The sequence below is a fragment of the Salmo trutta genome, chromosome 1 (assembly GCF_901001165.1).
Source record: "Salmo trutta chromosome 1, fSalTru1.1, whole genome shotgun sequence".
Taxonomy (NCBI): Eukaryota; Metazoa; Chordata; class Actinopteri; order Salmoniformes; family Salmonidae; genus Salmo; species Salmo trutta.
Genome location: NC_042957.1, coordinates 53914597 through 53984956, shown reverse-complemented (window position 1 = coordinate 53984956; position 70360 = coordinate 53914597). Strand labels below are relative to the sequence as shown.

General features: G+C 42.8%; 6 protein-coding genes and 1 non-coding gene across 11 annotated transcripts; 4 read left to right on the top strand and 3 right to left on the bottom strand.

The window, feature by feature from the left end:
* Positions 1-30482: 30482 nt before the first annotated feature.
* Positions 30483-38336, top strand: LOC115200378 (protein FMC1 homolog). The gene is made up of 2 exons (XM_029763406.1): positions 30483-30661; positions 37016-38336. Exons 1-2 carry the CDS (start codon positions 30497-30499, stop codon positions 37217-37219), a joined length of 369 nt encoding a protein of 122 aa, XP_029619266.1. The 5' UTR covers positions 30483-30496; the 3' UTR covers positions 37220-38336.
* A 594-nt stretch (positions 38337-38930) lies between these two features.
* On the top strand, positions 38931-46140 carry LOC115200370 (heme-binding protein 1). Its single transcript, XM_029763394.1, has 4 exons — positions 38931-39363; positions 42818-42956; positions 43521-43701; positions 43845-46140. Exons 1-4 carry the CDS (start codon positions 39286-39288, stop codon positions 44020-44022), a joined length of 576 nt encoding a protein of 191 aa, XP_029619254.1. The 5' UTR covers positions 38931-39285; the 3' UTR covers positions 44023-46140.
* LOC115200365 (WW domain-binding protein 2-like) lies at positions 45059-51547 on the bottom strand. The gene is made up of 8 exons (XM_029763380.1): positions 51388-51547; positions 50484-50592; positions 48890-49028; positions 48446-48538; positions 47369-47554; positions 47038-47121; positions 46503-46579; positions 45059-46390 (listed from the first exon to the last, which is right to left on the bottom strand). Exons 1-8 carry the CDS (start codon positions 51444-51446, stop codon positions 46316-46318), a joined length of 822 nt encoding a protein of 273 aa, XP_029619240.1. The 5' UTR covers positions 51447-51547; the 3' UTR covers positions 45059-46315.
* Positions 50524-57608, top strand: LOC115200342 (zona pellucida sperm-binding protein 4). Of its 4 annotated transcripts, none has more exons than XM_029763336.1 (13): positions 50524-50627; positions 53111-53222; positions 53313-53434; positions 53532-53652; positions 53770-53904; positions 54055-54227; positions 54383-54462; positions 54600-54727; positions 54866-55049; positions 55167-55311; positions 56404-56473; positions 56568-56686; positions 57441-57608. In XM_029763336.1, the coding sequence occupies exons 4-12, from the start codon at positions 53622-53624 to the stop codon at positions 56678-56680; spliced, it is 1059 nt and encodes a 352-aa protein (XP_029619196.1). In that variant the 5' UTR covers positions 50524-50627; positions 53111-53222; positions 53313-53434; positions 53532-53621; the 3' UTR covers positions 56681-56686; positions 57441-57608. The 4 variants fall into 4 exon arrangements, with proteins under 4 accessions (XP_029619196.1, XP_029619205.1, XP_029619215.1 ...); XM_029763345.1 differs by having other exon boundaries at positions 50550-50627; positions 53114-53222; XM_029763355.1 differs by lacking the exon at positions 50524-50627 and having other exon boundaries at positions 52301-53222; positions 53317-53434.
* Positions 57609-57909: 301 nt separating this feature from the next.
* LOC115200357 (ribosomal RNA-processing protein 7 homolog A) lies at positions 57910-59949 on the bottom strand. Its single transcript, XM_029763368.1, has 7 exons — positions 59846-59949; positions 59277-59419; positions 59008-59133; positions 58774-58897; positions 58528-58625; positions 58244-58451; positions 57910-58084 (listed from the first exon to the last, which is right to left on the bottom strand). The coding sequence occupies exons 1-7, from the start codon at positions 59904-59906 to the stop codon at positions 57999-58001; spliced, it is 846 nt and encodes a 281-aa protein (XP_029619228.1). The 5' UTR covers positions 59907-59949; the 3' UTR covers positions 57910-57998.
* Positions 59950-60715: 766 nt separating this feature from the next.
* Positions 60716-67479, bottom strand: LOC115200332 (polymerase delta-interacting protein 3). 2 transcript variants are annotated; one of them, XM_029763304.1, is made up of 10 exons: positions 67351-67479; positions 66089-66195; positions 65199-65617; positions 64815-64877; positions 64557-64631; positions 64128-64355; positions 62436-62513; positions 62159-62288; positions 61945-62011; positions 60716-61766 (listed from the first exon to the last, which is right to left on the bottom strand). In XM_029763304.1, exons 1-10 carry the CDS (start codon positions 67416-67418, stop codon positions 61559-61561), a joined length of 1443 nt encoding a protein of 480 aa, XP_029619164.1. In that variant the 5' UTR covers positions 67419-67479; the 3' UTR covers positions 60716-61558. The 2 variants fall into 2 exon arrangements, with proteins under 2 accessions (XP_029619164.1, XP_029619174.1); XM_029763314.1 differs by having other exon boundaries at positions 64815-64874.
* Positions 67480-68139: 660 nt separating this feature from the next.
* On the top strand, positions 68140-68294 carry LOC115147744 (U12 minor spliceosomal RNA). Its single transcript, XR_003866485.1, has one exon. It is a non-coding gene; the product is annotated as a U12 minor spliceosomal RNA (small nuclear RNA).
* Positions 68295-70360: the final 2066 nt, after the last annotated feature.

The following is a 70360-nucleotide window of genomic DNA, read 5'->3' as shown; positions in this document are numbered from 1 at the left end:
GATATTCTAAATCACCGGGTGTGGAGGGAGAGAGGGTGTGCTCTCTGTCCTAGGTCTGGCTTATGGCTACATCTTTTGTTTGGCATGCCCTGTTTACCATCAACCATGATCTTTTAATATTTTCCAATTGGCTCATTGAGTGAGTCATTCATCAAAGGGGATATGAGAGGAGAATGGAGGAGGAGGAGAATGGAGGAGAAGATTTCGGCCCAATGGTATTACCCAAAATTTGAATCAGCACGTAAAACAGTTAATTTATCGTTGTGCGACATGTTTGTTATGTAACATAGACAAGGAAACTCCACTGCAACCAGGGAAGTTCCCCACTCCAAAAGGATATTTTTTCCACCTAGCTATGGATTTCATAGACATGGTAGAATGAAAAGAAAGAAAGAGATACTGCCTGGTGATAATTGACAGGTTTACCAGGTGGGTGGAACCATCCCTCTACCAACTGCGTTGCGCGAACAGTTGCAAAATTGCTAATTAGAGAAATTATACTCAGGTTCGGAGTGCCTGAGGTTTGTCTGCAGACAATGGTACCCATCTGATAGGAGATGTGGTTACCCAAATGGCCAAAATGATGGGTGTTGACCAGAAGTTTGTGTCCATCTATCATTCGCGGAGTAATGAGAGTTACTGAGGGCTAATAAGACCATGAAAGGCTCTCTTGCCAAACTATGCCATTTCACAGGAATGACATGGGTAGAGGGGTTACCTCTTGTCTTCATGAAAATGCGCAGCAGCCTTAACAAAGGTATTGGGTGTACACCTTATGAAATGTTAACAAGATGACCAATGAACACCCCAGAGGTGAGACCTATGATTGACCGACAGATAGACATAACTGAGACAGTGTGACCATCTTGAGTACACGAAGGAACTAACTTCTGTTGTAAGTTTTCTCCACTCTTACACTAGGAAAGCAGCAGAACCAATCCCAGGTGAAGACCCTGATGAGCTACCCATAAACGTTGGAGACTGGGTGAAACTCAGGGTCCACAAGTGAAAATGGAACCAACCACAATGGATGGGTCTGTTCCAGGTAACCATGGTAACACCAACAGCCCTGCGGGTAGCGGAGAGGTCCGGCTGCAATCATCTCTCCCACCAAGCATCTCCCAGAGTGGAAGCCATGGATGAGCGACTGGAGGGAGGGAGAGCAGGGCCCCGAGCCAAAGGACAGAAGCAGAAGGTCGAGACCAAAGGCCAGAAGAACCAACAGAGGGTTCAGCCACAGAACCTGAAGAGTCAATAGATGTCGAGGACACCATCATACACACACACTATGGTTGTGAAACAAGAAAATCGCAACCATGAAAACACACATGCAGGGTATTTATTGCTCTCCAAATCCTACTCGTAACCTTTGTGGACAGGGATGTGGAGAATAATAAATGGGTGAAAGCAGTGACATACATAGGATTACAGGGGAAGGGGAACACATCTGGCACACGGGTAATGATTTTCCAGAAACTCACCTCCACAGCCTTTCTGTGGGGAACCCAGGCAGTCCCAATTGGAAAGAATGATTTTGGATATGGATTACTCCCTTTCATGCAAAGAAACAATACCAGGGTTTGACAAAGAAACAGCAATTATACTATTCTGATGTTGTCACTAGGGGAAAGGAAGCAGCATGGGAATGTGGATTATCCAATAAGACAATAGGTAATAGTTCAGATGAAGCTAAAGAATTTGAGGGTGGGCCCATTGAGACTAAATGGCCAAGGTAGGAGAAGGTTCCTAGCGTACAACCAGGTAACAATTCCCAGCTGATTAAATGCATAGGACCTTCAAAAGTACAATGGGGAGAGTATCTGACTGGTGGTGTAAAGCCCCTAAATGATAAAGGAGATGTGTTGGCAGGATTAAAGCCCACAATAACTCCCTCACATGTATGTTGGGGTGGTCACGAGAAGGGAGCAAACTTACCTAATGTGGAAGAGGGAAGATATGGGAGATACTAGAGCTTGTCATGTGTGTGTATATATGGGTCAACTGAGAGAAGAGTATAGTGATAGGAGAAACTATGCTAAAGGGGATTTTAGTATGTTAGACTTACAGTGACGGGTGTAATCCTTTCCAGGATAGAGGAAGACATGGGAGCACCTTTTGAATGAATGTGTGTATGCAGTGATAAGGGGTATATTACTATACCTGCTGGATGGGGGGGATGTTGTTATTTGGGAAGAACAGAAATGTACATGTTAAGAATTCCGGTCACTGATCATTTCAATGAGACGGGTAAAACCAACTTTGGGGTACTGCAGCGTGCCAAACGACTCATCCCATACAATCGGGAAGGCTATGGTCATGTCCTACACCCGGGTGGGATTTTTGGTATGTCAATCATACCCTCCTGGGGTGTGGCTGTCCTAGGAAAGTGGGTAAACAATTTAACCTACTCTTTACAGGCCCATATGAATTTAACGGTCCGAGGATTTAGCCAACTCTCATTAGATGTCCAAAATCTGAAAGCAGTTGTCAGCCGCCATGAGTTGGCTTTAGATTATCTTTTGGCGAAGGAAGAAGGACACTGTAACGTACTAGGTATTATTGATCCTGAACATTGTGTTATACTCCTCCAATAATTGATAAGATTGCTGATCTTAGTAAAACTCTCTCAAAATCTGAAAAATCTGTTTTTGACAAAATTGGTGACTGGTTTAATGCTACATTTGGAAATGCGATGGGAAAAGTTATGTTGACTTTGTTTTCATTGTTTACTCCTATACTTGTAGGAGGTTTGGCAATTTTGGTTACTGTTTATATTTGTAAGAAAATGACTAACTGCTCTTGAACATGCTGGAATGATGGTGTTGGTGGAAGCTGATACAAATTGTGCTGAAGGTGATACTGGTGCATTTCTGGCTTCTCTTAATCCCATTTGTTTATTCAACTCGTGTTGTTCTTCCCAGGACTCATGAGGAATGGGAGTATAGATAGACTCACCCACCCCCACCAGTATTCCAGGAACCTCAGGAGTTGTTTCTCCCTTTAGCAGGCCATCCTTGGGATCAAATGGATCTGGGGGATTTGCCTAATCTATTTGAATTCAGAAGAGAATATTATGATTGAAGCTGTGAGACTAATTAGTCTCAAAGGGGGAAACGTCAGGGGTTCGCCTAGGGGTCATGATAGTGGATGTAACAAATGTTTGATGTATTATAATAATTGATTATGCTTATGTTGTATTAATAGAAGGGGAGGGATTATAAGACCCCCCTCCTTACATTTATAGGGTCCTAGACTACAGATTAACACTATATATTCATTATAGAGGTTTAATATTGTTCCACAGTCTTTTCTAATCTCTGCCTTTTATAAAGAAACTGTCTGAAATGTGTGACTGTGAAGACAGAACTCTGCAGGGGAGTATAAGAGACTCATCAGACATTCCACTATAAATCAACTTGGACATTTATTGCTAAGCTTTTAGATAACACTAAAACTCTTGTATATATAGCTATGTAAGCATGGTTTTGGTCTCATGAGTAGAAGGTAATGATGTAGGCAGTTGCATCACAGAGGTTAGACTACAACCATGATAAAAGCAACTTGGGACCTTTTTTATATTTTGCAGAACTTACTCGGAAACATGCGTGCTATGTTCCTGTTGTCAACTTCTGTCTGCAATTGCATAAATGAAGGAATGATTTACTCAAAGATATTGTCTGAATGCTAATTTCACCAATTAACCAATGATTAACCTCTCTAGGGGAGGTGGGACGAAATCGTCCCACACTATTCAACAGCCAGTGACAAATCAGAGCGCCAAATTTAAAACCACAAAATGTCATAATTCAAAGTTCTCAAACAGGACTATTTTACACCATTTTATAGATACACTTCTCCTGAATCGAACCACGTTGTCCGATTTCAAAAAGGCTTTACAGCGAAAGCAAAACATTAGATTATGTTAGGAGAGTACATAGACACAAAAAAAAACACACAGCCATTTCCAAGCAACTAGCATGCATCACAAATACCCAAAACACAGCTAAATGCAGCACTAACCTTTGATGATCTTCATCAGACGACACTCCTAGGACATTATGTTATACAATACATGCATGTTTTGTTCAATCAAGTTCATATTTATATCAAAAACCAGCTTTTTACATTAGCATGTGATGTTCAGAACTAGCACACCCACCGAAAACTTCCGGTGAATTTACTAAATTACTCACGATAAACGTTGACAGAATACATAACAATTATTTTAAGAATTATAGATCCAGAACTCCTTTATGCAATCACTATGTCCGATTTTAAAATAGCTTTTCGGCGAAAGCACATTTTGCAATATTCTGAGTACATAGCTCGGCCATCACGGTTAGCTAATTTGACACCCACCAAGTTTGGGACAACCTAAACTCAGAATTACTATTAGAAAAATTGTATTACCTTTGCTGTTCTTCGTCAGAATGCACTCCCAGGACTTCTACTTCAACAACAAATGTTGTTTTGGTTCCAAATAATCCATAGTTATATCCAAATACCGCCGTTTTGTTCGTGCGTTTAGGTAACTATCCAACGGTGACGCGCGAGGGCATTTCGTGACAAAAATTATTAAAATATTCCATTACCGTACTTAGAAGCATGTCAAACGCTGTTTAAAATACATTTTTATGCTACTTTTCTCGTAAAATAGCAATAATATTCCAACCGGCAACGTTGTATTCATTCAGAGAGAGAAAGAAAAACATGGAGAAGTCTTGTGAACGCGCATCTCAGTCTCACTGTCCCCAGGCTGACCACTCACAAACAGAGCTGTTATACTTTGCCCAGAGACAGTAGACACCCCATTCCACTTTCTGGCGGCTTTAGAGAGCCAATGGAAGCCTTAGAAAGTGTCACGTTACAGCACAGATGCTGTAATGTTGATAGAGATGCAACAGAAGGACAACAAATTGTCAGACAGGGCACTTCCTGTATGGAATCTTCTCAGGTTTTGGCCTGCCATATGAGTTCTGTTATACTCACAGACACCATTCAAACAGTTTTACAAACTTTAGAGTGTTTTCCATCCAAATCTACTAATTATATGCATATTCTAGTTTCTGGGCAGGAGCAGTAACCAGATTAAATCGGGTACGTTTTTTATCCGGCTGTGAAAATACTGCCCCCTATCCCAAAGAAGTTAACAAGGAACGAACCCCAACACCTGCCTCTGAAGGTAAGCAGGGTTGGTCTTGGTCGGCCCCTGGATGAGACCAGGGCCTGTATCCACAAAGCATCTCAGAGTAGGAGTGCTGATCTAGCATCAGTCTTGAATTTTAGATCATAATTTACTGAACAAAAATATAAACGCAACATGTAAAGTGTTGGTTTCATGAACTGAAATAAAAGATCCCAGAATTTTTCCATATGGACAAAATGCTTATTTTTTTTCAAATTGTGTGTACAAATTTGTTTACATCCTGTCAATGAACATTTCTCATTTGCCAAGATAATCCATCCACCTGACAGGTGTGGTATATCAATAAACTGATTAAACAGCATGGTCATTACACAGGTGCACCTTGTACTGAGGATAATTAAAGGCCACATTAAAATGTGCAGTTTTGTCACACAATACAATGTCACAAATGTCTCAAGTTTCGAGGGAGTGTGCAATTAGCATGCTGTTGCCAGATAATTGAATGTTAATTTCTCTACCATAAGCCACCTCCAACATTGCTTTGAGAATTTGGCAGTACGTCCAACCGGCCTCAAAACCGCAGGCCACGTGTAAGCACGCCAGCCCAGGACCTCCACATCCGGCTTCTTCACCTGCGGGATCATCTGAGACCCGCCATCCGGACAGCTGATGAAACTGAGGAGTATTTCTGTCTATAGTAAAGCCCCCTATAATAAAACTCATTCTGATTGGCTGGGCCTGGCACTCAATTGGGTGGGCCTATGTCCTCCCAGGCCCACCCATTTCTGCACCCCTGCCCAGTCATGTGAAATCCATAGATTAGGGCCTAATGAATGTATTTCATTTGACTGATTTCCTATGAACTGTAACTCAGTAAAATTGTTGAAATTGTTACGTGTTGCATTTATATTTTCTTCAGTATAAATACAATTTTGTATAGACAGATCCTAGATCAGCACTCCAACTCTGAGACGCTTTGTGGTTACAAGTCATGATCCTGCTGAAAGTGGTGTTGATGGTGCAGTGGGGGGCACTCCCTCTAGTCTAAGGAGATCCCAATGCCCCAGGGAAGTGAAGGGGGCATCATTCAGATGGGACGTTAGATGGGAATCTATAAGACAATATGTAATTAACATACAGTGATATGCATTACGGCCAATGGAATGGGTAAAATAAGATCTTGTGTGGCCAAGCGGTCAAAAGCATTACACTGCAGTGCTGAGGTGCCACTACAACCTGGGATTCGATCCAGCCCATCCGGGGTAGGGGAAGGTTTGACTGGTGGGGCTTTCCTTGGCTGATCATGCTCTTGTGGCAGGGCTGGGTGCCTGCAGGCTGACTCCAGGCAAACGGTGTTTCCTCCAACACATTGGTGCTGCTGACATCCGGGTTAAGCAAGCAATGTGATAAGAAGAAGGTGGCCAGGTGGATCATGTTTCAGAGGAAGCATGACTCGACCTTCGCCTCTCCCGAGCCCATTGAGGAGTTGCAAAGATGAGCCAAGGGACCTAATTTGGGGAGAAAATGGGGTAAAAAATGCACTCGTGGTCACACACATACAACACTGACACCTGATTAGGCAAACAATATTTTTTATCCTCCATATTATGTCTATCTCTGATAAGCTAGCCTGGAAAAGGCTAAGAATATCCCATATTAATATACACTATACATACTTTTGTATGTGGACAGCCCTTCAAATTATTGGATTCGGCTATTTCAGCCACATCCGTTGCAGACAGGTGTATAAAATCGAGCACATAGCCATGCAATCTCCATAGACAAACATTGGCAGTAGAATGGCCTTACTGAAGAGCTCAGTGACTTTCAACGTGGTACCGTCATAGGATGCCACCATTCCAACAAGTCAGTTCGTCAAATTTCTGCCCTGCTAGAGCTGCCCTGGTCAACTGTAAGTGCTGTTATTGTGAAGTGGAAACATCTGGGAGCAACAACTGCTCAGTGGTAGGCCACACAAGCTCACAGAACTGGACCGCCGAGTGCTGAAGCATGTTAAAAATTATATTCACTGCTCAAAAAAATAAAGGGAACACTTAAACAACACAAAGTAACTCCAAGTCAATCACACTTCTGTGAAATCAAACTGTCCACTTAGGAAGCACATGCTGTTGTGCAAATGGAATAGACAACAGGTGGAAATTATAGGCAATTAGCAAGACACCCCCAATAAAGGAGTGGTTCTGCAGGTGGTGACCACAGACCACTTCTCACTTTCTATGCTTCCTGGCTGATGTTTTGGTCACTTTTGAATGCTGGCGGTGCTTTCACTCTAGTGGTAGCATGAGACGGAGTCTACAACCCACACAAGTGGCTCAGGTAGTGCAGCTCATCAAGGATGGCACATCAATGCGAGCTGTGGCAAGAAGGTTTGCTGTGTCTGTCAGCGTAGTGTCCAGAGCATGGAAGCGCTACCAGGAGACAGGCCAGTACATCAGGAGACGTGGAGGAGACCGTAGGAGGGCAACAACCCAGCAGCAGGACCGCTACCTCCGCCTTTGTGCAAGGAGGAGCAGGAGGAGCACTGCCAGAGCCCTGCAAAATGACCTCCAGCAGGCCACAAATGTGCATGTGTCTGCTCAAACGGTCAGAAACAGACTCCATGAGGGTGGCATGAGGGCCCGACGTCCACAGGTGAGGGTTGTGCTTACAGCCCAACACCGTGCAGAACGTTTGGCATTTGCCAGAGAACACCAAGATTGGCAAATTCGCCACTGGCGCCCTGTGCTCTTTACAGATGAAAGCAGGTTCACACTGAGCACATGTGACAGACGTGACAGAGTCTGGAGACGCCGTGGAGAACGTTCTGCTGCCTGCAACATCCTCCAGCATGACCGGTTTGGCGGTGGGTCAGTCATGGTGTGGGGTGGCATTTCTTTGGGGGGGCCGCACAGCCCTCCATGTGCTCGCCAGAGGTAGCCTGACTGCCATTAGTTACCGAGATGAAATCCTCAGACCCCTTGTGAGACCATATGCTGGTGCGGTTGGCCTTGGGTTCCTCCTAATGCAAGACAATGCTAGACCTCATGTGGCTGGAGTGTGTCAGCAGTTCCTGCAAGAGGAAAGCATTGATGCTATGGACTGGCCTGCCCGTTCCCCAGACCTGAATCCAATTGAGCACATCTGGGACATCATGTCTCACTCCATCCACCAACGCCACGTTGCACCACAGACTGTCCAAGAGTTGGCAGATGCTTTAGTCCAGGTCTGGGAGGAGATCCCTCAGGAGACCATCCGCCACCTCATCAGGAGCATGCCCAGGCATTGTAGGGAGGTCATACGGGCACGGGGAGGCCACACACACTACTGAGCCTCATTTTGACTTGTTTTAAGGACATTACATCAAAGTTGGATCAGCCTGTAGTGTGGTTTTCCACTTTAATTTTGAGTGTGACTCCAAATTCAGACCTCCATGGGTTGATAAATTTTTTGTTGTCAGCACATTCAACTATGTAAAGAAAAAAGTATTTAATAAGATTATTTCATTCATTCAGATCTAGGATGTGTTATTTTAGTGTTCCCTTTATTTTTTTGAGCAGTGTATATATTAAAAACAAATATGTCCTTGGTTGCAACACTCACTACCAAGTTCTAAACTGCCTCTGTAAGCAACATCAGCACAATAACTGTTCATCGGGAGCTTAATGAAATGGGTTTCCACAGCCAAGAAGCCGCACATAAGCCAATGATCACCATGCACAATGACAAGCATTGGCTGGAGCAGTGTAAAGCTCTCCGCCATTGTACTCTGGAGCATTGGAACCGTGTTATCTGGAGGGATGAATCACGCTTCACCTTCTGGAAGTCCGAGGGACGAATCTGGGTTTAGTGCCAACTGTAAAATTTAGTGGAGGAGGAATAATGGTCTGGAGCTGTTTTCCATGTTTCGGGCTAGGCCCTTTAGTTTCAGTGAATGGAAATCTTAATGCTAGAGCATACAATGACATTCTAGACGATTCTGTACATCCAACTTTTTGGCAACAGTTTGGGGAAGACCCTTTCCTGTTTCAGCATGACAATGCCCCCGTGCACAAAGTGAGGTCCATACAGAAATGGTTTGTCGAGATCGGTGTGGAAGAACTTGACTGGCCTGCACAGAGCCCTGACCTCAACCCCATCGAACTCCTTTGGGATGAATTGGAATGCCGACCGTGATCCAGGCTTAATCGCCCAACATCAGTGCCCGACCTCACTAATGCTCTTGTAGCTGAATGGAAGCAAGTCCCCACAGCAATGTTCCAGCATCTAGTGGAAAGCCTTCCCAGAAGAGCGGAGGCTGTTATAGCAGCAAAGGTGGGACCAACTCCATATTAATGCTCATAATTTTGGAATGAGATGTTCGACGAGCAGGTGCCCACATACTTTTGGTAATGTAGTGTATGTAGCCTAAGAAATAATAAGGTTCATGAGATAAATAACTTGCTTACATTGGATAACACTGGCCATCTCTGAAACTTACTTAGATAATTTCTTTGATGATACAGCAGTAGCAACACAAGGATATAACATCTTCAGAAAATACAGGAATGCCTATGGGGGAGGTGTTGGATAACACTGGCCATCTCTGAAATGCACTTAGATAATTCCGTGCAACCACAACCTCTATGTTGTGGTTGCAAGTTCACCTACCTAATCTAAAGACTCTTATTTTTGGGTGCTACTATTTAATAACTGAAGTAACCTATATACAATAAACAATGGTGTATGTAGTCAGTAGTGTAAGTGAGTGGTTGCGTGCATAGATGTGATATGCACGCAAAATCCAACAGTGTGTCTGCAAGGAGAGAGTCTTCTCAATGAATGGGGAAAAGGTCTATTTATCCCTTGACACACCCGGGCCCAGGTGTGTCCCATTTCGCTGACGACCCTCCCAGCTCCGCCCACCGACATCCTAATAAGGAAAACAAGAGCAAAGAGAAAGAATTCGGAAGACAGAGTGGGAGGGTCGTCACAGGATCTAATAATGAAAGGATTGCTGTTTTGAATTTGGTCAAGTTAGTGTGGGAGAGATGGAAAAACTGTTGTTATCCATCAATAATGATAAGCCACCAGGTATAGACAACCTTGATAGGAAACTATTGAGAATGGTAGCAGACTGTACTGCACCCCTATTTCCTAAAGCCTAAAGGAATGTGTGTCCACAGGCGTGGAAGGAAGCTAAAGTAATTCCATTGCCTAAAAATACTAAAGCATGCTTTGCTTGCTCTAACAGCCACCCAATCAGTATTCTGCCTGTTGGAGAGAATTGTGTTTAACCAAATACTTTTTTTTTTTTTCAGAGAACAAGTTAACTACTGACTTGCAGCATGCATATATTAAAGGGCACTCAATTTGTACTGCACTCACTGATGATTGATTAAAATAAATAATAGTTGGAGCTGTGTTAGATTTCAGTGCAGCTTTTGATGTTATTGATGATTGTTATTGAAAATCACATGGTTAAAGAGTTATTTATCCAATAGAACCCAGAGAGTGTTGTTCAATGAAAGCATCAGATATGTACAGTGCGGTGTCCCTCGGAGCAGTTGCCTTGGGTCGTTGCTCTTTTTAATCACCCATTCTGATCAGTAAATCCATCTAAAACTAAAAGCACTGTATTTGGTTCAAAACATTTTCTAAAACCTGAACCTGAACTGGAGTTGTGCATAAAAGGTGTGACCATTTGAGGATGTTGTGGAAGCTAAACTCCTAGGTATAACATTGGATGGTAAATTATCATGGTCAAGTCATATTGACAAAGTTGTTGTGAAGATGGGGAGGGGTATTTATTTCCAAAAATGCACTCAACAATTTACTGGATTCAAAAATGTCTGATATAATGATATCTGATCATTCTCCTGTATGATGCTTAATTACACCAATATAAAATACACTTAGCGACAGAATTTGGAGAATGAACAGAGCATATCTTCTGGACCCGAAATATATTAAATACATAAACAAAAGCTCAACTTTACCATTACAAATGTAGACATAGAGAATAGAGAAAAGCCGTGTTCGTTGTCCATAGCTTATGCCTGCCCATACCATAACCCCACTGTCACCATGGGGCACTCTGTTCACAATGTTGACATCAGCAAACCGCTCACCCACACACCACCATACACTTGGTCTGCGGTTGAGAGGCCGGTTGGACGTATATTACATTATCTGTCAACAGCTCTGGTGGACATTCCCACAGTCAGCATGCCAATTGCACGCTCCCTTAACTTGAGACATCTGTGGAATTGTGTTGTGTGACAAAACTGCACATTTTAGAGTGGCCTTTTATTGTCCCCAGCACAAGGAGCACCTGTGTAATGATCATCCTGTTTAACCAGCTTCTTGATATACCACACCTGTCAGGTGGATGGATTATTTTGGCAAAGGACAAATGCTCAGTTATACAGATGTAAACAAATGTGTGCACACCATTTGAGAGAAATAAGCTTTTTGTGCATATGGAACATTTCTGGGATCTTTTATTTCAGTTCATACAACATGGGACCAACACTTTACATGTTGCGTTTACATTTTTGTTCAGTGTAAATCAGAATTAAACAGCACTTGGATGGATCCTATAGCCTTCTTAGACTCAACACTAAAAACAGAGATCACCTAAAAATAAATATTAGATACTGTTAAATCATTAATGCGGAAAAAATCACCAGGAATGGAAGGCTTTCCCATAGAATTCTACTCAACATTTTGGGACAAAGTAGTAACCCTATTTACACAAATGACAACACACATGTCCCTCAATTCAGTACTTCCTAGTTCCATGTATCAAACTGTTATTTCAGTTATATTAAAACCAGGAAAATCTGGAGAGTCCCCTACTGATTATAGACCCATAAGTTTAATAAAATGTGACAATAAAATAATAACAAAGCTTATAAGCAATAGAATGGCAAAAGTCTTACCAGACTTGATACATATAAAAAAGGGTTTAGTAAAAACTGACACTTACAAACAAATACAAGAACATGTTTCAGTTTAATAATACAATACGCAAAAAAAACATGATATAGATTTATCAACTTTCCTGCTGAAATGATAAATGTAATAAAACTATTATATAAATGTCCTAAAGCAAAAAAAAAAAAAAAAAATACATTGTCTAATGAAAATGCTTTAGAAAGGGGCACAAGACGGGGATGTCCCCTCACCCCCCTCCTGTTTGCACTGGCAATTGCACCACTTGCAGACAGAATTAGATAGGACCCAAACGTAATAGTTATTGGTAAACATAAATATAAACTCAACTTATTTGCAGATGATCTCCTGATATACCTGACCAATATTGAAAACTCAATGCCCCCTTTTCTAAAAACATTTTCAAAATACTCTAAAATCCCAGGACATAAAATTAAGGTGGATGCTTAATAAGTGACAACAAACAACAAATATATAAAGATAACTTTATTCCATTACTTAACAATATGAAAGCAGATCTTTAAATGGAACAATCTTCCCATAAAACTTACAGGTAGAATAAACCTTTTCAGAATGGTATGGTTCCCAAATGTTTTGTATTTATTTTCGCTAAAACCAATTACCCCACCTGTCACGCCCTGACCTTAGAGATCCTTATTATTCTATATGTTTGGTTAGGTCAGGGTGTGACTCGGGTGGGAAAGTCTATGTTGTCTGTTTCTTTGTTTTTGGGCCGAGTGTGGTTCCCAATCAGAGGCAGCTGTCTATCGTTGTCTCTGATTGGGAGTCATACTTAGGCAGCCGGTTTTCCACCTGTGTTTGTGGGATGTTATTTTCTGTTTAGTGTTCGCTTTCGTTTTGTTGTTTTTGGTTATTCTTGTTTCAGTGTTTCTTGAAATAAATTATCATGAACACTTACCATGCTGCGCTTTGGTCCACTTCTCCTTCTAACGACGAGCGTTACACCACCAAAGATATTATTTTAAAAAGTATACTTAGCTATCCAAGGCTTTTACCCAAGGCTTTCAGCAACTTAATCCACTACAGAGGAACAATGGGTACATATTGAAGATGCGCATGCTCATCCCCAGAATCTTTTTACGTGTCTATTTTCAAAGGATCAAGCTAAGAACATTCACTTCTTCATAGTTTAGAACACTATAATAATATGTAAGAAAATGAAACATATTCTACAAGAACCAATATCAATCCCTAAAAACATAAGTCTATAGATGTCACGTAGTAGGGTGTTGGTTTAGTTCTGGGTTTTTGGGGTTATGTTCTAGGTTTGTATTTTTATGTGGTCTCTAGTCTTTTGTATTTCTATGTCTAGTTTATTGGGGTTGGACTCTCAATTGGAGGCAGGTGTTTTCTAGTTGCCTCTGATTGAGAGTCCTATATATGGGTATGTGTTTGGTTAAGTGTTTGTGGGAGATTGTTTCTTGTTTTGCCTGTGTGAGCCTGACAAGACTGTTTTGTTGCTCGTGAGTTCTTCATTTTGTTATTTTGGTGTTCTCTTTATTTAAAAATAAATACAAGATGAGCATCCACATTCCTGCTGCGTTTTGGTCCTCTATTCCGATGACAACCATTACAGAATCTCCCACCACAAAAGGACCAAGCAGCGGAGAAGGGAGCGATGGGAATATGATATGGACTGTCGGAAAAAGGAGACATGGGCAGAGTTGAGGATAGGCATTTCCAGGGCTGTGGAGGATTTAAGGGAGCCCGAGAGGCAGCCCCAAGATTTCTTTTTGGGGGGGGCACACGGGTAGTTTGGCTGGGCGAGGAGTGAGCCCCAGGCTAAATCCCCGTACCTTTTTTGGGCAACCAGTGACTGGACAGGTCCCGTGCTTCGGGGTAATGGGTACTGTGGCGAGGCCAAGTATTTTTAGGCTGGTACGCGCAATACCAGTGCCCCACATTTGCCAGGGGGAAGTGGGCATCCAGCCAGTAAGAGCGATGCCAGTTCTGCGCTCGAGACCGCCAGTAAGCCTCTACGGTCCAGTGCATCAGCCCAGTCCGACTCGTCCTGTTCCCGCTCCCCGCACTAGCCCTGAGGTGCGTGTTCCCAGGCTGATACCTCCAGTACCAGCACCACGCATCAGGCTTCTAGTGCGTCAACCCAGTCCGACTCGGCCTGTTCCCGCTCCCTGCACTAGCCCTGAGATTCGTGTCCCCAGACTGGCACATCCAGTACCAGTACCACGCATCAGGCTTCCAGTGCGTCAGCCCAGCCTCGAGAGTTCGGCAATAGTGTGCAGTCCAGAGTATCCGGCAACAGTGTGCAGTCCAGAGTATCCGGCAACAGTATGCAGTCCAGAGTATCCGGCAACAGTGTGCAGTCCAGAGTATCCGGCACCAGTGTGCAGTCCAGAGTATCCGGCAACAGTGTCTAGTCCGGAACCGAGGGAGACTGCCTGCGACCCGGAACCGAGGGAGTCTGCCTGCGACCCGGAACCGAGGGAGTCTGCCTGCGACCCGGAACCGAGGGAGTCTGCCTGCGACCCGGAACCGAGGGAGTCTGCCTGCGACCCGGAACCGAGGGAGTCTGCCTGCGACCCGGAACCGAGGGAGTCTGCCTGCGACCCGGAACTGAGGGAGTCTGCCTGCGACCCGGGACCAAGGGAATCTGCCTGTGACCCAGAACCGAAGGGGTCTGCCTGCGACCCGGAACCGAAGGGGTCTGCCTGTGACCCAGACCCGGGTGAGTCTGCCTATGACCCGGAACCAAGGGAATCTATCAGCAACCCGGAACTGAGTAAGTCTGTTGACGATCCGGAACTAAATATGATTACCTGTGTATCAAATGAGTCTGCCTACAGTGTGGAACGGAAGAGGTCTGCCTATGATCCGGAACGATGGGAGTCTGCCTACGGCCCGAAACTGAGCAAGTCTGTCTGCATTCTGGAGGACAGTAGGCCGGAGCCAGAACCACCTCCTGTATATGTGGGTTGGGGAGGGGGGTATAGCACAAGTGCCGTCGGTGACGGCAACCACCCTCCCTTTCCTCCCTTTAGTTTAGGGGGATTTTTTGTTGTTTTGTTTTTTTTTGTTTATTTATGAGGTGCATCCGGGGTCTGCACTTTTAGGGGGGGGGGTACTGTAACATCCTGACCGGTAAGGGTTATTTGGTAATGTAGTTTGGTCAGGACGTGGCAGAGGGTATTTTGTTTATGTGGTTCGGGGTGGTGATTTATTTAGTAGGGTGTTGGTTTAGTTAGTTCCGGGTTTTTGGGGTTATGTTCTAGGTTTGTATTTCTATGTGGTCTCTAGTCTTTTGTATTTCTATGTCTAGTTTATTGGGGTTGGACTCTCAATTGGAGGCAGGTGTTTTCTAGTTGCCTCTGATTGAGAGTCCTATATATGGGTATGTGTTTGGTTAAGTGTTTGTGGGAGATTGTTTCTTGTTTTGCCTGTGTGAGCCTGACAAGACTGTTTTGTTGTTCGTGAGTTCTTCGTTTTGTTATTTTGGTGTTCTCTTTATTTAAAAATAAATACAAGGTGAGCATCCACATTCCTGCTGCGTTTTGGTCCTCTATTCCCGACGACAACCGTTACAATAGAACAATCCTTGGATAGCTTTTCAGAATTCACCAATAAATTGGTCCACATGGAAAACTAAAGGCATAGAAACTGTAAATGACTTGGTAACGGGGATACATTTATTTCCATGACAAAATTTTAAAAGCAATTTTGGACTGACCAATGTAGATATATTCAAAAAATAACAATAATCTTAACATTTACACATCATGAAATATTTTGGACATCAGAGCAACTTTGAGGGAATCTTATTTCAACACCTTGCAGAGAGCATATCCATCTGACGATCTATTAGAAAAAAATCTAAACTATTGGAACCAAGACTGAAAAATAACTGTAATCCATGACTCAGTAATCCATGTTTCTAGGAATGCTATGAAGTACAAAAGTTCTGGGCAGAGCTAGACATTTGGCTGTAAGAAGTATTACAATGTAAACTTACTTTTAATCCGTCTGTCTGCATATTTCAAGACATGACATATGGGGGTGTAGTGAGATACCCAATGGGCTGGAAGATTCTCTTCTCATCACTCATCTTAAAAAAATATATCATTAATATCATTAACACAGTAGAAAAAACAAATAATTTGTTATTGAAATATTTAAATAGCATGGACGAAAAACGAATTGGTACAATTTAGGGCGTTGTTTGTGTGCGTCTGTAAGTTGATGTTTGTATCTGGTGAGGGATTATTTTGTATTTTTTTAAATTAAAATGTAAATATATGTTCAGCGTTTATTATACAAATCAACTGTACTAGTTGTTCAGGCTCTGGACTTGTCCCGTCCTGATTACTGTCCGGTAATAGGGTCAAGCGCAGCAAAGAAAGACCTAGCAAAGCTGTAGCTGGCTCAAAACAGAGCAGCACGCCTTGCCCTTAACTGCACATACAGAACTATCATCAACAACATGCATGCCAGTCTTTCCTGGTTGAGGGTTGACGAGAGATTAACTGCTTCTTTTCAAGTTACAGTGCCTTCAGAAAGTATTAACGCCCCTTGACTTCTTCCTCATTTTGTCGTGTTACAGCCTGAATTTAAATTGGATTCAATTGAGATTTGTTGTCACTGGCCTACACACAATACCCCATAATGTAAAGTGGAATTATATTTTTCTAAATTTTGTCAAGTTAATAAAAATGAAAAGCTAAAATGTCTTGAGTCAATAAGTATTTCAACCCGTTTGTTATTGCAGGCCTAAATACGTTCAGGAGTAAAAATGTGTTTAACAAGTCACATAATAAGTTGCATGGACTCACCCTGTGTGCAATAAGTGCTCAACATGATTTTTGAATGACTATCTCATCTCTGTACCCCACACATACAATTATCCGTAAGGTCCCTCAGGCGAGCAGTGAATTTCAAACACTGATTCAACCACAAAGATCAGGGATGTTTTCCAATGCCTCGCAAAGAAGGGCATCTATTGGTAGATGGGTAAAAAAAGCAGACATAGAATATCCCTTTGAGCACGGTGAAGTTATTTATTTCACTTTGGATGGTGTATCAATACAACCAGTCACTCCAAAAATACAGGCATCCTTCCTAACTCAGTTGAAGGAGAGGCCAATAGTGACTTAAAACAGTTAGTTTAATGGCAGTGATAGAAAAAACCTGAGGATGAATCAACAACATTGTACTTACTCCACAACATTAACCTAATTGACAGAGTGTAAAGAAGGAAGCCTGTACAGTATACAAATATTCCAAAACATGCATCCTGTTTGCAACAAGGCACTAAAGTAATACTGCAAAAAAAATGGAAAGGAATTACTTTTTTGTCTTGAATACAAAGAGTATTATTTGGGGCAAATTAAACACAACACATTACTGAGTACCACTCTCCATATTTTCAAGTATAGTGGTTGCTGCATCATGTTATGGGTATGCTACTAATCATTATTGTCACGTTGTTAAAAATAGCAGGAGACGGGTGAGTCAAACGCAGGAGACTGAGATCCGTATAAGAGACGTATTTAATTTAAAACCCCAGGAACCGCTGCACCTCCTTCCCCGTGGTTGGAGTCGGCCAATTACGCACGGCTGTAACGCGGTCACATTCCACCTCCACCCCGTTGGTGGAAATGCGATATCCCAGAAAAGAGACTGCTCGTTTGAAAAACTCACATTTCTCAGCCTTGACATACAGGTCATGTTCCAGCAGCCGCCCAAGCACTTTTACGCACCAGAGACACATGCGCGGCGCGTGTGGCGGAGTAGATCAAAATGTCATCGATGTATACCACCACACCCTGACCGAGCAGTTCTCTGAGAACCTCGTCTACAAAGGATTGGAAGACGGCGGGATCATTCTTTAACCCATACGGCATGACGAGGTACTCATAATGGCCAGATGTGGTACTAAATGCGGTTTTCCACTCGTCTCCATCTCGGATACGCACCAGGTTATACGTGCTCCTGAGATCTAGTTTTGTGAAGAAGCGCACCCCGTGAAAAGATTCCACTGCCGTGGCAATGAGAGGTAGTGGATAACTGAAACCCACCGTGATGGCATTTCGACCTCTATAATCAATGCACGGGAGCAGACCTCCCTCCTTCTTCTTCACAAAAAAGAAGCTCGAGGAGAGGGGTGACTTAGATGGCCGAATGTATCCCTGTCTCAAGGACTCACCGACGTATGTTTCCATAGCCTCTGTTTCCTCCTGAGACAGAGGATACACGTGACTCCTAGGAATGGCCACGTTAGCCTGGAGGTTTATCGCACAATCCCCTTGTCGATGAGGGGGTAATTGAGTCGCCTTCCTTTTACAGAAGGCGATAGCCAAATCGGCATATTCAGAGGGAATATGCACTGTGGAGACTGGGTCTGGACTCTCCACCGTGGTTGCACCGATGGAAACTCCTACACAACTGCCTGAGCATTCCCTTGACCACCCCTTAAGAGCCCTCTGCCTCCACGAAATGTTAGGGTTGTGAGTGGCGAGGAACAGGCTGATACGTTCCTCATGACCCCCCCGCGTCACCATGACTAGTGGCACTGTGACTTCCCCTACATGGCCGGACCCTAGTGGTCGACTATCTAGGGCGTGCACGGGGCAGGGTTGGTCCAGTTGAACCAGAGGAATCCCTTCTTGGCGACCCCACGGTCCATAAAACTCCCAGCTGCGCCTGAATCGACTAGTGCCTTATACTGGAAGTGAGGGGAAAACTCTGGAAAACAAACAGAGGTGTACATGTGATCGACAGAGGGCTCTGGGTGTGACTGGTGCTGACTCACCTGGGGGGTCGATGTGGTGCTCTGCCTGCCATCTGAACTCCCGGGTGGACCTCTCCAGCACCGGTCTGCAGTGTGTCCTCTACGACCACAATGGGCGCAGGAGAGGCCCCTCCCTCCGGTCCTTCTAGTGGCAGTCCCTCCTATCTCCATGGGTGTAGGAGCAGGAGGCCTGGGAGGTGGAACAAACAGACCCCGACTGGAACGTCCCCGGGCAGCCAGCAGGTTGTCCAGCCTGATGGACAAGTCTGTAAGTTGGTCCAGGGTGGTAGAATTGTCCCGGCAAGCCAGCTCCCGGCGGACGTCCTCACAAAGACTACATCTATAGTGGTCAATCAGGGCCCACTCATTCCACCCCGATCCGGCGGCGAGAGTCCGGAACTCTAGGGCAAAGTCCTGAGCACTCCTCATCTCCTGCCTCAGATGAAATAATCGCTCACCCGCCGCCTTGCCCTCCGGGGGATGATCGAATACCGCCCGGAAACGGCGGGCGAACTCCGGGTAGTCACCCCTAGCCAAGTCTGGGCCTTCCCAGACTGCGTTGGCCCATTCTAGGGCTCTACCCGTGAGGCAGGAGATGAGGACGCTCACCCTCTCTTCATCCGAGGGACTGGGCCGAACGGTCGCCAGGTACAGCTCTAATTGAAGGAGAAACCCCTTGCACCCGGCGGCCGTCCCATCGAACTCCCCAGGAGCCATGATCCAGATCCCACTCGTGCTGGGTTCGATGGTTGCTGGTAGGGGCACAGGGTGGTGTGTAGGTACTGATGGGGGTGAGGGAGCAACTCTCTCCCAGTTCTCCAAACGGTTCAGCACCTGATCCATGGCCGTGCCCAGGCATTGAAGGAGGCTGGCATGTTGTGAGATTTGTTCGGCCATGGACGGTGATTCGGCTCCTGCTGACTCCATCTGGAGGGTGCGGGATTCTGTCACGTTGTTAAAAATAGCAGGAGACTGAGATCCGTATAAGAGACGTATTTTAATAAAGTCCAAAGGAATCACAACGACAAGGCAGGGTAAAAAATTATCCACAGAACTGAAGGAGAACAGCTTGTCACAAGATTCGTAGTGGAGAGAAGAGGACCAAGACGCAGCGGGAATATGGATACTCATATTTTAATTTCAAAGAAAAAGGAGTAAAGCATCCACTTGACGAAACAATAAGAGATACTCACGACAGTGCAACAGTTCTACAGGCTATTAAACGCAGTGCAAAAACAACTACCCACAACCCCAAAGAAAAACACACACACCTATATAGGACTCCCAATCAAAGGCAACTCAACACACCTGCCTTCAATTGGAAGTCCCAATCACCAACACAAACATTCACACACACAAAACTGCCACGTCCTGACCCCAAAACTAATACAATAGCTCCATCTGCTGGTCAGGACGTGACAGTACCCCCCCTCAAGGTGCAGACCCCGGAATGCACCTACCAACAGAAAACACCAACAACATAAAATCCCCAACAAAAACCCATTAAACAATAACCCCTAAACAATAAGGGAGGGAAGGGAGGGTGGCTGCCATCAACGACGGCACTGTGCTACACCCTCCCTCCCCAACCCACCTATCCTGGAGGTGGCTCAGGTGCAGGACGTGGACCTCGCTCCACCTTCGGCGTCGCCCACTTCGGTGGCGCCGCTAGCTGCGCCGGGCAGACGGGCCACTCGGGCTGGGCCGGAGGAAAGGAGGGCCACTCGGGCTGGGCCGGAGGACAGGAGGGCCACTCGGGCTGGGCCGGAGGACAGGAGGGCCACTCGGGCTGGGCCGGAGGACAGGAGGACCACTAGGGCTTGGCCGGAGGACAGGAGGGCCACTCGGGCTGGGCCGGAGGACAGGTGGGCCACTCGGGCTGGGCCGGAGGACAGGCGGGCCACTCTGGCAGCTCCGGGCAGTCGGGCCACTCTGGCAGCTCCGGGCAGTCGTGCCACTCTGGCAGCTCCGGGCAGTCGGGCCACTCTGGCAGCTCCGGGCAGTCGGGCCACTCAGGCAGCTCCGGGCAGTCGGGCCACTCTGGCAGCTCCGGGCAGTCGGGCCACTCTGGCAGCTCAGGGCAGTCGGGCCACTCTGGCAGCTCCTGACTAGCGGGCGGCTCTGGCAGCTCCTGACTGGCGGGCAGCTCTGGCGACTCTTGACTGGCGGGCAGCTCAGGCGACTCTTGACTGGCGGGCAGCTCAGGCGACTCTTGACTGGCGGGCAGCTCAGGCGACTCTTGACTGGCGGGCAGCTCAGGTGACTCTTGACTGGCGGGCAGCTCAGGTGACTCTTGACTGGCGGGCAGCTCAGGTGACTCTTGACTGGCGGGCAGCTCAGGTGACTCTTGACTGGCGGGCAGCTCAGGTGACTCTTGACTGGCGAGGCTGGGCTGACGCACTAGACGCCTGATGTGTGGGGCTGGTACTGGACGTGCCAGCCTGGAGACACGCACCTCCATGCTAGTGCGTATGGCGGGAAACACCGGACCGTAGAGGCGCACTGGCGGTCTTGAGCGCAGGGTTGGCATCACCCCTTCCGGCTCGATGTCTACTTCGCCCTGGCACATGCGAGGCGCTGGTACTGTGCCTACCGGCCTGAAAATCCCAGGCCTCACCACAGCCCCAACCCCAAAGCACGGGACCTGTCCAGTCTGCCCTACAATTGTACGGGGAGCTGGCCTGGGGCTCCAATCTCGCCCCGCCAAATAGCCCTTGTGCCCCCCCCCCCAAAAAAAAATTATTGGGGCTGCCTCTCGGGTTCTACCTGCCTCCCAGGCAGGTTGTCACAGTGGGCCCGCAACTGCTCCCATGTCCATTCAATCCTCTCCTCTAATACTTCCAGCGACCAGGAATCCATCTGCTCCCGAGCGCGCTGCTTCCAATAGTCCTCCTGTGGCTTCCTCCTCTTCCGCTGCTTGGTCCTTTGGTGGTGGGTAGTTCTGTCACAAGATCCGTAGTGGAGAGAAGAGGACCAAGACGCAGCGGGAATATGGATACTCATATTTTAATTTCAAAGAAAAAGGAGTAAAGCATCCACTTGACGAAACAATAAGAGATACTCACGACAGTGCAACAGTTCTGCAGGCTATTAACCTCTCTGGGGCATGTGGGACGAACTCGTCCCACCTACGTAACAGCCACTGAAATCCAGTGGCGCGATTTTTGAATCGTTAGAAATACTATTACTTCAATTTCTCAAACATATGACTATTTTACAGCTATTTAAAGACAAGAATCTCGTTAATCTAACCCCACTGTCCGATTTCAAAAAGGCTTTACAACGAAAGCAATACATTAGATTATGTCAGCAGAGTGCCCAGCCAGAAAAAAATCAGACACCCATTTTTCAAGCTAGCATATAATGTCACATAAACCCAAACCACAGCTAAATGCAGCACTAACCTTTGATGATCTTCATCAGATGACACACCTAGGACATTGTGTTATACAATACATGCATGTCTGTTCAATCAAGTTCATATTTATATCAAAAACCAGCTTTTTACATTAGCATGTGACGTTCAGAAAAAGCATAACCCCCGCAAACTTCCGGGGAATTTACTAACAGTTTGCTAAATTACTCACGATAAACGTTCACAAAAAGCATAACAATTATTTTAAGAATTATAGATACATTACTCCTCTATGCACTCGATATGTCCGATTTTAAAATAGCTTTTCGGATGAAGCACATTTTGCAATAATCTAAGTACATAGCCCGGCATTACAGGGCTAGCTATTTAGATACCCACCCAGGTCAGCCTCCACCAAAATCACATTTCCTATAAGAAAAATGTTCTTACCTTGCTTGTTCTTCATCAGAATACACTGCCAGGACTTCTACTTCAATAACAAATGTAGGTTTGGTCCCAAATAATCCATCGTTATATCCAAACAGCGACGTTTTGTTCGTGAGTTCTAGACACTATCAGAATGCTTCTTCACGGTCCCGCGCATGGTGCATTGGCGTGTCAAAAATGTCTAAATATTCCATTACCGTACTTCGAAGCATGTCAACCGCTGTTTAAAACCAATTTTTATGCCATTTAACTCGTAGATAAGTGATAATATTCCGACCGGGAGTGTGCATTGAGCCTAAACAGCCGAATAAAATTTCTCCTCAGGAGCGACTCGTGCACGCGCCTCATTCAAAGGTCCTCGGAGCAGCCACTTACAAAAGGTGATAATGTGTTTCAGCCTGAGGCTCCCTCGTAAACCTTCAGTTATTTCCCGGGCTCTGAGAGCCTATCGGAGCCCTGGGAATTGTCACGTTACAGCTAAGATCCTTACTTTTCAATAAAAAGATGCAAGACGCACGACTCCTTGTCAGACAGGGTACTTCCTGCTTGAAACCTTGTCAGGTTTTTGCCTGCCATAGGAGTTCTGTTATACTCACAGACACCATTCAAACAGTTTTAGAAAATTCAGTGTTTTCTATCCAAACCTGAACAATAATATGCATATTCTAGCTTCTGAGTTGGTGTAGGAGGCAGTTAAAAATGGGAACATATTTTTTCCAAAATTCTCAATACTGCCCCCTATCCTCAAAAGGTTAAACGCAGTGCAAAAACAACTACCCACAACCCCAAAGAAAAACACACACACCTATATAGGACTCCCAATCAAAGGCAACTCAACACACCTGCCTTCAATTGGAAGTCCCAATCACCAACACAAACATTCACACACACAAAACTGCCACGTCCTGACCCCAAAACTAATACAATAGCTCCATCTGCTGGTCGGGACGTGACACAGCTCCAAAATCCAATACACGGGGCGCAGCCCGGCAACCCTAATGCCTATCCAAAAAGCGTTGTGAAAACCGAACAATACAAAAAAACAATCCTGACTACGTACAACGTTACATGAAAACAATCCCACACAAATCCCAAACAACAAACCGACAAACTAAATACACCCCCACTAATTACTAACAAGGAACAGGTGCGTACAAATACAGACATAACCAACAGACACTGAAACATCGATTGGTGGCAGCTAGTAGGCCGGCGACGACAACCGCCGAGCGCCGCCCAACCGGGGAGGAGCGCCACCTTCTGTGGACGTTGTGACAATTATGGACTGGGGAGTTTTTCAGGATGAAAAATAAACAGAATGGAACTAAGCATAGGCAAAATCCTAGAGGAAATCCTGGTTCAGCCTGCTTTCCACCAGTTACTGGGGGTATAATTCACACCTTTCAGCAGGATAATAGACTGAAACACAAGAGCAAATATACACTGGAGTTGCTTACCAAGAAGACAGTGAATGTTCTTGAGTGGCCAATTTACAGATTTGACTTCAATCTGCATGAAAATCTATGGCCAGACTTGAAAATTGTTGTCTAGCTGTAATCAACAACCAATTTGACAGAACTTAAAGAATTTTGAAAATTATTATGGGCAAATATTGTACAATCCAGGTGTGTAAAGCTCATAGAGACTTACCCAGAAAGACTCACAGCTGTAATCACTACCAAAGGTGGTTCTAGCATGTATTGACAAAGGGGGTGTGAATGATCTATTTCTGTATTTTATTTTCAATAAATTTGCACCCATTTCTAAAAACATGTTTTCACTTCGTCATTATGGGGTATTGTGTGTTGATGGGTGAGAAGAAAAATCTATTTAATCCATTTTGAATTCAGGCTGTAACACAACAAAATTGAATAAATCAAAAGGTATCAATACTTTCTGAAGGCACTGTATTATGAGAAATATTACTGTGTGGTGGAAAAATCACTCATAAGGCAGTCCAATCTCAATATACAAAAGCTTTATTTGAACATGCGTGGGGAAATCTATTCAATTCGCTGTTTGTTCCCACAGACAGACACCTTATACAGAGCGCGGATGGGTGGGGTGTTTCACATAGCCTTCAAATTAGTCCGGTACTTCTGCTTGTCACCACAGATAGTAGAGAAAGAGAAATACAAATCATATCAAGGACATGGCCACTCTCCCACACATCATAGGATAACTGTAACCATGAAACTACAAAAACTTAAAGGGCAACTTGAAACCTTGCGATTTAGCAATCTTACAGAAACTAAGAGGAACAGGATGACCTGCACCTTCTTCAGGCCATATAATATAACAAAATACATTTTCCTCTTCCACAACTGTAATGAAAATTCCAGATTGTCTTCATAATCAAATAACATGCTGCTCAGACACCCACACATACCCCTGGTGGCATGTCTTGTGGGGTCTCTCCACAGTCCAAAACGAATTCACGGCAATAATGGGGATCCGAATAAAACAATAAGCACCATAAAAGGGGCCATTGATTACAATGCACACAGTTTATTAGGTACACCATCCCGTTCACGAAAATGGTTCGCTCCTACAGACAGTGAGTCAGGTGGCCGTGGCTTGCTTTACCAAACAGGCAGATGGGCATAGAGGCATTCAGCTACTGTTCAATCGAACATTAGAATGGGCAAAAAGAGTGACCTAAGCAACTTTGAGTATGGTATGATCGTAGATGTTAGGCGCACTGGTTCCAGTATCTCAGAAACTGCCAGCCTCCTGAGCTTTTCACGCACAACAGTGTCTAGGGCAGTGGTCACCCACCGGTCGATCACGATCAACTGGTCGATCTCCAAGGCATTCCTAGTTGATCACCAAACATTTCTGTAAAAAAACTACGATAAAGCTTTGCTTTCCTATTTTTTTTATTCAGTTTGTGCTATTGGCAGTAGGTGCAATTCAGCAGCTCTAGTGCCGAAGGCAAAGTGTTCCCAGTTTGAACCATTTCATGTGTCTGAAGATAGAACTCCGCCTATCCGGCATGATCACAGAGCAAATCAAGTGCACCTATAGGCCTACAAATGAGTATAGCAAAGTGTTCTAATAAGCTTGCGTTATTATTAGCGACTTGTGTCTTTTATAATATCGAGGAATATTTCACCTTCTCTGGTCATAGAGTAACAACATGAATTGGTGCATGAGGCAGAAATAATGAGGTGTGACTTAACCTTCAGCTGGAAGACTGTCTGGACATTTTTCTCAGTGGAGGGATGTAGAGAGGAGGGACAGTAAGTCGGGTGAGAGGCAGCCATAGCCGCAAGAAGTAGGGGTGATGCTATTTATATGTTTTCACAAAAGTAGTGCACTGGGCCTTTACTAGTATTAGCGTCTTTAGCGCAGGCCAAAAATTATAATTCAACATCTCTGCTTTGGCAAAAAAGGTAGTTGTATAATTAATAACAGTAGCTTGCAGGATTCAATAATTGGAATTGTAAGAGTTGTTGCCCTGTCCATTTCTCTGCGATTGTCATTCTATCCAGAAAAAACAAAACCCTGTCCTCAAACATGTACATCAAAAGTTATGGGCAAAGACAGAAAACATCAAATGTAATATTTTTCTTCATAAAATAACATGGGAAAACAACCACTTTTTGTGCAGTGTTAATTTATCATCCTTACAAACCACTTAAAGTAAATGTACATTACTGTGTTGTACATTGGCTGGTCATCTAGGTTTGTACCTGTAGACTTTCCATCACCATGAAGAAAAACAACGCACAATACAGTAATTGAGTACATTGAGACATCAAGTGGTTTGTGATGATGTGATGTGATGATGTGGCTCAGTTGGTAGAGCATGGCACTTGAAATGCTAGGGTTGTGGGTTTGATTCCCACGGGGGACCAGTATGAAAAATAATGAACAGGTATGCACTCACTACTGTAAGTTGCTCTGGATAAGAGTGTCTAGTAAAAGGAATGAATAGACCATTTCAGTTAACACATAGACATAAGTTGCATTTGCAAAGTATTTCAAGAAATAGGAAAACATTTTTTTTTATATTCAACAAGTATTACCAGATGAACTGTTTGTGCAGACAATTGTCATACTCAAGTTAAAAATGCTGGTAAACACTCAAATACAAATACATTTAGTTTTTTCAAATATCACAAAAGTGATACTTTACTAGTCCTGAATTAGCGGACCGATATAGACCCCAAACTACTTCCCTCGGCTATCAAATCAAATCAAATGTATTTATATAGCCCTTCGTATATCAGCTGAAATCTCAAAGTGCTGTACAGAAACCCAGCCTAAAACCCCAAACAGCAAGCAATGCATGTGAAAGAGGCACGGTGGCTAGGAAAAACTCCCTAGGAAAAACTCCCTAGAGAGGCCAAAAACCTAGGAAGAAACCTAGAGAGGAACCAGGCTATGAGGGGTGGCCAGTCCTCTTCTGGCTGTGCCGGGTGGATATTATAACAGAACATGGTCAAGATGTTAAAATGTTCATAAATGACCAGCATGGTCAAATAATAATAATCATTGTAGTTGTCGAGGGTGCAACAAGCACGTCCGGTGAACAGGTCAGGGTTCCGTAGCCGCAGGCAGAACAGTTGAAACTGGAGCAGCAGCATGGCCAGGTGGACTGGGGACAGCAAGGAGTCATCATGCCAGGTAGTCCCGAGGCATGGTCCTAGGGCTCAGGTCCTCCGAGAGAAAGAAAGAAAGAGAGAAAGAGAGAATTAGAGAGAGCATATTTAAATTCACACAGGACACCGGATAAGACAAGAGAATACACCAGATGAAACAGACTGACCCTAGCCCCCCGGCACATAAACTACTGCAGCATAAATACTGGAGGCTGAGACAGGAGGGATCAGAAGACACTGTGGCCCCATCCGATGATACCCCCGGACAGGGCCAAACAGGCAGGATATAACCCCACCCACTGCCAAAGCACAGCCCCCACACCACTAGAGGGATGTCTACAACCACCAACTTACCGTCCGAAGACAAGGCCGAGTATAGCCCACAAAAATCTCCGCCACGGCACAACCCAAGGGGGGCGCCAACCCAGACAGGAAGACCACGTCAGTGACTCAACCCACTCAAGTGACGCACCCCTCCCATGGACGGCATGGAGGAACACCAGTAAGTCAGTGACTCAGCCCCTGTAATAGGGTTAGAGGCAGAGAATCCCAGTGGAAAGAGGGGAACCGGCAAGGCAGAGACAGCAAGGGTGGTTCGTTGCTCCAGCCTTTCCGTTCACCTTCACACTCCTGGGCCAGACTACACTTAATCATAGGACCTACTGAAGAGATAAGTCTTCAGTAAAGACTTAAAGGTTGAGACTGAGTCTGCGTCTCTCACATGGGTAGGCAGACCATTCCATAAAAATGGAGCTCTATAGGAGAAAGCCCTACCTCCAGCCGTTTGCTTAGAAATTCTAGGGACAATTAGGAGGCCTGCGTCTTGTGACCGTAGCGTACATGTAGGTATGTACGGCAGGACCAAATCGGAAAGATAGGTAGGAGCAAGCCCATGTAATGCTTTGTAGGTTAGCAGTAAAACCTTGAAATCAGCCCTTGCCTTAACAGGAAGCCAGTGTAGGGAGGCTAGCACTGGAGTAATATGATCAAATTTTTTGGTTCTAGTCAGGATTCTAGCAGCCGTATTTAGCACTAACTGAAGTTTGTTTAGTGCTTTATCCGGGTAGCCGGAAAGTAGAGCATTGCAGTAGTCCAGCCTAGAAGTAACAAAAGCATGGATTCATTTTTCTGCGTCATTTTTGGACAGAAAGTTTCTGATTTTTGCAATGTTACGTAGATGGAAAAAAGCTGTCCTTGAAACAGTCTTGATATGTTCTTCAAAAGAGAGATCAGGGTCCAGAGTAACACCGAGATCCTTCACAGTTTTATTTGAGACGACTGTACAACCATCCAGATTAATTGTCAGATTGAATAGAAGATCTCTTTGTTTCTTGGGACCTAGAACAAGCATCTCTGTTTTGTCCGAGTTTAAAAGTAGAAAGTTTGCAGCCATCCACTTCCTTATGTCTGAAACACAGGCTTCTAGCGAGGGCAATTTTGGAGCTTCACCATGTTTCATTGAAATGTACAGCTGTGTGTCGTCCGCATAGCAGTGAAATTTAACATTATGTTTTCGAATGACATCCCCAAGAGGTAAAATATATAGTGAAAACAATAGTGGTCCTAAAACGGAACCTTGAGGAACACCGAAATTTACAATTGATTTGTCAGAGGACAAACCATTCACAGAGACAAACTGATATCTTTCCGACAGATAAGATCTAAACCAGGCCAGAACTTGTCCATGTAGACCAATTTGGGTTTCCAATCTCTCCAAAAGAATGTGGTGATCGATGGTATCAAAAGCGGCACTAAGATCTAGGAGCACGAGGACAGATGCAGAGCCTCGGTCTGACGTCATTAAAAGGTCATTTACCACCTTCACAAGTGCAGTCTCAGTGCTATGATGGGGTCTAAAACCAGATTGAAGCGTTTCGTATATATTGTTTGTCTTCAGGAAGGCAGTGAGTTGCTGTGCAACAGCTTTTTCTAAAATTTTTGAGAGGAATGGAAGATTCGATATAGGCCGATAGTTTTTTATAATTTATGGGTCAAGATTCGGCTTTTTCAAGATTCGGCTTTATTACTGCCACTTTTAGTGAGCTTGGTACACATCCGGTGGATAGAGAGCCGTTTATTATGTTCAACATAGGAGGGCCAAGCACAGGAAGCAGCTCTTTCAGTAGTTTAGTTGGAATAGGGTCCAGTATGCAGCTTGAGGGTTTGGAGGCCATGATTATTTTCATCATTGTGTCAAGAGATATAGTACTAAAACACTTTAGTATCTCCCTTGAGCCAAGGTCCTGGCAGAGTTGTGCAGACTCAGGACAATGGAGCTTTGGAGGAATACCCAGATTTAAAGAGGAGTCCGTAATTTGCTTTCTAATGATCATGATCTTTTCCTCAAAGAAGTTCATAAATGTATTACTGCTGAAGTGAAAGCCATCCTCCATTTGCGAATGCTGCTTTTTAGTTAGCTTTGCGACAGTATCAAAAATAAATTTTGGATTGTTCTTATTTTCCTCAATTAAGTTGGAAAAATAGGATGATCGAGCAGCAGTGAGTGCTCTTCGATACTGCACATAGTAGCGGTGGGGTAATGGTGTGGGGAATGTTTTGCTGGCACACATTAGGTACCTTGAAACAAATTGAACCCATTCCAGGGCGCCCGGTCCTTCACAGAGAAAAGAGAATGGCTCCGGAGGGGATGGCCGTATTTTTACGGACTCCTGACCAATTGTACTGTTTTGTGGGGGTTTTAAACTTCTGTATGTAAACTTCTGACCCACTGGAATTGTGATACAGTGAATTATAAGTGAAATAATCTGTCTGTAAACAATTGTTGGAAAAATTACTTGTGTCATGCGCAAAGTAGATGTCCTAACCTCATATATATCCTCGTTATTTTAATTTTATTCTCTTACTATTTTCCTTTAGTTTATTTAACACATTTTTCTATATACTTTTTTGAAACTCTGCATTGTTGGTAAAGGGCTTGTAAGTAAGCATTTCACGGTAAGGTCTACATCTGTTGTATTCGGCGCATTTGACAAATACATTTGATTTGACATCTTGAATCCATGCCTACAAAGAATTCCGGATGTTCTGAAGGCAAAGGGGGGTCCGACTCGGTACTAGATGGGTGTACCTAAAAAACTGTCCACTGAGTGTAATATCTTTTGAATGAGTTATCGATATTTGCCATGGTTTGAAACGTGGGCTTTTATTTTGAAGGTTTTAATTATTACTATACGAAAGTGATGTCATTATTTGTGCTCCTGGTAGTAGGTGAGCACGAATGATTTATGTCATCGGTGCGCACCCAAACAAGCCAGTCCAACATGGCGTCGTTGTCTTCACCTCTACGCATTTGCCGGGGGATCCTGAAGGAGATACGAGCGATTAAAGGACCGAAATACAAACAATCTTTGACATACAATTATGTTTTAGATCAATTCCGTAAAAACCAGGTAAGTCATGTTGATGAGTAAATGAGGTTAGCTAGCTACAACTTTAATGGAACCATGACATCTATCCACCATAGTAATGTAAGCTAATGTGGCTAATTTAGCTAGATTGCGTGGTTAAAAATGTGTTAGCGACCCCAGCCACAATTTAGCCATCCTGGAACGGGTTGTCTTCAAGCATAAGCCGCATTGGTGGCTTTCTTATGGGACTAATTTGCTAAATTACAGTGATAAGCTAACGTTATCCAATGGCAGCACCAGGTTAGTATCATTGACCCTAACGTTACTTGTAGCTGTCTAACCAAGCCAAGGTGACCGTCGTGAGCTTGTGTGTCTAACGTTAACATTAGTGCTACTTTTTCTCCTATGCACTATTATTAGGCCTAGATATTGCAGGACTACCGGCATGATGATGATAATAATAATAAATAACCATTAACAATGTTCATTTGCTGTAGCAGTGCAGAAATGTACAGCGATTCTCAACAGCAGACGCTTCAGAGAGCTTTGGGGTCCCTGAAAAGGCAGGATAACAACTAGGTAACAAATTGAAAATAACAGCAGGCCACAATATTTCACATTTAAATAAAGGTTACAGACACACACATTGACCAACAAGTTATTTTGTTGACATTGACGTATGTCCCCATTACCAGTAAAACATAATCAAAACCTATTTCTTTCACTTACTTGCTGTGCTGTTTCGTTGTTCAGTTGTTTCATTCTCAACCAGAATTTCTATGGAACGCGTGTCAAAAAATGATACACCAGAAATAGCACTATTTGACCAATCAGGTTGACTGCACATACATTTTTTTACGTAGTTATTACACATTGATTACACTATCACTCGTATTTCATATGTCACAACGATTCATCGATGCATATGCAATGATGCTGGTTAAAGTTCTCGCACACCTACATTGCTGGTCATAAAAAAAGCTAGCTAGCTCATGGATGCAAACAATGTTCTTCCCCAAAAACATAGCAAAACGACATCTGTTTCAGTAGCTATATAGTTAGCTAGCTAACTATATAGCTAGGTGTCATCTATAAGGATTGAGCCACAATAGTGGACTTTGCGGTTAGCCTTCAAAATTAAAGTATGGCATATTTCTACTATTTGTATTCATTTGCATCACTGTGAATGACATACTTTTATTTTGAAGGCAAACCGCTAATTCCACTATTGTGCCTAATCCTTATTGTGGCTAGCTTCACAACACATAACCCAGCGGTCGAGCCTCACTAGCCAGATGAAGTAAACTGGCTGCTTATAACGTTAGCTTTGGGCAACAGGGTTAAGTAGCTGGCTAGCAATTTATTTTCATGAACTGACGTTCAATTTCAATAGGTGAACAACAAGTGGCAACTTAGCTAATACTTACAAGGATTCCTAAATCATTGCTAAGAATAATGAAAATGACTGCAGTTTCTACTGGTCATTGATTTCAGGCTGGTTGTATTGGTGCTAGCTAGGTACCCCAGAAGTTGCGGTCGAACAAATTATGCTTTATTACCAACGCGGTATTGTAAACACATCGTTCGTGGTCAGTGTTTGCTTGTTTGCAGACTTTCCTGTACAGCTTTGACAGTGCTACTGTATCTTTTTTGACACGCAAAGACCCAAACGGCGTTCCACAGTATGTATGTTGTGAAGCTAATAGCAGTGATGCTATTACTGTGTAACTCCAGTAGGGCAAAATCTGGAAAAAATAGCGCACTTGGTAGTGTGTACCGGTGCTCGACCAGTCGGCGAAAGCCAACATCACCCACGACAGAGAACGGTTGATTGTCAAGGGCAATGAATTCCATTATCTTGGCTTTGATGGATTTCGCCTTCGAGTTGTCTCGCTGAAATTTTCTTACTCTTTCAAATGACTGCTCGACTTGTTGACTGCTCGATCAACACAGCAGACATTGTGGGCTAGTTTAGGAATGCCGTGTTGCATTTATAGCGCAAAATTTTACGTGGCGTCATTATGTCATGTACCTTCGTTATATAGGTATGCACGTCAGCTTTGACATCGGTTTTGCACATTGGTGTTAAAATAAATCGACCAATATCTAGTTTTTGTTAATATCGTCTGATTCCGATATGTTCACCGATTATATCGTGCATCCCTAATTGAATTGAATCTGTTTGACAGGCATTGACATATTGTGAGTGTCATTGAATATGGTCTGATGTTGGGGGGGTTGGTGGATTTTTTTGCGACAGTGGGCCTGGGGAAGAAGATTAGATTGGTATAGCTAGCCAATCATAGCATTCCTTTCTTCTTGGCAAATGTGTTACCAACCATTCAAACTCATCAACTTAACAAATGTAGGCTTCATTCAAACATTGGCCAAGAATACGAGGCAAAATGGTAAGGCCATAGCCCAACCATGAGATGGGACACGATCCTGTCTTCATGCAGTAGGCTATATATTCACACTGACCCCACTGACTACATCCTCTTTAGTTAGTAGATGTGATGTAGTATACAACGTAAAGTTAGCCATTTTTTCCCAAGAAATGTTATTTTTCATGCTTTGTGAACAACAGGTCCTTTTCCAACAATGCAGAGAGAAAGATGATTAAAAAAAAAAAAAAAAAAGTTATTGACATTTTGACACGAGGAATAAATACAATGTGAATACAATAATAACATGGCTATATACAGGAAGTAGTACCCGCGAGTCGATGTGCAGGAGTAAGAGGTAATTGAGGTAGCTTGCATATAGGTAGGGGTAAAGTGACTAAGCAATATGATGGGTAATAGACAGTAGCATCAGCTATGTGGAGAGTATGAAAGTCTGTGTGTGTTGTGATGTAAGTGTGTGTGTGGGTAGAGTCCAGTGTGTGCATCGTCGGTGCAAAGAAGGGTCAATGCAGGTAGTCCGGGTAGCCATTTGATGAGCTATTTAGCAGTGATAGGTTTGGATTTCTGAACTTTAAATGTTATTAATCATTAGTTGTAGTAGAGACCGGAGGGTTGCCATAGCCGAGGGGCTACACCAGAGGTTAATGGTTATCTGTAGGAGGAAAGTATATAGTGGGTGCAATTAAGCTTGGAATGTACTGAGTGTAGGGAAAGCGACCACATGGTAGGCATTGATAAGGGGAGAGAGCCATGGATTAGTGATGAAGGGGGTCGAGGTCACGTTACGGGAGAAAGAAAAGTTTCTGGCCCGTATCACTTAGTTTCCTGCCTAGCAATAAAGATGCAATGTTTGTTCAGATGTGTAGGAGGAGACTCAGCTTAGGAGGAAGGGTTAAATATCAGTGCTTGTGTATACAATGTCTTTGTCTAATGCAGCTGTATTGATACTCTGGGAAGAATAAACTTGGTTTGAGATTTCATAGTGTCCGTAGGTTCTAATTCTCAGAGTTAAAACTCTAACAGCAGTCTTATGGCTTGGCGGTAGAAGCTGTTCAGGATCCTGTTGATTCCAGACTCTGTTATCATATAGTCTGTATATTTTTGAAGTATTCAAAAATATACAGTGTCCAACAACATCTGCTCCCCGGGCGCCGATGACATCGATTAAGGCAGCCTCCCGCACCTCTCTGATTCAGTGGTTGGGTTAAATGCGGGAGACACATTTCAGTTGAATTAATTAATTTGTGCAACTGACTAGGTATCCCCTTTCCTTTAGAAAGTCTACACCTCCTTGAACTTTTTTCCACATTTTACTGACTTAAAATTCAATCTAACAATGGATTAAACATTTTTTTTCTACAGATCTAAAAACCTACTCCTCATTTTCAAATTGAAAGAATAAAAAAAATATATAAGTTGGACAAGTCGCCAACCCTCTGAGTTAATACTTGGTGAAATCACCTTGGGCAGCTGTGAATCATTTGGAATAAGATTCTACCAACTCTTCGGGTTACATGCACTCAGTTGCTAGTTTATTAGGTACACTACCCTGTTCAAGGAAATGGTTAGCTCCTAGAGACAGTGAGTCACGTGGCTATGGGTTGCTATATAAAGCAGGCAGACAGGCATCAAGGCATTCATTTTAATGTTGGATTGATTGAACGTTAGAATTGGCAAAACGAGTGACCTAAGCGACTTTGAGCATGGTATAATCGTCGGTGCTAAGCACACCGGTTCCAGTATCTCAGAAGCGACCGGCCTCCTGGGCTTTTCACGCATGACAGTGTCTAGGGTTTAATGAGAATGGAGCGACAAACATCCAGTCAGCGGCAGTCCTGTGGGCGAAAACAGCTCATTGATGAGAGAGGTTGAAGGAAAATGTCAAGAATCGTGCAAGCTAACATGTGGGCCACAAACAGGGAAATAACGGCACAGTACAAAGTGTGCAGAACGGCATTTCGGAACTCAACAGATCTACACAACCTACTACTCATTTTCACGGATGGGCTATTGCAGCAGACGACCACACCGGGTTCCACTCCTATCAGCTTAAAACAAGAAGAAGCGGCTCCAGTGGACACGCAATCACCAACACTGGACAATTGAGCAGTGGTAAAAGATTGCCTGGTCCGACTAATCCCGCTTCCTGTTGCGTCATGATTGAAACCATCTCTATTTTCAAGTATTGTGGTGGCAGCATCATGTTATGGGTATGCTTGTCACCGGCAGGGACTGGAAAGTTTATTCGGATCAAAAGACATATGAAAGGAGCACAGCCCAGGCAAAAAGCTACAGAAAAACCCACTTCAGTCTTCTGAAAACCTAACCCTGGAGTGGAGTTTTATTTTTTAGTTGGACAAATAAACATTTTAATGCAAAAGACACACCAGAATGGCTGTCAAAAGTGGTTGATTGTTCCTGAATGGTCCAGTCTCAGTCCTGACTTGTCTCAGATTAGATTTTTTTATTAATTTGTTTTAACCAGATTTAAGATTTTAAATATTGCTGTCCATCAATCATTCACAACCAAATTTACTGGGCTTGAGAAATGTTGATTTAAAAACTATGGCTATGCAGTATTTTTACCTTAAGAGTTGTGCAAAGTTAGTAGAATCTTAATGAAAGTTATTCACAGCTGTAATGGTTGCCAATGATGCTTCCACCAAGTATTAAACCTCTTAGTGCGGAGACCCCGCTAAGCAGGATCAAATTCGACAACATCGGCGCGCGCCAAATACAAAATTGTAATATTAAACATTCATGAAAATACAAGTGTCATGATTCTTTAGCTTAGAATCTTGGTAATCTAATTGCGTTGTCAGATTTCAAAAAGGTTTTACGGCGAAAGCAGAAAGCATAGCATTCGATTGTCTGAGGACAACGCCTCACATTAGCATATTTTCCAAACCAGCACAGGCGTCACGAAATAGCAAATAGCGATAAAATAAATCACTTACTTTTGAAGATCTTCCTCTGTTTGCAATCCCAAGGGTCGCAGCTACACAATGAATGGTTGTTTTGTTCGATAAAGTCCTTTATATCCCAAAAACGCTGTTTAGTTGGCGCCATTGATTTCAATAATCGTCCTTCAACATGCATACAAAGGATTCCAAAAAGTTACCAGCAAAGTTCATCCAAACGAGTCAAACGATGTTCTTTATTAATCCTCAGGTTGTCTAATATCTAAATAAATGATAATATTTCAGACGGAGATTACTATGTCCAATGGCAAAGGAAAAGAACGAAGAGCGCACCCACGTTCACGCGTGCAAAAAGACTACTTTTGCCCTGGCGCTCAACTTGGAAAGACTACAAATACTTCTTCATTGAAAAAAAAACAAGTCTAAAACCTTGTATAAAGACTGACATCTACTGGAAGCCATAGGAACTGCAATCTGGGAGGTGGAAATTAGATCTTTCAATAGCATTGCATTGGAAGTCATTCGGAGCTCCAAAAACTAATTTTCCGGATCGATTTTCCTCGGGTTTTTGCCTGCTATATCAGTTCTGTTATACTCGCAGACATTATTAGTTTTCTATCCAATTCTACCAATTATATGCATATTCTAGCTTCTGGGCCTGAGTAACATGCAGTTTACTTTGGGCACTTCAGACAGGCGGAAATTCAGGAAACTAGCCTTACTCGCAGAGAGGTTAACTCTGGGGTGTGAAGACACACAATCAAGACATCTTGTATTTGTTTATTAATTTTGAAAATGTTCTATAACTTTCTTTCACTTTGAAATTGTGCAGTACTGTAGGGGGAAAAAATCAAATGTAATCCCTTTTTAGATTTTATTTTAAGGCAGCAAAATGTGAAGACACGGGGGTGTTTACTTTCACTAGGCACTTTATATTTCTTTAGTAAATGTATCATATCTATTTTCAAGTGTAATTGCTGCATAAATTCACCTTCAAGATGGTGACGTTAGTCCTATGTTGGTGTCATTGTTATGCATGCTTTTTATCTTAATTCTGCCCATTTTGTTAGATCACTGGGGAGAGATATTGTCGTGCTCAGGAGGAGGCCCTCCATGCTTCGCACAGCTACCTCTGTCTGCTCACCTCCACCCGGCAACACATGGCTCTCTACGACATGTACCATGGGAAAGGGCAGCGTGACACAGAGGAGATGGCAGGAATTGTGGGGCTCAGGCTGCCCACCCAGCCTGGAGGGAAGGGCTGGGAGAAGTGAGAGAAGGGATGGGAGAAGACTCGTACAACACCAGAGGGTTGTAATCATCACGCTGGACCTAATGCTATTTTGCTGTTTTACAAAACAGAGGAAGAGATGAAGGCTGCGACGAACAATGACTGTGAATTGTTATTATACAAGGGAGGATCAAAGCTATTAGAAATATGAGATTCCCAGCTTTCCCTACCACTCCTCACTTTCTATGTCTGTGTCAAGACAATGGCTGTAATTAAAATCTTTGTAAATACAATGGGACAAATTTTGCCAATTAAAGTATTAATCACTTTTATCGGGTCAGCATGACATCACACTTTTCTTGCAATCCGTATGCTGCTAGTGCCTGTTTAATAATCTGCTAATAAAACATAACCAATTAAGTAATGATATCCCTTTTGACCTCAATTCAGTAAGGCTTCCTTGGCGCAATGTATGATGTTCAGGTAAAGCACTCATACTCGGCAGATAAAACCGATGATAACTCAGTCATTTGTATATTTTAAAGGACATCGGGCAATTAAAATTCCTGGTTAATTAAAAGATTAAACATTACAAAGAGGGTATGATAAGTCAGATGGATGGATCATTGCGTGGCCTTTGATATTTTAAATGTTTTGTTCACTACCTTTTGGCCAGTGGTTTAAACAGTGTGAAGACCAGCCAACAGTGAAATAAAGAAAAGGTCTTAGATAGTGCTAGGGCATGCAACATACATAAGAGAAGTTTAACAACATGCTTTATTTTGTCTCGTGGGCGTTTTATAAGAGGAGTATTACCAGCACAATGGAAAACAGCAGATAGGAGTTGTATTGCTTTGTACTGGCAGATTAATTTGTTTCATTGTGTCCATGGCAACTGGCATTTCAACCAACTCCACTACATTTTTCTCTGCAGTCTTTTGCTATATATTGTTTTATACGAGTAACATGTATTGCCTTCTGGGAACTGTTTTTTTTTTTCGTTCTTTGCCCTTTGCTATGTTTTCATCCTGGATTATCGTTCAAAAAGAAAGCCTCGTCATTAACTCTGCCCCTATTGGACTATTCATTCTCTTCTATTCATCCCCTTTTCTTAAATAAATCTGTGTAGCTGTGTAACTCTCCACATTCCATTTGTTACACGGTGACTAAGATTGTCTTCTGTGTGGGTTTAAATAGATTGACCCTAGAGCTACGCAGAACACTGTGACACATAGGGACAATAAATATGCTTGCACATGCGCGGCAGCACCCACCGTCCACATGCATGCAGTGGGAACGTAATGCATAGTGGCACACCAACAGATAGCGTCAAATTATATTGTTATAAAGTCGCAAAATAACACGCGTCTCTACACCCCACTCCTCCATGCATACCAAGACATGGAATTACTTTGACACACAGCTGGCGAGAAGCACAAGCGTGTCACTGCTATGTGTATGTTTTGAGGTGGTGTGTGAAAAGCGAATGACAGGTTCTCATTTCAATCACGATTCTATATTACTACATACATTAGGCTACACTGCTGCATTAAGTATTCAGTGTATGAATGTTTAATGCAAGTATAACCTTACGCAGTGGAGATCTAAATACAAATGAAATAAACTAGATCATGTTACCGCCTGTAATAATGTGCATTATAATCGGTGGGAATCATTAATGTTAAGTGAATGAAAAGTTGGCTAGATATTAAGTGGAAATGTTTTTTTAAAGGAGTGGAGGCGGGTGAGGGAGGGCGGAGACAGTTGTTTATATTCGTGTGGCTGTAATTCGTCAACTCGTCTAGTGAGCTAGAAGCAAGATTCACTATTTCAACCTAGTTGCACTACTAGGTAACAATATTATATAAATACGTAAATAGATATAGGTTCTGATTTGATTTGTCCAATAAGGCCGAGGATCAAGGAAAGGAGTGTACAACATATTTTAAGTGAATCTCCTTATGTGATTTTAAAAGTTGGACAAAAATAAGAAGGTAGGCTAGATTATGAAATAAGAACAAGTTATTTCACAAAGGAAACACAGGCGGCAACATAACATAGTATAAAGGGACAACGCGCGCATCAGAGTGGTGACCTGGCCAGAGCGCGATGTTTGGAATGATAAAGAATTCAATTTTCGGGAACACCGAAGAAACGGACTACAAATTGCTCAGCAGCGAGACCAAGGTAGGATACACCTTGACCTGTCAGTTTCAACTTTAGTGTGTGTGTCTGTCAGTCAAGCGTTCCATCACTTGATCGCGCGCGCCACTGTACACCTCCGTCTTGTTTGGTGCATAAAACAACTGGTCATTACAGACAGATCTCTTCAGTATCTCGCAAATATTTTTTTATTCCAAAACAGTTTTCATTAGTTACTTTGGTTGCAGTGAAACTAGCCTATTGGCCCCAGCCTACCATGATCTCAAGAAAAATCTATTTTGATTATCCGTAGGCCTGTGTGTTATGCATTTTAAGGGTTCTGTAATGCCAATACAGGTCAAAAGGTGTTTGACCTTTTGAAACCAACCATTATTAATTACACCTTACCTCCTGGCACCTGTGAGCTCGCAGTAGAGGGTGGGGGCAGATCTCTGTGTGTTCCCTATGACCTCAGTAGTGGCACCACTGTGTATACTGCTACACTGACCATACAGGTGACACTGACAGACACATCTACAGACATTTGCCTGACAAAAAGACTGATCATGAATCTGGAACTAGTTCAATCTATAACATGCAACCAGATGACCAAAAAGACTGTATGAGGAATAGGAAAAAGACACTGTATCAATAGGCACATGAGTGTCCATTAAATAGGCGGTAGACAGGCTATTGGCAGTTTTGAAGTCAGTCAGTGCTAAATCTGTTAACTTCACTAGAGACTAAATGATCACACTGAAATCTCACACAGACCAACGATCAGAGGAAATTGAGTCTGACATCATACACTCTTAATTAAAACTGAATACAGATGAACTGTCTACACACACACACACACACACACACACACACACACACACACACACACACACACACACACACACACACACACACACACACACACACACACACACACACACACACACACACACACACACACACACACACACACACACAGAGAGCTTGGTGGGCCCTCTCATATTACAAATAGTTACATCCATTTTTGGACTTATAAATTAATGATATGTACACATTGATTCTTGAAGAACATAAAATAAATGCCTCATGAGCTTGGTTCAACTGTCATATCCTCAACTGTCGTACCCCATCACCCCAATGTTTGTAAACAACATAAATGTAAACAAACACTGTATAGCCTCAAAACATGGTTTAAACTATCATTTTGATTTCATGGATGGTCAGTCCTTGTGTCCTTTCTCTGTCTGTGCATTTGCGAGCGGTTACATTTCTCCAGGCCCATCCCTTAGCTTTTACCAATACAGAGGTGGGTGCTATTCTTTTTATTTTCACGTTTTTTTCATTTTCACAGTATTGATATTACGCAATGTTTTAATTCCTCTGAAATGATCTTACTTGGCACCATGCATTGTTTAGTAATGACAAGACATTTGATTAGATGAACAAGTTGACAGCACAATATGCTTATTATATAATGACAGCACATTGTCTATTTCTTGATACACAAGACAGGCTCATACTCCAAGCCAACTGAATGGTTATAGAGGCCATAGTTGTCATGTAAGACTGAAATGTCAACTTCTCTGTGTGAGAGGTTTACAAACTTCACATGACATTGTGTGGTGACATTCAAACCAATTAAAACCATTTGTTTAAAAGTTAGAAAAAGAAAGAGAGCGGGTTGAATATGAAATGAATTGCTAATATTAGCACATCTACATTAATTATGGCCCACGTCTACCCAGCTGAGACACAGAGTAATTATATACGAAGGTTGCAGGATTCCAGCTAAGCACACACGCTAATTGCACCTTTAGACTGAACTCAGGAACAAAATGTTCAATTATTGCTGTTGGAACATGTCACCTACATGTATTGTTAATGTTGGTCACAGTGACATATACCGTGGGCTCCAAAGGATTGGGACAGTGAATTTTGTTGTTGTTTTGGCTCTGTACTCCAGCACTTTTTGATAATTTTTATTGTACATAAGAATAGAATGTTTGTAAATACTTCACTTTTTAATACTTTAATACACATATAAGTGAATTTGTCCCAATTCTTTTGGTCCCCTAAAATTGGGGGACTATGTACAAAACGTGCTGTATCTAAATGGTTCACCCAATATGGATGAAAATACCCTCAAGCAGACTATTTGCACTTTAACCTCAGTCAGTGTATCATTTCAAATCCAAAGTGCTGGAGTACAGAGCCAAAATAACAAAAAATGTGGAACAACACAATGGGAATGGGCCAGTTGACACCAGTGACACATCTTAGCATAATTGCAGTGAAGTAAGAAAACGTGCTAATGATATGGCATTACTGTCATCCCATCTTGACTGTAGTTATTTCTTATGAGCCTTACATTTACATTTATTCCACAGTCTCAAGGATGGGTTGCAACCACAACGCCTTCATCAATATGAACACCAAACACTAGTCAGATGCACTATGAACGAGTTCTCGACATCCCAATTAGACCAGCTGGAGTCAATTATTAGTCTAGACAATTCTGCTAAAATAAACCTTTTAGCTACAAATCTTTTAGCTATTCAGCAACACAGTTCAATCCCTGTATCAATCAATACAATGAATCACATATCAATATTGTTGCTAGGGCCAAGACGATACCAGTATCGCGATACTCGGTAGTGTCGTGGCAAGGAAACATAACACAAAGCAGATTTAACTTCTTTAGGAAAACAACCCTAATATTGGAAACAAACATCATTATGTTGTCATCCAGTCCTACTTTTAAATAGTGTTTTCAGTGCATAATGTAGTATTTACATTGCATTATATGTCTAGTCATGTAGCAGGCATTTGTATTCAGCGTGAGTGATTTAAAACAAGGGATAACTTAGTGGAATGGGTCTGAACAAAAACATTGGTGCTTTCAAAAATGTGGCCTACATTGAGGTCCCTTTCAGTGGAACAGATTTACTCAAGACTGGTTATGGAATGTGTGATTATTGTGAAACGTAACGTTCCTCTGTTATTTAATGGTTGATATTTCTCAGCATAAGCCTTCCTCTTAGGACAAGTACATCATAACATGTATAAGAACAGGCAGCAAGTCAGTGAGTGTGTGTACACACTGCATTAACCCCACTCTGCCATGTGTGTGTGTGTGCGGCGCCTATGGTTTGGTCTTATGTAAGAACAGGCATCTCTGTCCCATTATTCTCTTTAGGCTTCATTAAACACTGCGGGGCCCTGAGAGCAGAGCAGGAAAGAACTGGAATCAAATTAGCGTAATATTTTTGATCTAGATCCTTTTCTGGGGGCATTTGGCTGTCCTCTGTTCGTTTCCACTCCAAGTGTTTCACCGGCATCAGTGAGCACAGATTCTGCCCATTGCATATCGGCAATCACAGCACCCCCAGCCCCACCCCCCTCTAACCCCCAAGTAGTGTGTGGTGTCCTTCCCTCTGAACAGTTTGTCAACATGTGTGTCATTGGTGAATCACGTTTTGCCTCCCGCTCTCTTCCCCAGGAGGGGGTCAGCTACGAGGTGCGGAGGTACGATGGTGCAAAGTATGCCTCAGTGAGCTCAGAGGGGCGGACCTTTGACCAGGTGACGGGGGAGCTAGTGAGGAAGCTTCTCGTGTACATTGGGGGAAGCAACGACCAAGGTGAGCCAATCAGAGAGCAGGGCTTGTCCTGTCAGTCAATGGACTTCATATGTGGACACATCTTTAATGAGCCCTAAGCTCAGAAAGATCTAGGGGCTCGACTCAATCCATATCGCTGAAGTTCAGTGCTATAGCGCGATTGAAATTTGAAGGGAATTTCTGATTGAGCCGACATATGCAGCGCTTACCGTGAATGTGGAAACATTGCCTTTAAATTTCGAACTAACCGCTGTAGCGCAGGTCTTAAGCGCTACGGATTGAATTGAGCCACCGATGTAATATGCATATCTGAAAGTATTGCATTGATGTAAGCAAGTAATATGGTGAAAACTCTTCCTAGTCTACCAGAGGATTTGATAGTGTTATTACCATGTTACTGGCACCTATTCAGTACTTTCAGATCTTCAAGGGTGACTGAAGAAGTATCTACTCTGTTCGATGCTAGAGGTCAGTTTGAAACTGGGCCAAAGAGGATGCAATGAACTCGATGCACACATAATAAGACTGTTGCAATAAGTTGTCTGCTATCCCCTCTATCTGTCCTCTGTTTCTTTGTTTTCCAAGGGGATGCAATGGGGACGACAGCACCGGTTATCATCACAGTGTATCCCAGGGACGATGGTGTGATGTCACGCCGTTTGGTGGTTAGCCTCAGGATTCCCACCAACTACCAAGTCAGTCCCCCTGTGCCCATCGACAGTGCCATCAGAATCGAGGATCGACCCGGCATGACTGTCTACTCACTGTGGGTGTCTCCATGCAGTCTTCACCTCACATTGTTCTTTAATTCTTTACGATAAAAAAATTATTTAATATTCATATTCAATGATTTGATCACATATCCTCTTTATCTCTCCTTTCCTATCCACCTACCCTTTCTTTTCACAGGCAGTTTGGAGGCTTCGCAGGGGAGACTGAGTACCGAGCAGAGGCCTCTCGCCTTACCAAAACTCTTGGTGAGACTGCCCCCTTTCAGCGGAAACAGTACTTCTGCTGCACCTACGACCCGCCAATGAAACCCTACGGCCGACGCAACGAGGTGTGGTTCCTACAGGAGGAGCCATAAGGGAAGCATTAAGACCGACTCTTAATAATAACCTATAGTCACTTCCTCTCCTTCGTCTTCACTGATCACTCCACATCTTGATCTTCATCCCCAAAAAATAGGATATGTGAAAATAATATGGCAACTCAACAGGGGATTTGTTTTCAAATCAGTACAAATGAAGGAGAGGTGATGCAAAGAAGAGTATTAGACTATTGAAAGGTCATAAAGGGGAGGGATGGGCAGCGGGCTACATAGTTACTGGCCCAAAGTAATAGTACGGTACCATTATCAGTAACTGGATAGTAAGTAGTCTAGGGGTAGAAGCCACTAACCACAAAGTACCGCTGTGTGTTATAGGTGGTACATCATTAACTCAAGTTCTTATTTTGTACACCCAGGGGTTGACACTCCCCTTAAAACATGCTTCATAGTGCTTGGAAGAAAAGCACATTAAAATCAGGTTGTACACATCACTATTCAGCAGTCTAATTAAATGTTGCTTCACTTCACACACCATAAAAACAAAATGACAGTTAAGTATTCAATAAGTAATTAAATTAAGTTTTAAAAAGCACAATTCCTTTTCCCAAGGGAGGGAATTGGAAATAAACTAGGAATTGAGCCATAAAGTAGTGATAGTCAAATGTTTTCCTTAGTATGAATTAGTTGGTGGGGAGGGTATATGAAGGAGAAATGTATTAGTCATTCCTTAAGTGTTATCATTTGAGATGTCTTATCCTTCTGTGATGATGACATGAAAACTTTTCAAGACAGCAGTTGTGTGTAATGAATGTTTTGGTGTGCTTGTATTTGGAGTCTTTGAATTGTAATGTTACTTATTATGATTCTTGAAACTGTATTTTGAAATACCTCTGTATAGTGTGTGATTTTCTGTGAAAATATGGAGTGACGATATCGTCAGGATTTGATAGCGTTTTATATCATAATATGTTATTCAAGATATTACTAATACGATTTTTTTGTGCAATACTGACCTTTTTTTGTTTGTTCTATACAAACTGGTACAAATACTGGTACACCACTGTTTTAGATAAGTTTTACATAAACATTTATTTATTATTAGATTTTGAATCAATATGAAGAACTGAAAATAAGGAATATGGTTTACAAACAAGATATTTCAGACATTTGATAAATTTAAGCAGATAATTAAAACCAACCAAACCTCTAACCTAAAACTAGTACAAAATGTCCTCTATGCACTCTGAGAAAATAGCAATTACATGGTCTGTTAGACACTACAACTCAGTTTAAATCAGGAATAAATTAGTGGTTTTCACAGGTTAATTCGTCATAACTGCAAGAAAGCACTGTGTAGCGGGCTAGCGGCTAAATAAATACATGGCCTACTAACCCCACACTTGTGTAATTGCACAGAGTAGGGTTTTGGTTTCAGCCGGGCTTTGCATTCATCAATACAATATACAGGGTTCGACTAGGACATGGGTTATTCATGTGACCAGTTATCATCTCTAGGTTCAACAAGTTATTTGTGAAATCTAGGAACATTGCACATTACCAATAATCTCACATATGTAGCAGTACATGTAAGTACTCCATCCAATTGCCATATTCAAACAACATGCACTTCCTTCAATAAAAAGCCAGAAATAATCTAGAAAGGTATGGTGTGCATTGAGCGCACTGGAAACTTCAGCTTTCATTCAAGGCTCTCTGGAACAAACTTAAACCACGCACCAACACAATGGAAACACTTACTGTGAACGTGAATGTAAAAATACTTTACAATACTAGTAGGAATAGAAATTGTTGTTTTGTTAATAAGCATCATAATTTTAATCAAAAATTGTTATAAAATGTATTTTGGTAATAAACCTCTGGATTTTAAAAAATGCTGTAAATATTTAATGCCTATACATTCCCCATACTGCCCATTACATGTACTTCAACTCAACAGGGCAGTTAGATACCCTTTCCTAAGTACAGGAATGTTCCACATTCTAACAGACTGAAGGAGAGAGAGAGCCGACCATGATAACTGAAAAGATTGAATACTTATCTGTTACGTGAATAACCATTTAACTTGGCAATTGACAAAATAAAATAAACTGAGTGGGTGAAATAAAGCTTTACTCATGATTAAAAGGAAACATTCATCATTTGAAAATGTCCCAATATTGTTGTGCCTCAATTACTTGTGTGAATTGCCAGAAAAATAATCTTGCCTTTTTGTCAATGTAGTACTTTATATTTTCCTTTCCAGTCTAATAATTATCACCCCCTTAATAATTTGCTGTTGCATTTATTAGGGGATGATGGATATTGAGCTTTAGTTGTTCTTCTTCTCTGGATAGCCTGGGTAAGGAGCAGGAGGGGCAGAAGGTGCATAGGGAGGAGGCTGTTCCTATGTGGGAATAAACAGCAATAGAATATCTTAAAAATACTGAAATAAAAACATCAACACAGCATAAAGTGCATGCACTGAATGGACATGGAGAGAATAACAGGTCCCTTACCATGGGCATGTAGACATTGTGGGGGTTGTTGGGGTTGAAATAGGCACTGCCTGCTGCCTCTGCTGCCTTGGCATTACCTGAGGATCAGGGAGAGACAGAGAAATGAGGGGAGAATAATGCACATGTACAGTAACTGATACAGAAGCACATGCTACTGTAACTGTAGAGTAGGAGAGACAATGGAGCACACTTAGCACAGTATATTGCAGCAGGATACTCGTGACAAGACCTTTTCCAGACAGAATTATGCACACTTCCAACTCTATTTCAATTCTCCAAAACCCACAAATAGACACACAACTGACATGTAAATGAGGAGTACTGAGTTAAGGCCAACTGGGTTGTTTCATGGGGTAAGGGAGACTAGGGGTGAGAGGTATTTTCTTTGTTTCTCCTTTTTAATATGATGTGTACCGGTTACGACATCAGCACTCCTTTCTCAGTGCCATGCGTCATATGCTTCATATTGAGGCAGACTGATGGGATCAGACAGATGCAGCGATGCAGACATACAGAGAGAGACAGGGAGACAAACCTGCAGGGGGAGCAGCCCAGTTTTGGGGGGGCCCAGGATAGGGGGGCGGTGGGGCCATGTAGGCAGGGGTAGATGGGTACATTCCTGCAACACAAGAGAGAATACCTAAAATACTCATAACAGCCTTGGGGACACATCTTTACTTGAAGTAGTTATAAATATTGACACCAATCAATAAAATTCATACACTCATAACAATGGAGGCATTATCCAAAATATTTCCGTATTTAATCTGCTAGCATCACAGCATTTGATTGTCAATTATTATGACCCAAACCTGCATAACATACAAACAGTTTTATAGTGATGATAAAGTTCTTTAATAACACACCTGCGGCTGCCATAGGGTAGGGATAGCCCATGTTGCCTGGGGGAGCCTGGTAGAAACCATTCTGCTGGGGTGGGGGTTCATACGGGTAGTTCTGAGGAACAGGTGGTGGGCCGTAGCCATTCATCACTCCAGGAGAGGGATAGCCAAAGGAGGCACCTCCGTTTTGAGCAGGAGGGGCACGAGATGCTAAAACAAAGTTAAGGGTTAATCCTAAAATACAGACTGGACTAAAAGAGTAACATGTATAACAAATATGTAGCCTAACAAATATAACAAACTTTGACAGTATTACTAGGAAATGCTTTAGTGACGTACATGTTTAATGAATTACATTTAAGTCATTTAGCAGACGCTCTTATCCAGAGCGACTTACAAATTGGTGCATTCACCTTAAGATATCCAGTGTAACAACCACTTTACAATAGTGCATCTAAATCTTTTAGGGGGGGTGGGGGGCGGGGGGGGGGGTTAGAAGGATTACTTTATCCTGTCCCAGGTATTCCTTAAAGAGGTGGGGTTTCAGGTGTCTCCGGAAGGTGGTGATTGACTCCGCTGTCCTGGCGTCGTGAGGGAGCTTGTTCCACCATTGGGGTGCCAGAGCAGCGAACAGTTTTGACTGGGCTGAGCGGGAACTGTGCTTCCTCAGAGGTAGGGAGGCGAGCAGGCCAGAGGTGGATGAACGCAGTGCCCTTGTTTGGGTGTAGGTCCTGATCAGAGCCTGAAGGTACGGAGGTGCCGTTCCCCTCACAGCTCCGTAGGCAAGCACCATGGTCTTGTAGCGGATGCGAGCTTCAACTGTAAGCCAGTGGAGAGAGCGGAGGAGCAGGGTGACGTGAGAGAACTTGGGAAGGTTGAACACCAGACGGGCTGCGGCGTTCTGGATGAGTTGTAGGGGTTTAATGGCACAGGCAGGGAGCCCAGCCAACAAACAGCGAGTTGCAGTAATCCAGACGGGAGATGACAAGTGCCTGGATTAATTACTTAATTGTACGATATAAACTGAGTAAAGCAGATACTGTATGTTGAATGACAAATAGGCTCTGTACTGACAAACATGGCAGTCATGAAATTACTTACCATTTGTTGCCAGTTTGAAGAGGTGCTGACCTAACTCGATGGCTCCCCCACTGGAAAAAGACATCTTGAAGCTAGCCTGGCCTTCCCAGCCTCCTGAAACCAAAGAAAGTAGTGACAAAACATTGATGAACAATGCACGTCTGATATTGAATTATAATCAGTGCTTTGGAGATGTCACACTTCAATTTCTACGACTGCTGCTAAAAACTTTGACACATAGACATTGTAAAGTAAAATGAGATTGTGGTTTACAGAATGATGTCAGCCTCGGAAAATATCTGGCCTTGGCAAATCACCCTTGCGTCATTGATTTACTTCTGCATGTATTCCTAGGACACATGAGGCCATACCTGGGACTGGAGGCCATAAACACTTTGCATGCTCTACAGTTATTTCCTCATGATGGTGTTGAATGCTATGGGAGGACAACAAACTGCTGCCTACCCCCAGCCTCAGCAGATACTGTGCCCCTGATGTAATTGGCAGCGAAGACTGGCTGCTCGATGCTGCAGCCCTTCATCAGGTAGTACGGGAACATCACAGACCCCAGGCTGTCCTTGGCATTACTGGACACAAACACCAACTGAAACAAGGACAAACAGAGAGAAAGAGGGCAATGAGATGGGACGTAGAGCAACGGTAGTCTTCCAGTTTGTGATACTTGTCGTTTGATGCGACGCAGACAGGATGGCGTGAGTAGTGAAACAGAAGAGTCGTATGTCCTTGTGAGTTTTTATTAGTATTTAAAAAAAACGTTTTACCCCTTTTTCCTCAATATCCAACTGGTGGTTAAAGTCTTGTCCCATCGCTGCAACTATCCTACGGACTCAGGAGAGGCGAAGGTCGAGAGCCATGCATCCTCAAACACAACCATGCCAAGCCACACTGCTTCTTGACACACTGCTCACTTAACCCGGAAGCAAGCCCAACCAATGTGTCGGAGGAAACACCATCCAGCAGGCGACTGGCCCGCCACAAGGAGTCACTAGAGCGCAATGGGACAAGGGAATTCCGGCCGGCCAAACCCTCCCTAACCCGGACAACGCTAGGCCAACTGTGCGCCGCCTCATGGGTCTCCAGGTCGCGGCCGGCTGCATCACAGCCTGGGATCGAACCGGGTCTGTAGTGACGCCTCTAGCACTGTGATGCAATGCCTTAGACCGCTGCGCCACTCGGGCCCCATTTTGAGTTTTGATGTTGAGTCTTTTCCCAACAAAGTGATGTTAGGATATATAAGTTAGCCCATAAAAGCTTTTGTGCCGAATACATTGCATTGTTACATGTGTCAAGCTTATGGGCATGTGGCAGCAGTGTGTAGGAGGGAGATTCCTAGGTGTGAGAAGTGTGCAGAAGGGCATGAGACAAAGGAATGTGTAGCATTGGGGGTGCCCATTAGGGGTGCCCATGGGACTGGAGATCAGAAATGTCCGGTGTGCGAGAGGCAGGTTGAGGTTTCCAGGGATAGAGTAGTGCAGAAGTTGTCGTATGCTGAGGCACTGAAGAAAGTAGAGGAAGATGGGTCAAGGGGGAGGGATCCTAAGAGTGGCGTGAGTAGTAGATCTGTACCAGTATAGAGGGATAGGCTAAAAAGTGATGTTTCAGTAAGATTGGATTTTTAGCATTTATAGCAATGGTTATCAACTATATTGCAGGGATGGAACGTAAGTCGCAGAAAATTGAAGTTGTGGTGGCAGCTGCAGAGATGTATTTGGGTGTGTGAGACTTGACGTCAGAAGAGTTACAGGGTGTGTTAAGTGGTGGTTTCACATTTTTTCAGGCTGTTGACCTGAGGTAGGACTAAATAGATTTAAATAGTGGAGCAGGGTGGTGGGTTTTTAGTGAGTGCAGGGTTAGATGGTAGGGTATTTGTAGATTGTTTTGTATGGATTTTTTTTAAGCAAATGGAGTTATACTCCAGTCTAGTAGGTGACGGTAATGCAACATTTATTGGATGCCAACCGCTATTAAACCTCATAGAAGAAAAAGGATTGTCTTCCAACAGGCACACAGGACCAGCATGGTCAGATAATAAACATACCCTGTATGGAGTGAGGTAAACAGTCCCCTTCTTAGTCCCCCTCAGCAGGTCTGTCTTGCTGGTGACATCACTGAAGGACAGCTCCACATTCTTGCATTCCCTCAACACACTAGTGGAGGATACAGTGAATTTACAGACAAATAGGTATAGTATGTATGATAGGTCCTCCATAGGACAAATACTTTCCTAGAATCGTAGCAGAACCGAGTGTCAACGGACATAGGGTGATTCTGTATAGTCTACATTATTTCACATAGGCCTACCATTGGCATTTCAAATACTGGTTGGTTGGTTAAATCTGACACTTCCAGAATGTGTCAAATCGAACTATTATGAAAAGTTTTTTTTATTCGTAATTTTCCTAAGTTCATTTTACTTTATCAACTTCCTAAAACTCAGTCACAGCGTTTAATTTAGACTCAGGTGGTAGTAGAGGCGGGCGGGTTCGCTCTCTTTGTTGACTTTGCTGTCAGTCTACCTCCCTGGAAAGCAAACTTATTTAGCTAGCTTACTTGTACATCTAGTTTTACTAAAGTAATAAAATATATCTAGTTAACGTTAGCTTTAATACGTTTCAAAGGCGTAATGATGACTGACTGACTTGGTACTTAGGTAGCTTTTCCTGCCAGCAAGGCCAACAACAACGACGTTGCTGACTGATAGCTAGCTAACAGTTAGCTAGCTAAAAATAATTAAACTAGCTAACGACGTTAGCGCTACAAAATAGCGCTTGCGGAATGAAAAAAGAAACCCAAGTAGCTAACTGACATTGGCTAGATTTAATTAACACTATCTACGGAAGCTAGCTAGCTAACATTACCATAACAGCTAACGCTAACTTGCGAGTTAGGTAACTAAGCTACCTTTAGAAAGTGAGCTTCGTGGCGATTAATGATTCACTAACCTCTCGTCGTTGTTTATCAAAACTCCTCCGTTTTGAGAATGATTTCGATTTAAAGCCATGTTCAGATAGTCTAATGTACTCTTCGTCAGGTACAGCTACACACTGGAAATGAGAGGAATGCCCCAAAAACCTCAGTGTTACGTCACAGGATCAGCTGTTTTATGTACTGTGACTGCAATGTTCTGTTTGCCAACATTGTTTCCCATATTGTCAACAAGCCTTTGAATTGAGATTGTCATATAATTCTGGTGTGTTGAGGTTAGGTGGGATATTTGAGATTGGTTTGGATGAAATAATACAGCATTGTGGTTGTGAAGAGAGCTGAGTAGGCCTAAGGAGTGTAAATGCTTTTCATATATGATTAATTATTGCTTAAATATCATCCATAGAATGTGCTTCGAGTTTGCCTCTCAGTCATAGTCCAATACTAGAACATCTAATGGGTGGCTATATATTCCAAATTGGATTATATAATTCTGCTTGTACAACCAACACATGTAATGGAAAAGCTAGTAGGCCAATTGTGTAATCAGTTTATGACTCATTACTCATGGCATATGTATGGTCCAAAAAAAGGATGGAATACAGGGAAAAAAACTAAATGTGAATACATTTTCTCATCACTTAGTTTAACTATGTGTATATCATGTCCATTCCACTTTTAACTGACATGAGGCATGGCATGCCTCTTCTCAGTGGGACAACTTTTAATTTAGCTGCAATTATGTGGATCACATGAATTTACAAATAATCTTGCTCTACGATCTTCCTCAAATTGCTACATGCAAAAAGTAGACTTCCAAACGTTGTCCTATATAGCTATTTGCATCCTGTTCTGTGTCTGCATTACATGGGGGACAATGCCATGCCACAGTGACAGTAGGCCTACTAAACACAGTGTTTATAGAAAAAAATATACAACATTCTATTTCATTTTGTGGCTTCCAATATGTAGCAAGAAGATGGGCCTGGTTATGTAATAAATTAAGATAGTTCTTTATTAATCGCCAAAAGGGCACATTTGATTGAACCAGCCAATACACAACACCACCAATAAATACACAATAAAACACAACAAAGGACACACTGACATTAAAAGCAGCACATCATCAATGAATATAAGTGCTCATGTTAAAAAGCCTCATAGCATAGAATAGGTGGGTACAAGCAATCGGTACAAGCATTGCCATAGGGACTGAGAAATGAGCATGGCGACTGTGAGAGAAAAGAAGGGGATTGAGTTTGTTTTTTAATAATTGCATTTAATGACCCTGAGGTGAAAATTAATTGCCTTTTCCCCACAGTAGGCTATTAAAGAAAACAATGGGGTAAAAGTTGGAAGGATCCTTTAATAATAAATCAAATGTATTCATAAAATGAAATGTTATCATTCATTCAGTCACGGATGTATTACGTACAGCAGGCCTATATACAGTCAGACTGTGATAATTGACTTAATCACCTGTGGGCTAACAAAGCCTGACGCAATGTCCTGCCTCATCACTCCAATTACTGGTCTTCCAAGACACGTGTCTTCACTACACAAAGAAACCACACAAATACCGCGCAAAATATTACTTTTGTCACAGTTATATTGTTCAATTGTGAATCATTTAACTAATTAAAACACAGCATAACCTGTAGCCTAACAATGCTACTGATGATTTGTGTAATTTTTGCATTCTTTGCGCCATATTACCGATGCCTTTCAACTCTCGTGCAGCAGAAAACCGCTCAAACTAGAGCACAAGATGCCCTGCCTCGAGTCACCTGCACCGCCCGACGAATACGCGCAGTTTTCGGTCAAGCGGTTCTTCATAACCTACGCGTAAAAGGTAAATAGCCATATTTTAGCCCTCTATATCTGCAGATTTTGTTTGTTTAATTAGAATGTATGGTATACTGGTTGAGCTCACTTTCCCTAGACAGGTATGGAGTCAGTGTGCCTGTGCCAAAAGCCAAAGAACATTGTGGAGTGAGAAGGGGAGAAAAGAATGGTACCCTTTCTTTCCAGAGTCGATATGACAGTTGTTACGCACAGGTTGAGGTATGGTAATGTTTTTTGATGTTCATTGCATTGAGAGGTCTTGGTCTGTGTGTAAACCTACTGATTGCCATATCAAACCACTTTGGTTTATCTTTAGGGTGACACAGTGGTTGTGTCTTTGAGAGTCCAGCTGGACGCAGGGGATCAATGGTACAGGGTCAATATTAGCTGCCCCCTACTCAAGAAGATGGCCCAGAAACCCATCATCGGTCGAACCTGTGAGTTCATATAATTTTATAGGGAGTGAATTTTAGATGATTTATCACACATAGTGATTGCAGTGCCCTTTAGTACCACCTCTGTAAAAGTCATTCTTCCAATTTACTTTCCTTCAGCACGATCAGGAAAATGCAGCATCCATAGAGCTTTGCGTGTGGACTGTGGGCCCCAGGATGTCTCCAATGATGGCTGTATCAAACTGGGATGCTGCTATGATGATCATGACTCAACTTGCTATTACAGAATGAACAGTAATGGAATTAGTTTTGTGTGTATTTTGTACAATGGAGAACATGCTTCTGAAAGAAAGTATCAGCAGAGGGATAGTGACTGTCGTGGTGAGATCAGAGATTAAATGTCAAGAATAACTCCTTGTTTCTGTCTCCTCCTCTTGCTCTCAGCCTGTTCTCTGGATGGCCATTTTGTGTTCTCTGTGAAGGCGACAGACACTGACCCCCCAATCAACCCGAACAACCTTGCCGTCAAGGGTCAGCCACAGTGCTCTCCTGTAGCTACCTCTGCAGATACAGCTGTCTTTAAAATTGGGGTGAGGGAGTGTGGCACAAAGATGATGGTGAGTCATTAGGTCTAGTTTACCTTCTGCCCTAATCTACAGTAGTATACTTCTGTCCTGAATGCCTCTGGTAGTAGTATAATGCTGCTTTTTCTTGCAGTGTTGAATACTCTTAGGTATGCTAAAATACCTTGTTCCCCCTCTTATATTTACAGGTGAATGGGGATGTTGTAAGCTATGAGGTGGAGGTAGAGGAACTGCATCCAAAGATTACAGGCAAACATTCTCCCTTCAGGTAGCTGCTTATTTCTCTTCCTGCCTATAGACAGTGCACTACAATTTAGACTACTTTACCATATCGTGGCTTTAGCCAGAACCTAATTGCTTGAAACTATTATGGAGTAAATGTTTTGAATGAGACTTGGTTTGTAGTCTGCAGGTCCAGTGTCAATATGAGGGGTCAGCTCTCCTCCACACTGATCTGTGGTCCTTAAACCCAACTAACCCTCCACCTGTGACTGCACTGGGGACTGTCCGAGTGCAGATGAGAATAGCCACAGGTACTGTAGTAAAACAATATGGTTTCCACAGACCAAGCAAGGGATGCCAAATCCAAACACTGCAAGTATATGGCATCAAGAGTTGTCACTTCACACACTGGTAGACCTTCATCATCCTCACCCTTTTCTTTTTTCCAGATGAGTCCTTTACCTTTTTCCTCCCTGAGGACCAGCTGCCCCTGACCCTGTATCTGCATAAGCCTGTGTATGTGGAGGTGTCAATCGCTCCACCCTCCCCTGACCCCAGTCTCTCCCTGCGTGTGCGGGACTGCTTCGCCTACCCTGCCTCCAGACACTCCGTATGGACACTACTCTATGATGGGTGAGAGGGAGGGAGACGCAAGTTTTCCTATACTGACTGAAGATTAATCACTGTGAATATGAAGACTGTCAATATGCATTGGTTTAGTAGTCTCACTCCCATCCTTCTCCCTGACAGCTGTCCTAACCCTCTGGACAACGTGAGGAGTTCTATCCCAGTGGACAGTCAGGGGAGGACAACCTCGCACTCCCAGGTCAGGAGGTTTGATGTCAAGACCTTTTCCTTTGTGGACCCTGAGACGGGCAATCCCAGTGTGGAGGAGGTAAGATCTATCCTATTTATCTGAAGAATCTGAACATTTTGCTATTATACTGAACAAAAATATAAACGCAACATGTAAAGTGTTGGTTTCATGAGCTGAAATAAAAGATCCCAGAACTCTTCCATACACACAAAGCATATTTCTCTCAAATGTTGTGCACAAATTTGTTTACATCCCCCGTTCGTGAGCATTTCTCATTTGCTAAGATAATCCATCCACCTGAAAGGTGTGGCATATCAAGAAACTGATTAAACAGCTTGATCATTACACAGGTGCACCTTGTTCAGGGGACAACAAAAGGCCACTCTAAAATTGGCAGTTTTGTCACACAACACAATGTCACAGATGTCTCAAGTTTTGAGAGGGCGTGCAATTGACATTCTGACTGCAGGAAGATCCACCAGAGAATTTAATGTTTGTTGCCAGAGAATTTAATGTTTTTCTCCACCATAAGCCGCCTCCGTCGTTTTAGAGAATTTGGCAGTATGTCCAACCGGTTACACAACCACAGACCACGTGTAACCACACCAGCCCAGGACCTCCACATCCGGCTTCTTCACCTGCGGGATTGTCTGAGACCAGCCACCCGGACAGCTGATGAAATCGAGGAGTATTTCTGTCTGTAATAAAGCTCTTCTGTGGGGGAAAAACTAATTCTGATTGGCTGGGTCTGTCTCCCAAGAGTTTGGGTCTATGTCCTCCCAGGCCCACCCATGGCTGCGCCCCTGCCCAATCATAGGAAATCCATAGATCAGGGCCTAATTTATTTATTTCAATTGACTGATTTCCTTATGAACTGTAATTCAGTAAAATTGTTAATTTTTGCATGTTATGTTTATTTTTGTTTAGTATAAATTGTCTAAACAAAGATCTCTTGGTCCTCCCTCTGCTGCAGTGTTTCCCAACCCTGGCCATTGATGATGCCAACAGTACACATTTTCATTGTAGCCCTGACAAGCACACCTGATTCAACTAATCATCAAACCCTCAATGAGTTGAATGAGGTGTGTTTTGTCCAGGGCTACAGCGGAAATGTGTACTGGAAGACCAGGATTGGGGGAAAAACACTGATTACTGAATCTTGTCTCTCAGGTGTACTTTTACTGCTGGGTGGAAATCTGCACAGAGGAGGAAGAGTGTAAACAACACTGCTCCATCACCTGTGAGTGTTTCAGGTCCCCATGTTCTACATTCACCTTAACACTGAATTGGGTTATTTTATCCAATAGTCATGCTGTCTCATCTCCTCCATCCAGCACCTGATGGTGAGAGGGCGAGGAGGGAGTCTGGGTCAGATCGAGTCTCCCAGTTAGTCTCATTTGGTCCTGTGTTGTTGGGTCAGAACAGGAAGGGAATCATAGTCATCTGAATATAGGTAAGCACATTCCAAATAGGGGAGAGTGGGATAAGTTGAGATTTTTTATTTTTTTTTACATTCAACATCACTCTGTCAAGGGAAATGTAGTATTCTTTCTAACAAAGATATCTACGTATTTCAGGTAGATGTGTATCCCTGGAAATAATCTTAATTTAAGCGTTACAGTTTAAAACAGCTTGACCCCGAGTAGTTGAGCCACCAACACATTTCTGTACTGAATTAAATATGACCATCTTTTTATAATCCTGTATATATTTCCCCAAACACAATCACAACTGCTCTTTGTCTTTTAAGCATATTTCAACACAGGCTTAACGTTGTACTTTTTTTACACTTTTAACATATACCAGCGATAACGCCTTGCAGTATGCCTGGGAAGAACTCTTAAATTCTCTCACTTGCCGTTGGTTCAACTTACTCCAAGGCAAACATTTACTATATTAACCCACACAACTACAAGGATGCACATTCATGCTAGGTTTAGGACCACATTGAAGCTTAGACTCCAACTGATGTATAGAACCATCTTTAATGATCTATTTTGGTTTAGATACAAGGATCATAACTTGCTTACCTCTTTTTCCATGTGGTTTCTTCACACTCCATGAAATTATATCTTCCTAAATATTTGTTCAAATGATACCCTTGTTTCTAGGAAACCATACCCAAAATGTGTCTCAACTTACCCCACAGCTACTGTATGAGTGGAATGAAACTGACACTAACATTTTCTCTTGCTGGCGGCCCTCAGCATTTCAGGTGTCAATGTACTCTGTCACAGTCATCTGTACCTCCATCCTGTTCTTCCTCCTGTTCTCTTCGTGGTCGATGAGTTGTCAAGTGGCAGAAAATGGAAACCAGAAACAATGAGACTGGCCTACAGGTTGAACAAGCCCAATAAAGCACCTCTATGAACACTTATTTACAATTGGTATTTATTTCAACTACCATTAAATACCTTCACTGGCCATGTGCATTCCAATGCATCACATGTATTATGCAGCCAGTTTGACTTGGTCACGTAAACTGAGTACATAGCGCTGCACCTGAACGTAAAATCAGATATTAAAGCCTCCTATCCTACAGCCCCAGAAATGGCAGAATACAAGGGTGTCTATTGGAACATGTGAAGTGATCCTAAGGTATTGATTCACAACTTTTGAATCAAATACCAATCAAACTTGAAGACTCCATAAATTACTGTATCAGTGACAAACAAGAACTATACAAACAATTTATTTATTGACATCAATGGTGTGGTTAGGTGGTTTAAAAACCAGGAAGGTGGGGAGAATCTCAGAAACTTGATTCAGTAAGGTCGGAACTTCCTCTGTGCTCTTAGCAAAGCAATTCGCTGTTTGTCCTCCTCAAACTTTTTCCTCAGTTCAGCAATGTCTGAAAGAGAGAATAACCCTTTTCAAAACACAGAGTGACTGAGTAATATGGACAAAGTTAGCAGTGAAGCCAGAATGACTGACAAAGTTTTGCACTAAATAATTTCACCACACATTGTGCTTCTACTGTTGTGATCAAATGACTAGAACCATAACTTACGTTCTTTCTGTGTGTTTCTGTGCTGCCAGGTATAGAAGTTCATGAGCTCCTTTCGCTTCCTCTTTCTGCTCTCCTTCTGCAGAGCTTTCTTATTGGATACCTCACTGTGGGGGCGGGTCTTGGTCCCGCTTTTACCCCTGGTAACTTTTACCCAGCCCTCCTCATCCTCCAGCTGCTCCTCAGCCTCCTCCTTTTGTCGCTCTGCCTCCTGGGTAAGAAAAATAAATGTTAACAGAAATACCAAAATGAGGAGTTGAGATTGAGATACAGGGGGAGAATCTGACCTCATCTTTTCTCTTATCATAATCCTGCATGAAGGTGTCAACTGCCTCCTGTAGTTTGTCTGGCTGAGCAAATGACTGCTTGTACTGATGAATCCATTCTAAAGACAAAAGAAATAAAAGCGAGAGACGTGAAAGGCATGTCAAATACTGTATTAAATCTGGGTGAAATGTCTTTCCAATTTGATACATTCTGCCGACATTTAGAAAAGACCAAGCATCGAGAAGAGCACTTTAAAGCTCACTCACTCTGAAGACCTGTCAACACAGGTCGCTGCTCTGTGGAAACAACCAATGGGACATCATGGGGATGGGACTTCACTGCTGTAATACTGATGGCCTTCTGAAACACGATGTAACCCACTCTGAACCCCTGTAGGAAATGGAAACATAAAAGGCTCAATACTGAAAAGGTGTCCATAGGCACTTCAATAATCAATCTGATCTAAACACAGAGCTTTGTTGTCCGGATTCAGGGCATACCTGTTTTTGTGCTGGTGTGAAATACTTGCCCAGCTTGGGTCCTGAGTGCTCAAAGGACCCTGGCTTCTCCCTCAGCTCCACAGACTGAACAGGACCAAACTGAGAGAAGAGCTCCTTTATGACACCCTGAAAGAGATTAGTACATTTATACCTTATTTGGCCACCGACAGCTGTAATACAAACATTTCATTTGTCTGTAGACTTGCTAATAGTACAACAATCACATGCACACTGATTGGTAATTGACAGTCTTCACAACATAAACGTACCTCAGAGCAATATGGGGGAATGTTCAGGACAAACAGTGTTCTGTCGAGGGGTCTTTGTGTGGTTTTCTCTGCTCGCACCCGATGCTCTTTTACACATATTTTGTGCTGGGCAACACTGTCAGTACTGAACTGTAGAGAAAGCACTGAGAAGAGTGGTTCAGTCAAAATACAGTCAAACATCTGTCTAGGTAGGTCCTAATACATTGTCTACAACTCCATGGAGATCCAGAGGTTACTAATGGCTTTAGCCTGAGAGTAAAACATAGTAGACAATCTTTGCTTACGCTACATTATGTAGTATTAGGGAATGCAGTCCAAATAATATACAGACATCAAGTTGACCGATTTTAATCGTTAAAAACCATAAGGCACATAAGACTCGTGTGTTTACAAAGTTTTGTCTTGAAGCAAGCTTATATTGAGTGTTCGACATACCTTGTGGAGTTAGCTAGCTAGAAGCAAACTAGCGTGGTTAAAACAGAATGAGATCATGATCGAACTAACAAACCCAAAATTATATTTTTTAAATCACATTCTCTGTTTACGTGAGTTATTTTAGCAATGGTTACCTGTAAAACCTCCTGGAATAACACAAGCCTGGTTGGCATGTTTCTTCTTGGACGGCGCCATCTTCTTTGCGACCTTTCACACAGGAAGTAGAAATGGATTGGTTGTAGTCTAAATATGCTTAACACAAATCCCCCCACCAAAAATGTTAATCCTACTTTTTAGAGGCTCTAGCTGTCTGTCACAGGGGTTTTCAAAATGGGGTCCAGGTGTACTGCAGGGGTCCGCGGCCAGATCAACATATTTAACATTTCATTTTTTTAAATGAATATTACTAACAGATATGACTTTTGGCCAAGGGATCCGTGTAATAAATGTAAAGTATGTAATAGAACACTATGTAATAGTATTTATCTACAATTGATGTCCTTAACCCTGGGCAACATGGGCCAAGGGAGGCTCAGGGATATTGGTATTCACAGTACGCCACAATTTATACATTTTGAAACTTAATACTATTCCCCAATTAAAGTTTTAAAACAGCAGTTTGCTCTCTGCCTCATTGCAAAATGTGTAGAATTGCAGAATAGCTTTAAAGCTGGAACAACAAACATGTCTGCCCCATGACAAAATTAAAACTGCTACATTTTCTCTCAGATGCCAAGAGCAGGGTCTTAAATGGTTCGCCCAGCAATGCACAGCAGACAATGTAAAACTCCTTGTAAGCCCTTTTTAAATTGCACTCGCATTGTAATCTGTTTATGAGGGGGTCCCTGGTGAATTTGCTATCACAAAAGGGATCTCCGGCCCTTTTGAACCCCGGTCTAGCAGACAAACATAAAGACACTAATGCAGAATGATCAAAATTCTATTGAGAAATAAGGCTATAAACCAATGATATATATATACGCACACACACACACACATCAATATGAACACATCTTTATAAAGCAACATATTTATTGGCAGTAATTAACTTGTACATAGATCTGACCTCACTACCATATCTTCATGACTGACATAAAAGGCAGCTGTAAAAAGCAATTTACAGACAGTTGAACATAAATTGAGCAAATTAGCATAACTTCTCTACGCTGCGCAAAAAGCAATAAAGAGTAAAATAACAGCCACAAAAAAAGCATAGAACAACCTGAATGCCACAAAAAGGAGAACGGCAAACCAAATATCACAATGGAATACAAGCATGTGTACAAGTCATTCTGAAATCAAACTTTATATTATGTCCAGTACAAGAACCACCGTTGCCTGTAGTTCACAGTACAAGTATCTTCATGGGTTCGTGCATCAGGTCATAGTGACACCATCGGTTTGGGGGGGGGGGGGGGGGGGGGGGGGGGGGCACGACTCCAACCAGCACAAAACATCTCATGATTCCAAGAGGGGTGTTCAATGTGAACTATTTGAACAGTTGTAAAAGTGAACCATGTGATTAAAAAAAAATACCCACAACTGTCCAGTTTATCACCCCACCAAATTTGATTAAAACAATAAATGAACAAATCAGACTGCCTCACATTGGTCCGTTATGAGACATGCATCTATGTAGTATGCCACGGCTACAAATGTTTTTCTTTCCTAAAAATCTGGACGACAGCATCAGTGTGTTAATTTTAGATGTTACAACCTGCCAATGATCTGTCAAATTTATACAAATACAGTATCATGCTATTTGATGATGTCAGTAGAGGTCTCTGTCAAACAGGAGGGTGGATATATTGTGTTGTGACATGTATGTGTGTGGATGTACTAGAAAGTTATATCTTAATGCGGAAGGCTGTGCACTGTGAACCGGGAGACTCTGTGGTAGAGGGGGTCTGGACAGTAGATTTGAACAGGGCCTTGAGGATGGTCTGGGGATCCACCTCAGGTGTGGGCTGAGAGGAGGCTGGACGACCCCCGGGGCGAGACAAAGAGAGGGGCAGACCCTCTTTCCTTCCACTGCCTGGAGTGTCACTGAGCCTCCTGTGAGACAGAAAGAGGATTTTATGTGATGCTGAAAGAATGTGCATTGCAATTGGAAAGGAAGAAATCATGCACATTGTGGACTACAATTTAATACCGGAAAGTTTGATTTGCATGCAACGCAACCAAGGGTGCAGTGAGAAATATGAATATAACAGAGAGACAGAGAAAGACTTACAAAAGAATGGGCTGGTCTGAAGTGATGACATTCCCCTGTATGTGAAGATTGCACTTCATGGGCTGGCCTTGGGAAGAGAATGAATAAAGATTTAAGAAAGTAAAAACAATGCCTTTTCAGATAACTATTCATCATCAACTGCATCATTACCAGAGGCTGGTTCCCCAAAAAACTCAGCCTTAAAATAAATGTTGCCCTTGCTAAATGCCCTTACCATCCAGACAGCGGTTGTTGTATTTCCTGTAGGCACTCACAGCGTCCTCCTTCCTCACAAACACCACTTCAGCAATCCCCACCTTCACCAGCCTCGCTCGCTTCAAGGCACCGCACACACAGAACAGCTCCTGTGGACCATCACAAGAACACAGGAAAAAGGTCAGTTGAATGTGCTAAATGAGTCATGGCTGCATCGTAAGCAGGTCTGCAATTTACACACACAGCTAGAGAGAGAATCTAAAACAGCAGAGAACTGAACAGCGCGAGGCACTTACCACTATGTCCTCTTCAGTGACACGGGGGTGCAGATTATTCACTGTTATCTTAGTCCCCTCCAGAGGACTGAAGGAAGGCTGGAAGGGGTGCACCAAAACATTTTACAATCAAATACATATACAGCTCACACCAACAACAAGCCAATGCTAGGCTTTACGTAAATCTATCATCAACGAGAGAGAAGTAGGTTGATTACTGACCCCGAGGCTTACTATGCTGCCAACTAGTGATGTTAAAGGCCCAGTGCAGTCCAAAATGTGACTTTCCTGTGGTTTATATACATTTCCAAACTATGAAGTTGGAATAATACTGTGAAAATTATAATGGCTTTTTAGTGTAGGAGCCATTTGAAAAGACTGCTTGAAATTTCAGCCTGTTGAGGTGGGATGGAGATTTGGCCTGCCTGGTGACCTCACTATGCAGTAAATTAGTCAATAGACAAAGAGTTCCAAACCTCTCTGCCAACAGCTAGTTTTCAGTTTTCCACTCCTCACTCAGAGCTCTCCCAGATAGTCCTGGCAAAATTCTTGCTTGAGAAATTGCTCTTTGCTAAGAATAAATGTTTGTTTTCACACTAGGCACTTAATTGTTACCGAAATGATTTGATATTGAGTTTTAAAAAAACGGATGCATTTGACCGTTAGTCGGTTAGCCGCCATCAATATATTTGACCGGTCATGCTTATCAGTCTATAGTTTCATTTGCATAACTTAGTGGAATTAAATTGCCGTTTTCATTAGTTCGTTATGCATCTTATTTATTAAATGCGCACCGCATACAGAACCTAGTTTGAGCAGAATATCACCTGTCGGGCATTGAGCGCTCGCAGCTGGTTGCTACCTGCTTGGAGTGAGACGTTCTTATAAGCCCAGTCATTGCGGAACAATTCTAAATGCAATCGCGTGTTGATGTGTGTATATTCAAAAGAGGAGGATCCCAGCTTTCTATTACCACTATTTGTATTTCTTAACTCCTAATATGAAGCAAACCGCACTGCTTTCCAACCAGTAGCCGATCTGGCATGGTAAAAAAAAAAACAAGTGCACATCCTCTCCATTCATCCACCTTGCAATCTGAGCTGGTGGCAGTTACATGTTGAAAACGTAATACTTAATTGTTTGAAACCTGGACGCTTTCCTTCATATGAAAAATGTCAGTTCCTTTTACGCATGCAAAGCATTTTCTGTTGGTCACATTATTGTACTGTTTGGAACAAATTTGACCACTTGTTAACCGGTTAGAGCAGGGGTGGGCATTGGTGTCACACTTTTTCCATCCGTAGCAAACACAGCTGATTAATCAAATTTCATTCTAAACTGAAGATCATGATTAGGTGATTATTGGAGTCAGGTGTGTTAGCTGGGGCAAAACTGTGACACCAATCAGGACTCTGAGGACTGGAATTGCCCACTGCTGGGTTAGAGAGATACTTCGAGATTCTGACAAGGAGGCCATTTATCTACTTCCCCAGAGTCAGATAAACTTGTGGATACCATTTGTATGTCTCTGTCCAGTATGAAGTTAGAGGTAGTTTTGCGAGCCAATGATAACTAGCATTAGCACAATGACTAGAAGTCTATAGGTATCTGCTAACATCCCTACCAACACATTCCTATAGAGATGACCTTATATGTCCAGTAGCTGGGTGAAGTAGCTCCAGTAGCTGGGTGAAGGGACATGTGGAGACTGACCTGTGGGGGTGGAGGAGGCTGGGAGCTGGGCTCCGCTGTGGGCCCTGCCTGCCGGAGGGTCCTGGAGATGGGTTGTAAGGCGGGAGCAGAGGAGCGGGAGGCCCCTACACTAGGGTTGGGCCTTGTGGGTGCCACAGGCACTGGGGGACGAGGAGCGGTGTACGCATCGTTTTTGACTACTTTAGTGATGGGGGCTGACATCGAGAAAGGGCAGCCCTGTGTGCCAGGCTGTTGGAGAAAGAGAGAAAGCATTGAAACTTTTCAGTGAATGAATGGAAAGTTGAGAGTGAGACACTAATACAGCCAGTGTGGCAGTACTAAAGGGTTATTCGATTTACATTGAATAATAAAGAATTACAGATACATATCATTTAGGAAAAAGCAACAGAAAGAGAGAAAAGTTAAGAAAATCTAGCATAGTCTTCACACCCGTGACTGCAGCATATGGTTGCCAGTAGTGGTCTTCATCTGTTTGCCAGGGTTATCATCATCACATGAGAAAGACTGAGGGAGAGATGGTACGTTACTCACTCACATATGCATTGAAGTGGCGCATGACCAGCAGAAATCAACCAAATTCAGTTGATATACTCTAAAGAAAACTTTTATCTAAGACCATTTGAATCAATTCTGCCATCTAACTTCTGATTCTTATCTTTTCAAAAAACAAAAAAATATGTCCCTTACCTGGGAACCCCTGCTTGGCATGTTCATACGGATCCCACTTGACATCCCAACCGGCCTTTGCTGCTAAAAAAAAGTTAAATAAAATCATTATTCAGAAGGTGAATTAATATATTTGACTCAAAGCATGCTACCAATAACTAAATAGCAAATAAGCCTAGTTGAATTTTAAACTAAATTTCCAATTAACTTAGCAACTATGTTTGGAGTGAGGCTATGCTTTACCACTATAAACAATGCAAGAATTTGCATTTTCTCTTATCCGTGCACATCTTGAGCGACAAGTGGGTCAATTATATCTAGTAGCTAAGCCTGGATAACATTAGAGCAGATCCTGGACCTGTGGTTACTATCACTTTGGAGCCAACTGTCAGCCTGATCACTTACCTGGATGGTTTTGGTGATCTTCATGGGTGCTGCCATTCCTTGGCTTGGTGGAGCTCCAATGCTCCTCTTGAGGCTCAGCCTATCACGAGCATCCATCATCCTCTTAGGTGCACCCCCCAGCTGTGGCGTAACCCCAGCTCTAATGTTCATTCCTTGTAGGTTGGGGGTAAACTGCCTTGCATTTGCACTGGCAATGTCGTTGGTAGTGTGTATCTGTATCTGCTGCACATGTGTCTGTAGCTGTGCTGCTGGTATCTGCTGTAAACTCTGTGGGGTAACATTAAATGTATTCGGTCCTCCTTTCCGTGAGTTGATCATCTGTCGGGCATCCTGGACCCCACCTGCTCCTCCTCCGCCACGGATTCGGAAGCGGGCATCTTTCTGGCCAAGTTTCTCTCTGGCATCCTTCACTTGAAAAGCTGGAGGAAGCGAGAGCAGGACAAGAGTGAGCAGAAGGCAAGAAACCATTCCAATGTCTGATCTGACTTGCAAGAATGCTTAACAGAACGTAATGTAGTCCAACAGTAAAATGTGTAGTTTGAAACAAAATATTATTTTGTAAATGGGGCTTAGATAAGAGAGACATCCAGATCAGATCTCTTGAAGTCTCAATAAGCATTTTTCATGTCCACTTGACACAAAATCAATCCGTCAAATGGAATACATCCCTCTACTTCTCAATAGGGCAACAGGCAGGTCCTCACACAAAATACCTGCTTTAACTCTGGCAAAGGCTGGGGCATGTATTATTTCACCCATTACCTTGAGCATTGCTCCAAAAGCTGTTCAGAATTTAAAAAATGTTTGAGTTCCAACAAAGTCATTCTGTTGAATATTTGATACTACTGAAAAGCTATTTGCCCTGCATGCCAGGTCTGGTTTTTGGTTACCAGTTCCTCCTCCTCCACCAAGTCTCTGTCTGACATCTGTCATTCCAATTTTCTGTCGGGCATCAAAGGTCCTCCCGACCCCTCCAGCACCCCTGCCAAACATAGGCCTGAAAGACAAGAGGAAGAGGTCGACATTGGTAGTCAACTAACGTTAGTTGTAGCCTAATCCTCCATGATCTAATATCCACGTTTAGCAAAACACACATGGAGCTCGTATAAGACCAGCTATAGTATTTGATTGTGTCCTACATTCAGTATGGCTCTAGGTATACTCAAAGCGATATACAAAATCAAATACTATAACGTTAGCTGGGGTGGGAATCATTTGTGGAACGTTCCAACAGGAATCTGTTCCAAAAACTTTGTAAATAACAAGGATGCCAACAAACGCATACAACGTAGCATGATCAATTCACATAGATAACTAGTTGCCGAATAGGCATAAACTCACCATGTAGCTTATTCTTAATGTTTGTCCATAGGCTACCTGGGTGAGGACAGACATTTTTCGGAATAAACGTGGTGAGTGAAAAATGTAACAAAATTGCCCACTCCCTACCCGGTATCTTACTCTGCCGCTACACAACATTTTATGCGTTGTTTGTTGGCAACCTTGTTATTTATGAAGTTTTTGGAACAGATTACTGTTGGAACGTTCCAGAAATTATGCCCACCCCGTTAGCTGTTCTGATATGCGCTCCTTGTGTTTTCCAAAATGTGAATATTAGATAATGGAGGACTAGGCTACAACTAGTTGACTAGGTAGAGAGGATCTACAAGACTGCCTCGCGCTCTCTATACCATATCTATAGGTATACTAACTAGCTACGTTAGCTGTACGTTTCTGCGTTTGTAACCATTGTTAGTTTATAGCTAACTACCAAACGTACATTCCAACTAACTGTTTACCTTATTCGGTTATTTTTTTGGTCGATAGCTAATTTACCGTCATCAAATGCTGATAAAAATTGTTTACCTAGTTAGCTAACTAGTTAAACAATGCCTTGATAAATAGCTCGCTGCGCGTATTTGACTCATTGATATCAGGGAAATCAGTGTCTGCAGTGTAGCGATAGATAGTAACGTTCGCTACATGATTGTAGCTAATCCAACCGGGAGTACAGGCCTTGAAAAAGGACCGCTGAGGAACTGAAATAGCCGAGGCTTTCTGGAAAATGAATTTCTTCATTACGTTGAATGATACAACTCAAGGCATAACGTTCATAAATTGCATTCAAACTCATAAATTGCTAAATTAATACCTTTTAACTGTTTCTTTGTTGTTGAAACCGCGTCGACGTATCACTTCGTCCAAAGAAATATCTTCCATCTTATTTGACTCAAACGCGTGAGTGATCGTAACTGGACAGAGAAAAACGAGAAGAGACTATGGAAGGCAAGTTGGATCAAAAATGGCGAACTCAATAAAATAATTTCTCCTTGAAAAACGACATTGTTGACACCATAATAGAATTACGTATACAATTTAAATATATATATATGTTGTTTAAAATACCAATACAGATCTATTTTACTCTTACATTTGTTTTAGCAAGATCTAAAAACCAGAGTGTATTATTTTAAGAGAAATTCATATTTTATATGGTTTTAAAGGCCTATTAGGTTATGTGAAGTGTCAATGATCACATCAATGCCATTGGTCATTATCAATTAACAAAACATGATACTTTTAACATAAAACATAAACAAATATAAATAAATTGCACAGCCTTAGAGACCTCTGGTATCGATTGCTCTTCACGAAGTAAAAAAAAAAATGCCGGGGGTAAAAGAACCTTTTAACTTTCCCATCAACCTTTGCGCTCCAAATCGCTTGAAACCAGTGTAAATAAGTAAAATCGCGTAGAAAAGCTATATTTTACCTGATTAAATTGAGGAATGAAAACGTACAATTATGTATCACATAATGCGCTCAGAAAATAAAATGCAACTGTAGGTTTATACTTTTTGAAGTGAACACCAATGGTAAACACCATGAGTGTAATAGTCTGCATACAGAGGTAGGTAATGCCCTCGACCATCGATTGGTTATGCCTTAAACTGATGAGTAAGGAAAATAACGACGCGGGGTGACGCCCGTGTCCTCGCCTAGATTTGCGAGATCAATTTTTGAACGGGTACAGGTCCGCCTGTTTAGGTGACTCACCTACTTTGTGAGATGCCTTGCGGGACATGGATCTGCCCGACCTCTAATGTAAAATATTAACCTCTTTCAGGATACTGACACAAGGTTACACAGAACCAGAATGGAATTATATTTTCCATGATTGTAACGTACAATTTCAGAAAAATAGAACGTCAGGAATCTATAATAGTACTTACTGCACCTTCTCCAAAACCTTTTTCAACATAAAGAACATCTCTGCCTTCTATTTCTCTAACCACGTTCCATCAGCAGTTTTTATGCGGGTAATGTCATACTGTATCATTTAAAAAAAAATTAAGACAGAGTATGCACATTTGCTATTTAACAAACAGTTTTTGTGACAAAATTATTTGTAGTTGAAAATGCGATGAATACACATTGAACTTTAGATTTTTATTTTACATTTACGTCATTTAGCAGACGCTCTTATCTAGAGCGACTTACAAATTGGTGCATTCACCTTATGATATCCAGTGGAACAACCACTTTACAATAGTACATCTATATCTTTTTTTGGGGGGGGGGGGGGGTAGAAGGCTTACTTAATCCTATCCCAGGTATTCCTTAAAGAGGTGGGGTTTCAGGTGTCTCCGGAAGGTGGTGATTGACTCCGCTGTCCTGGCGTCGTGAGGGAGCTTGTTCCACCATTGGGGTGCCAGAGCAGCGAACAGTTTTGACTGGGCTGAGCGGGAACTGTGCTTCCGCAGAGGTAGGGAGGCGAGCAGGCCAGAGGTGGATGAACGCAGTGCCCTTGTTTGGGTGTAGGGCCTGATCAGAGCCTGAAGGTACGGATGTGCCGTTTCCCTCACAGCTCCGTAGGCAAGCACCATGGACTTGTAGCAGGTACATAAAAAGTTAATGTTGTGTGCACTACATTATTACGTTCTGATTTTAATGTTCAACAAGTCAGTTTGGTGGAAATATACTCACTTATGCTGATTTGGGAATATATACATATGTTGCTGTCTGCCTGGCAGGTTCCCCTCTCTCCACTGGGATTCTCTGCCTCTAACCCTATTACAGGGGCTGAGTGACTGGCTTATTGGTGTTCTTCCATGCCGTCCCTAGGAGGGGTGCGTCACTTGAGTGGGTTGAGTCACTGACGTGGTCTTCCTGTCTGGGTTGGCGCCCCCCCTTGGGTTATGCCGTGGCAGAGATCTTTGTGGGCTATACTCGGCCTTGTCTCAGGATGGTAAGTTGGTGGTTGAAGACATCCCTCTAGTGGTGTGGGGGCTGTGCTTTGGCAAAGTGGGTGGGGTTATATCCTTCCTGTTTGGCCCTGTCCGGGGGTATCATCGGATGGGGCCACAGTGTCTCCTGACCCCTCCTGTCTCAGCCTCCAGTATTTATGCTGCAGTAGTTTATGTGTCGGGGGGCTAGGGTCAGTCTGTTATATCTGGAGTATTTCTCCTGTCTTATACGGGGTCCTGTGTGATTTTAAGCTCTCTCTAATTCTCTCTTTCTTTCTTTCTCTCTCTCTGAGGACCTGAGCCCTAGGACCATGTCTCGGGACTACCTGGCATGATGACTCCTTGCTGACCCCAGTCCACCTGGATGTGCTGCTGCTCCAGTTTCAACTATTCTGCCTGCGGCTATGGAACCCGGACCTGTTCACCGGACGTGCTACCTGTCCCAGACCTGCTGTTTTCAACTCTCTAGAGACGGCAGGAGCGGTAGAGATACTCTCAATGATCGGCTATGAAAAGCCAACTGACTCTTGAGGTGCTGACTTGTTGCACCCTCGACAACTACTGTGATTATTATTATTTGACCATGCTGGTCATTTATGAACATTTGAACATCTTGGCCATGTTCTGTTATAATCTCCACCCGGCACAGCCAGAAGAGGACTGGCCACCCCTCATAGCCTGGTTTCTCTCTAGGTTTCTTCCTAGGTTTTGGCCTTTCTAGTGAGTTTTTCCTAGCCACCGTGCTTCTACACCTGCATTGCTTGCTGTTTGGGGTTTTAGGCTGGGTTTCTGTACAGCACTTTGAGATATCAGTTGATGTAAGAAGGGCTATATAAATAAATTTGATTTGTTGCCAATTGGATGGAAACCTAGATAATAACTACGTTTCCATCCACCGTTTTTATATGAGTAAAG

Excerpts from the sequence above, each read along its gene's own strand:
- LOC115200357 (XM_029763368.1), bottom strand. The coding sequence starts at position 59,906 with ATGGCGCCGTCCAAGAAGAAACATGCCAACCAGGCTTGTGTTATTCCA. Across the intron at positions 59,134-59,276 it reads TTCCCCCATATTGCTCTGAG|GGTGTCATAAAGGAGCTCTT; the intron begins GTACGTTTATGT and ends AATCTCTTTCAG. Across the intron at positions 58,898-59,007 it reads TCACACCAGCACAAAAACAG|GGGTTCAGAGTGGGTTACAT; the intron begins GTATGCCCTGAA and ends CATTTCCTACAG.
- LOC115200378 (XM_029763406.1), top strand. The coding sequence starts at position 30,497 with ATGTCATCGGTGCGCACCCAAACAAGCCAGTCCAACATGGCGTCGTTG. Across the intron at positions 30,662-37,015 it reads ATCAATTCCGTAAAAACCAG|ATCACTGGGGAGAGATATTG; the intron begins GTAAGTCATGTT and ends CCATTTTGTTAG.
- LOC115200370 (XM_029763394.1), top strand. The coding sequence starts at position 39,286 with ATGTTTGGAATGATAAAGAATTCAATTTTCGGGAACACCGAAGAAACG. Across the intron at positions 42,957-43,520 it reads TGGGGGAAGCAACGACCAAG|GGGATGCAATGGGGACGACA; the intron begins GTGAGCCAATCA and ends TTGTTTTCCAAG. Across the intron at positions 43,702-43,844 it reads GGCATGACTGTCTACTCACT|GCAGTTTGGAGGCTTCGCAG; the intron begins GTGGGTGTCTCC and ends TTCTTTTCACAG.
- LOC115200342 (XM_029763327.1), top strand. The coding sequence starts at position 53,039 with ATGCTACTGATGATTTGTGTAATTTTTGCATTCTTTGCGCCATATTAC. Across the intron at positions 53,435-53,531 it reads GTTGTTACGCACAGGTTGAG|GGTGACACAGTGGTTGTGTC; the intron begins GTATGGTAATGT and ends GTTTATCTTTAG. Across the intron at positions 55,312-56,403 it reads GCAATCCCAGTGTGGAGGAG|GTGTACTTTTACTGCTGGGT; the intron begins GTAAGATCTATC and ends CTTGTCTCTCAG.
- LOC115200332 (XM_029763304.1), bottom strand. The coding sequence starts at position 67,418 with ATGGAAGATATTTCTTTGGACGAAGTGATACGTCGACGCGGTTTCAAC. Across the intron at positions 66,196-67,350 it reads AACAAAGAAACAGTTAAAAG|GCCTATGTTTGGCAGGGGTG; the intron begins GTATTAATTTAG and ends CTTGTCTTTCAG. Across the intron at positions 64,878-65,198 it reads AGATCACCAAAACCATCCAG|CAGCAAAGGCCGGTTGGGAT; the intron begins GTAAGTGATCAG and ends ACTTTTTTTTAG.
- LOC115200365 (XM_029763380.1), bottom strand. The coding sequence starts at position 51,446 with ATGGCTTTAAATCGAAATCATTCTCAAAACGGAGGAGTTTTGATAAAC. Across the intron at positions 50,593-51,387 it reads TTGATAAACAACGACGAGAG|TGTGTTGAGGGAATGCAAGA; the intron begins GTTAGTGAATCA and ends ATCCTCCACTAG. Across the intron at positions 46,391-46,502 it reads ACAATGTCTACATGCCCATG|GAACAGCCTCCTCCCTATGC; the intron begins GTAAGGGACCTG and ends ATTCCCACATAG.